Raw genomic sequence first — 71887 nt, 5'->3', positions numbered from 1 at the left:
CGCTTCGCGTTGTTGCCCCGCAGGAGCAGTCTTCATGTGTGGATGCCTCGGAGGTGAGCTATGTTGCAGGCCATCTGTTTTTTGCTTTCTTTCTTTATGAAGGGGGGCAAGGTCTTAGTATGTTGACTACCCCTTCTGCTTTATGTATTTGGGCTTTTTTCTTATATAAATGGAGTCATGTCTGCCATCTTGTGGTTCGCTTGTGTTGTTCTGCAGTGTTCGTGCTTTCGAGGCTAACTGGAGTCCAATCTGTGTATATAGGTGCGGCGGCCCGAAGCCGGAGGGGGCCTCGCTCAGATCCGGGATGGTGCCTCTGGGGAGGGATGAAGTGTGTCCGGAGCATCCGGGGCCACTCCATCTGTCCGACGGTGGAGTCACTTTGTTATACCCCGTGATTCTAAGGGGCGCGTGGATCCGAAGGTGGCCGCCAAGATCTTGGTCGAGGTTGAGCCGTTGGACCCCTGTTGTATCTAGCCCGGATGTATGTTTTATTGTAAAGGACGATTGGTGTGCAACTCAAACAGCCCGAGAGGTTGCCAGTTCACGCTTCTTCCAACACCTTGTCCTCCCTCGGGATCCTGATGGAAGGGTGCCTTTGGAAATTCTTGAGCCTATCTTGGCCGAGGTGAAGGTGGAGGAGGTGCAGGCTGCGGAGTCCCTGCTGGAAGTGAAGGAGGAGGATGAGTTGGATTTCTCAGCCTTTGACTTGTATCCCTTCCCAGCGGGCCCTTCGCCTTTTTGAGGCTGTGGGGGCTCTGCTTTAGGCAATGGTTCCCTCCGTGGAGGGGATTCGCATCGACCCCCTGTGCACAGTTACCGAGCTCCATCCTCCAGGTCCCGTGGTGTTTCAAGGAGGCATGGCAGTCGAGCACCCTCGTCCTCCCATAGTGTTCCGGGGAGGCGTAATAGGTTAGCGAGTTTGCTAGGCATAGATTCGATATACAGTGGTTAGTTGAGTGCAGATTCTTTGTATGTCGTGTATGAATAAACTTGCATTGTGTTAGTTTTGTTTTTATAATTTTATCGCATCAACATTTTGATATCGTATTGATGTTTCACCTGTGCCCTCTATCCCAGCCCCTTCTCATTTTGCAAGTTGTTAGTGGCCGCAGGGTGCGATATCTGAGGGGTACAGCGTAGCGTTAGGTCTAAGCAGGGAAGATATCGTAGGGGTGAGATGATTTTGGCACGGAGACTTTTAGTCTTCAAGGTGCCGAAGGATCAATAATTTGTATGAATCCTTTTTGCCATGGAGGCTAGGCCTTCAAGATGCCGGAGAGTTTATCCCTTCGCCACATAGGTCAGCTAGGCCTTAAAGATGACGGAGGGTCATATGCTTGTCCGGCACAGAGGCAATGCCTTCAAGATGCCGGAGCAGTCTTTGCCTCTCCGCCACGTAGGTTAGCTAGACCTTAAAGATGGCGGAAGGATAAATGCCTATCTAGCATGGAGGCTTAAGCCTTCAAGATGTTGGAGTGGTCCTTGCCTCTCTGCCACGTAGGTCAGCCAGGCCTTAAAGATGGTAGAGGGATATACTTCTCCGGCATGGAGGCACTGCCTTCAAGATGCTGGAGGGATTTAGTTCTCTTGGCACGGAGGCACTACCTTCAAGATGCCGGAGGGTCTTACCCCTTCAGCACGGAGGCAGTGCCTTCAAGATGCCGGAGGGTCTTAGCCCTTCAGCACGGAGGCAGTGCCTTCAAGATGTCGGAGGGTCTTAGTAGGCTCTATGTGGGTTTGTTTTTTTTTGCGGGGTAGGTGTATCTGGGACGTGATAGCTCTAGGTAAGGTAGTTATTTGTGGGTGGGTAATCTATGGTTTTATTTGTTTTTGGATTTTTAGAGAGGGCGGAGTCTGAGGGCCCCAACACATAGTATTTGCAGAGGGTCTCCACGTTCCAACTGTGTGGTAGGCGGGGTTCCTTTTGTGTCGGCCATGTGGTAGGAGCTGGGTCTGTTATACCTGAGGACCAAGTATTGGCCTTCCCATTTGTTGTACAGTTCTCCCAGAACCAGGGCATGTCGAAGTACTAGGTCGCCAGGTTCAAAGCTTCGTGGTGCCACCTTAGGATCATACCAAGCCTTGGTTTTTGCGATGTAGTGATCAAGGTACTAGACAGCACGGAGCCGCGTTCCTTCAGTGAGATCGAGGGAGAGTTCTCTTTCTCCGGTAGTTTGTGGGAGTTGTAGCCATAGCGAGCATTCCTTGACCTCGGTGGGGGTCATGGGTTCGTCGCCATATAGGAGGCGGAAAGGGGTGAACCCTGTGCCTCGCATGACAGTGGTGCGGAGGGACCATAAAACCTTAGGGAGTTCCTCGACCCACAAGCCTCAAGCTAGGCCGACGAGTTGGCAATTTAAGCCAGAAAGAATGTTGTCATTGGCCCGTTCGACAGCCCCGTTGGACTGAGGATGTCGGACTGCAGCGAAGCATAATTTGATGCCGAGGTCGTCGCAGAATTGTCTGAAAGGCTCGGAGTTGAATTATGTGCCGTTGTTGAACATGAGCTATCGTGGGACACCGAAGTGGCAGATTATGTTTTTCTAGAAGAATTTCTGGACATTCTTCGATGTGATCATCGTGAGGGGTTCGGCCTCAGTCCATTTGGAGAAGTACTCCAATGCTACCACCGCGTACTTAAGGTTGCCTTTGGCACAGGGGAATGGGCCGATTAGGTCCATGCCCCCAACAAGCCAGGGGCCATACGGGAGCGATTGGTTGTAGGGGAGACGAGGGCCAGTGGCTTCGTTGTCCCATCCATTGGCATCCTTGGCAAGTGCAGATGAGGTCTTCTGCATCGGACATGATTGTAGGCCAGTAGAGCCCCTGGCGGAGGGCTTTGCCGGCTAAGGCGCGAGGCGCCAAATGGTTGCCGCAAAGGCCCTCATGTATCTTCGAATGAGGTTGGACCCTTCTTATCTAGCGATGCAGTGAAGGGGGGGCAGACACCTGTTTTGTAAAGGGCACCTTCTATGAGACGGTAGCCCCTGGCGCGATGTTGAATGTGGAGGAGCGCAACTGGGTCATCTGGCTCTTCTGTTCCACTGAAAAATGATAAGACGGGAGTTCTCCAATCGGTGGTTTCGATGAGGAGGATGGTGGGAGCCGTCTTGTCAAGAGTTTTAGTAGTCGGTTGGGGTAGAGTTTCGAGGAAGGTGCCCAACGGTGGGTCTTTGTCCGTGGCGATAGCTTTTGCCAGGGTGTCTGCCTGGCTGTTGTCTGTTCATGGTATGTTGCATATTGATATACCGCGGAAGTGTGCTTCGGCTTTACGAATGGCTCCGAGGTATCTTGCCATGTCCGAAGCTTTTGTTGACATGGCCGGCGATGATCTGAGAGTCGATCCGGATGATGACTCTGGCTACCCCTAATGCTCGGGCCTTCCGGAGGCCTAAGAGGATGGCTTCGTACTCGAATATGTTGTTAGTTGTCTTGAATTCCAGGTGAGCAGCGAACTAGACCTGCTGGCCTATGGGGGAGATGAGGACCGTGCTGGCTCCAACACCCATGGAGCCATATGCTCCGTCGGTGTAGATAGTCCAGGTGTCTTGTGGAGGCATAGTGGTGGGTTCGACGGGCGCCGGAATCCATTCGGCGATGAAGTCTACCAAGATTTGGGATTTGATAGCGGTGTGGGCCACAAACCTTACCACGAAGGGGGATAGCTCTACCTCCCATTTGTTGATGCAACTCGTCGCCTCTCGGTTGCGAAACATGTCGCCAAGTGGGTACGAGGTTGGGATAGTGGTGTCGTAGGCGAGGAAGTAGTGCCGGAGTTTGCGTGAGGCCATCAGCAGGGCGTATGCTATTTTTTTGAGCTCGGTGTAGCGTGTCTTGGCACCGGCTAAGGCCTCCAAGACATAGTATATGGCCTTCTGAGCAGAGTGACTGTCACTCTTTTCCTCCCGTACCAGGGTGGCGCTGATGGCAGAGGCAGAGATGGATAAGTATAGGAGCAGCCCTTCGCCGGGGAGGGGCATTGCGAGTGTCTCAAGGTGGAAAAGGTGGGTCTTGAGGGCCTCGAATGCCGCCTGGCACTCCGGAGTCTAGCTGAACAGTTCGGAGCCCATCAACATTTTGAAGAAGGGGAGGCTATGCTCGGCGGATTTGGTGAGGAAGTGGCTGAGGGCTGCGAGGCGGACAGCCAAGCGTTGTACTTCTTTTCGATTATTGGGAGGTGACATCTCTGCGATGGCACGGATCTTGTTGGGGTTGTCCATGATGCCTCTCTGGGAGACGAGATATCCCAACATTTTTCCCACCTTGGCACCGAATACGCATTTCTCCGGGTTCAGCCGTATGCTTGCAGCTCGGAGGCTATCAAACGTTTCTCGTAGATCGGCGACGTGCTTGGTTTTGAGTCAGCTTTTTACCATGATATCGTCCACGTAGGCTTCGACATTACGGCCTAGTTGCTATTGCAGTACCTTGTGTACTAGGCGAGAGAAGGTGGCCCCAGCATGTCACACCCGGTTTTAACGGCCAAAATCAAGTGCGGCTTATGTGTGCCCAGGAAGTTTAACACACATAAGGACGTCATAGGTGAAGTAACAAAAGCAATACTTTATTTATTTAAACGTTCACCTCTTACAATAAAAGACTTTACCTAAGCAAATCTCAAGATTTAAACTAAACGACATCATCTAAATGACGACAGCGGAACGAAAGCATTGGCGACCAAAACTCCACAGGCACTGACTGGAAGATACGCTCCTTAGAACACCAGGTCGTCGTCTTGGAAATCATCAAAGTCTTCCACTGAGCAGCATATATTTTTGGTAGGAGAAAGCAAGGGTGAGCACATAATGTACTCAGCAAGTGTGGAAAAATAATGATATGCAGGCTTATATCAAGAGTAGGCTGACACAAGGTATTATTTGCGTAAATGCGAGTAATGAAAACACATTTGGACTCAAAAGCATTAGACATGTATTAAATGAACGTAACCCAACAATCCATCAACTAGCATACAAGGTTCCCCACCCTGCATACCACAACCGTCTAGTACTTCCCGTACTACGACCAAACCACAACACCTAGTACACCCTGTACCAGAGTCAAGACTAAACCACCATCTAATCATGTGAGGATCCAAGTCTCTCATATCCATGAGCACGGCTGTTATAACAGTTTTACACTCTGCAGAGGTTGTCCAACTTTACCCACGAGTCAGTGAATTCCATGTTGCCGTGTTTGCAAGACACTTAACACACGCCAGTGGTGTGCCACCAAGAATCACTGTATGACACTTTTCACTAACCAGAGACTAATCCAGTGCATGTCTGCCCACTAAGTTTTACCGCCAGGCTTTACGCAAGCAAAGCTCCTACCCAGAAGCCCCCTTTTGTGCTGACCCAACGCACACTGGACAGACTCTAATCAGTATGTCACACTTTACCCATATCAGCCTCGTGGTTGGTACGTTACTTCTTGGGTTGTCGCTCCACGAACCGGTCCTTACTTAGGTTACTTGAGCAAACACTAAACCATCATCATAACCATGACAACCATTACCAACATACCTATGCTCAAGACCTAAGGTTCTATGCTGCTAAAACATTATCATATTAACCATCATTACTGCATATGTTCATTAGTCAAAATTATGACACTTCCCAATATCCCAAGAGCAAGGCTAAGCAATCTACCCACAAAAGACTTTTAACCATAACCCATCTAGGTTCTAAGGGATGATAAGGGAATATCTAGGGAAAACCTTAACATAGGTGACTACCCATCATATTGATAGGCACTGCATGCAATTTTGTAAAACAAAATAGTTTAAAAACATAGGTTCAATATGATCAAGGAGACTTGCCTTCTCCTTGCTGCTGCTCAGTGTATTCTTGCTCTGGTCTTGCTGTTCTTCAAGTTGATCCGGGACGTTATCGGCTAATCGCACAATTACCGGCAAACAAACAAACAAGATACACTAAGAATAGAGCACAAAACAAAAGAACAACAAGATAAAAACTGGCTAAAAAGAAAGAGCACTGAAAAACGAATCCATCGACGCAAGAATCGCTTAAATCGGAGTTACGATGGAAAAGTTAGGGCTAAAACAAGTCTAGGGTTAAATCTGGAAAAAGAAAAGGACTTAAATTGAATTATCAGAAAGTCCAGGGACCTTTTTGTAAAAACAGAGGGACCAAAATGTAATTATGAAAAAGTATAGGGACCTAACTGTAAAAAGGTAGGGCTCTTTTTGTTATTTTAGAAAAGTTCAGGGGTTAAATTGCAAAATTACCAATTAAAAAGGATTATCTGAAATTATTTTTAGATTGAAAAACCTCTTTTATGATGTGGCTGCTGACTGCTTTGACACATAGGCAAGAGGGCTGAGATGGCAGCTGAGGTGGTAGGATGACGTGGCAAAACGGTTGACTGGGTTCAAGTATAAACACGTGGTGCTACGCTATTGGTTGCTGAAGGGGTACGTTCGGATCTAATCTCGGTCGCATAAATCAGATCCGGTGACTCAGAGGAGTTCGGCTATCGCAGAAGGAGGTCACGGCGGCGCCGAGGGGGTTCGCGGCGGCGCACGGCTGGGTAACTCGCCGGAATCGGCTCCAGCTCACCGGCGGCGACGACGAGCGGCGAAATCCGAAGAGGGAAGCATGGTGGATCCGTTTTAGGGCTTACCTTGGGCAGGGCAGCACGGGATGAGCTCGGTGACGGAAGGGGCGGCGATGGACCTCGGGATCTCGTCGGGAAGGGGTCTCCGGCGGCGCAGGAGCCAAGGCGACGATGGGGAGAGCTTCGGTGGTCGGCCGCGGCTCTGCTAGGCTGCTCGGGTGAAGCTCAACGGCGCTAGGACTTCTCGGCGGCGTGCTCAACCGAAGGGCGGTGACAATGGCGACGGTGGGGCTCGAGATCGGCGAATTCGGCTCGGGACTTGGCGGGTTTGGGATGAGATGAGATCGGGAGAGGGGTTCTGCTTATATAGGCAGGGTCTCGCACGGAAAAAGGGGAAGGCGGCGGCTTGTACTCCTCTCGAATTCGGTTGACGGCGCGGCGGCAGAATCCGGGTCGGAGACGATGGCGACGGCGAAGGCGGCTTCTGCGTAGGTGTCTTCGGCACGAGCGGCAGCACGGCGCTGGGCTGGCTCGGGCGCGCGGCGCGGGTTGCTGGGCCGGAGCAGGGGCACGGCCCAGGCGGGAGAGGAAAGCCGGGGCGGCTGGGCCGAGGCTGAGGTGTTGGGCCGAAAAGGAAAAGACAGCCCGAGAGAGGTTTTAATCTTTTTCTTTTTCATATGAATTCAAAGCCAAACTCAAATTCAAAAACTAGGCAAAAATCTCTTCAAATAAATTCATCAAAAATTCAATTAAAATACTACTTGCCTAATTTAGCATGAATGCAAAATATTCACTTATATCCTATGTCATTTTCTTTTTCTTTCATATAAAGTAGGGTTTTCTCTCTTTTAAAATAAAATATTAAATTCCTTTGAACTTTAACAAATATTAAGAAAATTTTAGAATTAGAAAAATTAGGGTGTTACACAGCATTTCGAAGACCGAAAGGCACCCAGACGTAGTAGTATACCCCCGAAGGGGGTAATGAAGCTGGTCTTGCTCTCATCCTTTTTCACCATCCACACTTGGTGGTACCCGGAGTAGGCCTCCAGGAAGCTCAGCAGTTTGCAGCTGGTGGTGGAATCTCCTAGCTAGTCGATGCGAGGAAGGGGGTATGGGTCCCGAGGGCACACCTTGTTTAGCGATGTGAAATCGATACACGTACGCCACTTTCCGCTGTGTTTCTTGACCCGGATGGTGTTGGAGAGCCAGTCGAAGTGGATTACCTCTCGGATAACACCTGCCTTCAGGAGCTTCTGGACCTCCTCTTTTGCGGCCTCTGCCCGCTCTGGGGAGAGTTTGCGAAGCCCATGGCATACGAGACAGGCCTCGTGTTGACCTGGAGAGAGTGTTCGATAATGCAGCGGTCGACTCCCGGGAGGTCCTATGGTGACCATGTGAATGTGTCAAGGTTACCCTGTAGGACAGCTAGGTGTTGGGCTTTCTGCTCGGAGGTGAGGTCTGCCCCTATTTGGAAGGCCCGGTCGGGTTGGTCTGGGTGTATGGGGACACGTTTTATGTCTCCCTCTGGTTGTGGCATCGGAGGGCCGTGGTGCCCGGGATATGCTGATGAAGGGTCCTTGGAGCCCTCTTGGGTTACTGCATGGATGTAGCGATCGGGGAGTGGAGCAGGGTATCCATACTCAATGCGCCTAGCCAGGTCTTGGTCACCGTGGATAGCTATCAATCCCTGGGTCCGGGCATTTTCAAGTAGAGGTAATTGTGATGGGGCACGGCTCCGAATTTGTTTAGGGTTCCTCGTCCCAGGATGGCATTGTAGGCGTAAGGTACATCCACAACGTCGGAGGTGATTACTTCTGTCCGTGCTGCGGGGCCTTTGCTAAAGATGATTGGGAGTTCTCCGAACCTCGACTTCGGCGATGTGGGCTGAGATGACCAGGGCATCAAAGTGGTGAAATTTCACACCCTCGGAGTCATTGATGGTGAATGTCACGGGGGCGTTGGTCCATTCCGGGCCTGTCGATGGATGCTGGTTGCTCCGATGTGGTACACCCCGCGGGCTTAGTCTCGCCACTGCTGTTTTGAAGCGTAGCTAGAGATCCCTTCGCCGGTTATAGTGAGGACGATCTATTTGCCTTGTGCCCCCTCATCGTTGTATCGCCTTGCGGATGACCAGGGCGGAGAAGGTAGGGCCAGCTGCGGAGGGTTCTGCAAGGCTAGATGATCAATCCACCAGCTGGCCGATAGCCTGCGATCTTCGGACCGCTCCCGGGTGGCCCCCTCAGTTGAGGCGAAGGTTGCCTACCTACCGAGATATTCTTCTTGAAAGGTAGTGAGGGTTCAGTAGTTGGTGGTGTTGTGTCCTTATCCCGTGCCGTGTAGAGTGCACTAGGATTCCTCCTCGGAGAGCCGGTGCGGAGCACGGCCTCGCTCCGGGATGCCTCCGGGGCATCCTCGGCCGCGTCCCCTGGGGTGATTTTGGTTTGGAGCCCCGTGGCTGGGGCTAATATTGTTTATTTCGGCGTTGCCGCTGCTGCCCCCTTTGGGGCCCGAAGGTATGAGCCTCCTCAGAGCCCCTCTTCGCTGGGGAAGAGGGGGCATGTGATGGTCCTACCTCCGAGGGTGACTTCTCGGGGTTGACACAGGAAGTCTCGGTAGCTCATGAGTACCTACGGCAGAGTTTTTCCTCCTCTACACGCACATATTTCTCAAATTTGCTCATGAGGACTTCCACCGTGCGTATGGGACGTCGGTTCAGTTGATCGTATAGGGGGCCTTTGACCAGGCCCTAGGTCACGGAATTGATGACCGAAGAATCCGATATGCCCCTAATATGGGCCTTGGTCTGGGAGAACCTTTGAAAGTAATTCTGAAGTGTTTTGTCTGGCTCCTGTCTAATAGTGAACAGGCTTACGGAGGTTACTGGCTCAATGAAGGTGCCCTGAAAGTTGCTGGGAATAGGTCTCGGAGTTGGGACCAGGCGTGAATAGCGCAAGGGTCTAGTGCCCAGAACCAGTGTATGGCCACCCCTTCCAAGGTGAGTGGAAGGCATTTAGCCACGGTGGCCGGTCCGCCCCTATTAGCTTCTATGGCGAGGGTGTAGGACCGAACGAACTCATCAGGGTCTTCTAAGGAGGAGACTCAAGCTTGGAGACGAAGTTTGAGAGGAAGGAACACCACAAATGTATTGATAGTAAAAATATAGACCGGACTAGGGGAAGTATCACAGGAAGACTTGTGATTGAGCTCCTCTGTGCTGTGTTGAGTGTCTCTCCTGCTCAGACGACCATGGCCCCTTATTTATAGGGTTGGGCGTAGCCTAGCGTACAAGTTACCATTATGTGCAAAATATCCAGGATCAGGCCGAGTTACATGGCCTTAACCTGGATAACTACTTTTTACCCTACATAGGAGATAAATATCTACCATGGTAACTATTGGGGTGCCCGTACCCAGAGGGGTGAGCCAATCGCCAATTGCGGCCCGGCGCCGTAATGTCAGGGGTGTCAGGATAACATCTATTGTATTGGGGTGTCAGGACGGCGCCCACTAGCGTAGGTAATTAATATCGGTCACTTCCTTGTAGGCAAAGGATGACCGGCGTTCCTCTCGTAGCAGATCTTTCTTGGGACCCGTGGCCTATCCTATTGTCTTTGGGAACTCTGCCCAAGCCCCGGAGAAGGGGGCTCCGGGGGGAGGTGTGGCTCCGGGAGATGGAGGCCTCGTGAGGCATGGCTCCGGGAGATGGAGGCCTCAGGAGGCATGGCTTCGGGAGATGGAGGCTTCAGGATGCATGGCTCCGGGAGGTGGAGGCTTCGGGAGGCATGTCTCCGAGAGGTAGTTACTCTAAAGCCTGGAAGTCAGAAAGCAGCCTTCGGGAGGCGTGGGCCCATGGGCATGGGCCAGCAAAGCCATAGGGCCGTTGGGGGTCCTTAACAATGACCCCCAACAACATTCATGCTACATTTGTTTCTAATTATGAGCAATTGTTGAGCAAATTAAATTTTCTAAACAAGGAGCATGAAGAGTTTAAGGTAAAATTTGAGTGCATTAAATCTCAATCTAAGACCTCTTTGGAGCAATCTACCTCTATATTTAATTGATCTATCTAAGACCTCTAGGGTAGATGTTTGCACTTCTTGTGATGATTTAATTGATTTATGTAGCTTACCCCTTTGCAATAAGATATGTATTGAGAATGTTCTTGTAGAACCATCTAATAAACCCATTGCACAAGAAAATAATAAGCTCAAGTAAGAAGTGGAAAAGCTAAAGAAGGACTTAGCAAGATTAAAGGGCAAGAACCATGTCCAACCTTCTCAAGATAACCTTGCTATCATGGTGAAGAAGCTTGCAGAGGGGTTCGCCGTGACATGCTTCAAATGTCATCAAGAAGGTCACATGTCCTTCTAATGCAAGCAAGTCAAGAAGGAGACCATAGAGAAGAAGAAAGCAATAAACCTCTCCAACAAGACCTCCAACTTCTATACCAAGCCAAACTACAAGAACAAGCTCAAGAAAAGGGAAAATGATAAGGTAGTTGCACATATGGTTGGGAGAAAGAATTGGGGATGTAACCAACTCATTTGGGTGCCCAAGGAAGTTATCACCAATATGAAAGGGCCTCAATCAGTTTGGGTTCTAAAGAAGACTTGAAGCCTGAGGTGGCTATGAGGGTTTGGAGACTTGGCTTATAAGATAAAATGAACGTTCAATCGAAGAAGCCAAGTACACAAGATTGGGCATATTGATAAAGATCATGATCATCATATACCCAAATCCCCATTCAAAGGTAAATAAGGAAAAGGTAATAGAGCTAGATGCAAAATCTTTCAATTGTTGTAGTGCATTTGCCTTATCTAGGATTATATGTGCATATTTCAATTTATTGCAATGTCTAGTGTAGGTTTTCATATGGTAGACTGCTTGTGTTTCTCTCTTTCTTATGAGCAACCTACATGGTTTATTAGTTTTAGATTCCTTACATGGCACTAGTTTCACAATTGGTATCCTTTATATGCCATGGACTAATCCATAGGGTATCTTCCCCATTGTTATTAATAAAAAGTGCATATATCTCGCAAGTATTCAAAACTTGTATGCACACATTTAGGGAGAGTATGTCCTATAGGTTGTAATTTTGAGACTAACATGTGTTGCTAGATGTATCTTTTATAGTCTCATAGAGAAATCAACACGTCCCGGAGGTACGCAACGCTTAAATGCTTCAATTGGTATCATTGTCAATTCATTTATACATTTAAGCTACATCTATACATGATGTGACTTAAACTTCCTACCTCTACTTATTGTCTAGATGTTCGTATATTACTACATTCCTACAAGTGGTATTCATAAGTGGATCTCATTATATGTATGCACATATAAAGGGGGAGTTTATATTATATCATGTGAGTTTCATGAATTATGATTTTTGTTTGTCTTTTTCAATTGATATCAATGCTTCCTATCATTTCAATTGGTATATCTTTTCAATTGGCATCATTTCATATGGATCATGATTTATAAAGTTCTCTCCCATATGCTCTAACGCTTTTCCTTAAGTTCAACATATGTTTGCAACCCTTTTTGAGATTGTTGACAAAAGGAGAGAAATTTGATGACCAAAGCAATAAACAAGATACAAGATGTTTAGAAATGCCGAAGTTGACAAAAGGGGAGAAGAAGAAGATACAAGAAGCGACATGAGGCACCTAGGTTGACAAAGGGGAGAAGTTCTTGTATGGGTCGATCAAGGGAGATAGTGGCAATAGAGAAAGGTGGAGCTACAACAAAGGAAGACTAAATGGTAAGAACATGCATCCAAGCAATGTGGTAAAGTTTTATGCTCTTTACGATTGGTATCATTTATTATTTGCCACTTGCTTTGGTTGTGTTGTCATCAATCATCAAAAAGGGGGAGATTATTAGTGAAAATGGCCATATTAGGCCATGATTGTGATTTTGGTGATTAATGATAACATAGTCATTGGGACTAACATGTTTGTCAAAAATATATGTTAGTAGGTCTCACGGATACAATACATCAAGCTACTGCACCCGAGATAAAGTTTGATTGAATTGGAGAAGTCCCAAGAAGATTTGCCCCATCAGAAGGTTTAGTGCAGAGGGGCTGAAGTCACTGGAGTATTTTTGTCCAGAGGCAAAGTAAAGGCTCATGACTTCACCGGAAGGTCCGATGCTCTGTATTTTGAACTCACCAGAGTATTTCTCATAAAGGGGGAGAATGCTGCGGACCTCACCAGATAGTTTGGTGATCTGCACTGGGTGACACCAGAGCATTTCTTGCAGAGAAGAATGCATGTGTAGAAGACTAAAGATCAACCCACCAGAAGGTCCGGTGCTTGGTTTGTACACACTGGTGTATAGCATCAGAGCATTTCTTGTAGGGCGACTGCAAGTGTTGAAGAATAAAGAACAACCCACAGAAAGGTCTGGTGCTCTGAAGATGAATGCACCAAAGCATTTTACACAGAGAGGTTGTAAAGGCTCGGCTGGCTTAAGATAACTCACCGGAAGATCCGGTGATGGATTATGAGGCTTTGAGTGGAAATCTAACGGCTAGTTTTTAAGTTTGTACTTCTCAGATGATTCGGTGTTAGTACTATTGTTCTCACCGGATCATCCGGTGTTAACAGCTTTTCTGAGCCATTGGAAAAATGGCTAGTTGACGGGTTTAAGGCTACAAATACTTATCCACTTAGTCATTTGATTGTATGGCATGCTGCTGGAGTCTAGAGGAAGCTCATATACACTTGAGAAGACATCTAAGCCATCTAAGTGCTTAAAGTGATTATCCAAGGCAATTAAGCACAAGATTATAGAGTGTTTAGTACTTATAGGCCTAGAGTAAGTTGTAGCTAGGTGTTGTAGCTTGAAGAAATAATCAAGTAGTGATCCTAGTTTGTACCGAGTGGTATGTCAACACCTTAGAGTCTGCGTGACTCGCCGGCATCTTAGACTTTGGTGGCTCAAGCTTGTTAACCCTCTGACTTGGTGTGGAGCAGCTGCAAGACACATATACAGAGACATGGAGACCCTTGCCTTGGTGGCTCAAGATCCGAAGTGATCACGGCAGCAAGTGATCGGAAGAGTAACTAGTGGTGAGATCTTGTCTTGGTGGCTTGGTGGTTTATCGTGCTTGAGTTCTTGTCTTGGTGACTTAGTAGCTCAAGAGCCATGACCGGAAGAGACTTCGCGACCGAGAGCATATCCTTTGTGGAGCTCCAATGTGGATTAAGGGTGACATTCATGCCATCGATACCACATGATAAAAATCCCTTATGCCGAGTTTGTCTCTCTACCTTATTACGTTTTCGTATTTACATACTTGTAATTTACCTTGCTAGAGTAGGTTACAATCCTCTTAAGCGATAGAGTAGACATACTGGATAAACTTAGAGCACATTTAGATAGAAATTGAGATAGGTATATCTTGTGAAGTTTTTAGAGCTAATTTGGTTTATGTTTCTAAATGTCCTAATTCACCCCCCTCTTAGGACGTCACCGTTCCTCACAATTGGTATTAGAGCCTCGTGCTCTTGATAGGCTTAACATCCTAGAGTTGTGACGTCCGGGTTGGGATGGATACCCATAGTGCTCCAGTTTTCGATGGCACAAATTTTTCCCATTGAAAAATTCTAATGTCTTATTATTTGCAGGCCAAGGGTCTAGATGTTTGGAGAGTCACCAAGGTAGAGATGAGATCTCGCATCACCAACAAGGAGAGATAATTAGATGCAATTGTGAAGAGTGTCCTTTTATCATATTTAAATATTGGTGTATTTAATTGTGTTTATTCTCTCACTAATGCTCGTGATATTTGGAATAGTCTCATTGAAATATATGAAGGCACAAAGAATATGCGCAATGAGAAATATCATGTGCTTATTACTAAGCTCAATAGCATCAAATAATTTGCCCATGAAAGTGCTAATGACATATACTCACGTTTGAATATTCTTGTCAATGAGATCAATGGGCTAGGTTTGACGCCAATTTACGATGATCAAGTGGTGAGAAGAATACTTCAAGCTCTTCTTCCAAAGTATAAGTTGATAGTCTCCATCATCTATGATAACAACGACATCAAGAAGATGACTCCAAGTCAAGTGCTCTACAAGATCACCGCCTGTGAGATGACCCTGAATATGGGGGTGGAAGCCTTTTCCTCATCCGACAGCAAGAACCTTGCTCACACAAGCAAGCAAGCACCATGCCCACACATGAAGGCGAAGATGAGGAGGCAGCCTTGTGCCAAGTTTGTCTCTCTACCTTATTTACATTTCCGCATTTACATACTTGTAATTTACCATGTTAGAGTAGGTTGCAATCCTCTTAAGCGGTAGAGTAGACACACTAGATAAATCTAGAACACATTTAAATAGAAATTGAGATAGGTTTATCTTGTGAAGTTTTTGGAGCCAATTTGGTTTAGGTTTCTAAGTTTCCTAATTCACCCACCCCTCCCCCCTCTTAGGACGTCACTGTTCATCACATCTACCTCTCATCGCTGACCGTTGGCCACTGTACCTCCCCTGGGATTCCTCCTTCTGGCCCGCGGGTCTCCTCGGTGCAGTGTTTGGCAGTTGGATGGTGGGAATTCGTGATGCCGCTGCACTCTTGCGTGGCCTGGGTCTCTTCGTAAACACCTACCTCTTTCCTTTGCTCGACCTGAGCTGCTCTGGTTTCACCGGAGTGGCTAAGGCTCTAAGCCCTAGGGGCTGACGTTGCTAGCCTCGGTGTGGGCCAGCATCACCGATGTAATGGTGGCTGCACTGCTCCACTCTCCCCTACCCACCCCTCGGCCTGGGATACTCCCAGCTTCTCCCTCCTTTGCGGGGGCACCCGGTGGGGCTGTGGAGTCTCCGACTCGAGGGAGGTGTTGGTATGGTGCGGCTACAAAGTCTGCTTGTTGTTAGGCCCTGGCATGGTCTTGCTTGACTTCTACCATCTTGTGCGGACATTGGGGCGGAGGAGTCACGGGCGAAAACCTTGCCTAGTTGTGTGCCGGTGCTGATGACATTGGCGTCCTTGGGCATAATCTCGTTCCTTAAGGCATCATTGGGGCGACTCCTCCTCCCTTGCGGCTCCTCTAGGTGAAAACCCTGACCGGCTCTCTGGTCGAGCGACAACGGTGTCATCATCGCTCCCTTCTTGAAGGCGTCGTCTTGGATGCCCACTGCGATCTTTGGTGTATGCATGTTTCTTTGTAGGTTGACCCTACGTCCTCTAGTTGGCAACGACTTTCATTCTTGATCGACGCTTCTCGATTGCTGCAATTGTTTGATGTGTGCTCCTTAGAAGCGAGGTGTTGTTGGCCTGTTGGTGAGAAGAGCTGTGGCGTGGGAGGAGGACTTCATCAACCAAGTTGAGTTGAGGAGTCAGTTGGTTGGTTGGTTAGCGCGCGAGTTGAGTTAGGTTGGACTCGCTGGTTTGTTTGGTTGTGTCTTTTGGTTGAGCGTCTTTTGTTAATTAGAGGTCGTATTATCATCTCGGGGTTGTCAGCCGGTTTTATGCTCCTAAACTGTGCTTCAGTTGTACGGTTTTTGGGCCCTATTTCCCTCATAAACTGGGCCAACTCTCTTCTTCTTTATAAAATTGGCGACATGCCATCCTTTCAAAAAAAATCATTTGGAAATGTCAAGCTGGTGTGAGAGAGGTATGGGGGATTTAGTCTCATATTGTCTAGCCACGGTGAGGTAGTCTAACTTAAATAGAAGCTCCATATGAGGATTGTAGTTGTGACACATAGGTGGAGAGAGAGGAGGCTTATGGCTATGGTAACACGCATGCACGCATGCGCGTTTCGCATTTTTTGCGTGGTTAATGCGTTACTTGCGACGACGACGCGACCGTGTCGTGATGAGTTGTGTGTCCAATTGTGAGAACACCACAACATTTACACCTAGGTTGCTATGTGGGATCATGGAGTGAGATAAGGTGTGATGAGTCCATCGGTTCCATGTTTGAGAGATACCAAGGGCGGTTCCTGGATATCTAGCAGTTCAAAATTGTCAGAGTTATCTCCTCCTCTATATATCAGGAGACATCCTGTGCGTGAGGGGAGATTGAGAACAACCAAAATCACGTTCTTCTGTTTCTGCTACGCACGCTGCTTTCGAGTTTTGTTGTCCCTCTCTCTGTCATGCAATAGATCGAGGGTGAGCAGTGTATTCGAGTCAACGTCAGTGATCTGAGGCCTGCATGAGGGACTGGAGATTAGGTTTGTTGGCGGAGATAATTCATGCAACTGATTGATTGATTTCATAAGTCACAAGAGATTACATATATATATATATAGCCAGCTATGGCTAATGGGAATCATGACTAATGTGAACACTAGTGGTAATTCATGACTAATGTGAATACTAAGCCGATGTGAACACAAGGTGTGAACACGACATCTGTCTAATATGTGTGTGTGTGTGTGTGTGTGTGTGTGTGTGTGTGTGTGTAATCTCTTGTGACTTATGAAATCAATCAATCAATTACGTGAATTATCTCCACCAGCATGGTATCAGAGGGTTTCGTTCCTTAACCGAGCTACTAAATCGCTTCCGACACGCCGCCCCGGGGAGATCAATCCCCATGATCTCCACCGGGGGCTGTGTAACCTGCAGTTTAGTGTTCGTGTCACCGATCCAAATATTGGCTACCGCCAATTAGAGTTTTCCCCGATCATCTTTAGATTGGGTTTTTTCTATTTTTTCCGATCATAGATCGGTTTGCGTCGCCCTACCGACCCATTGACGTTCCTCGGCTTCGAACTTCATCGCCTTGGCTTCAACCTCTCTGGCGCCTCCTCTCCTCCGATGGCTTCGCGGCTGGACGCGACGCACTCATCGATATGGCCCTCATCTGCGGCCTTCTGAGCGCGCCGTCCGTAGTTGTCATCACACCAGATCATCATCGCCAGATCATCATCCGCAAGCACGAGCCTGTCACACCACCGAGAATGAGTTTGTCGCTGCATCGCCCATCATGGCTGCAGCGCTGGTGCTCGTGGGCACGCCATCATCATCGGGGTCCCTGCCTCTCCAAATAGTGATTCTACCCCATGCTGCTTGTTCTCATCACCACACCAGCTACCGCTCTGAGTTAGTGCCTTCCTCCAACACCTCCAGGCCGCCGCCTCCACCCCATCGAGGTCGCCGCTGCCGCTAGTTGAGTTCCACGGACGGATCAACCTGACTTTGTGCACGTGTATGCTCATGTTGGTGCTTTAGGCTTGCATGCTCCTCCATGGTTCAACCACGATCACCTCACTCTCGGCTACCTCGGCAATAAAAGGGCTATCATCATCTTGAGCCAATCGTCGGCTTACACTCCAGTATGAGGGGGCTTACGCTACGACTGTGGGGGGATGTTCGAGATTGCCTACGTCTTCACCAAGGGATTGCCTATATCTATCTCAGTCCAGTCTGAACGTCTGTGAGTAGACGCTCAGACTACGGGAACGTGTTAGAGAGATGTTGTGTTCACACCTCATGTTCATACCGGCTTAGTGTTCACATTAGTCATGTATTCCCACTAGTGTTCACATTAGTCATGATTCCTATTAGCCATAGTTGGCTATATATATATGTGTGTAATCTCGGCTATATATATGTGTAATCTCTTGTGACTTATGAAATCAATCAATCAGTTGCGTGAATTATCTCTGCCAACAAGGTTTCTGGGAAGCGCACCCGCGCGACCACTCCTACGACATCTACATCGACTTCTTCATTCGTTCATCTTTCACCTAGCGGAATCCGCTGTAAGTTCATTAATGTGAAATGATGATACCAGTATTAGGTGTTTTATCTATCTATCTAGCATATGTTTACACTGCTAGTAGATATGTTATAATATTTTTTGTGCTCTTTAGAAATCAAATTAATCTTGTGCCCTGTTAATTTACAACAATTTCTACCTAATTCTCTAGAGTTTTCTAACATTTCAGTGTAAGAATATGCTGTGGGGCATTAGAAAGAGCTAACGAGTTAGTGGGCACCGATATAAAGACCGAGAGTCGTTGGCACTTCATGTTCAGTTTGCATGTGCCCGTTCCCTGCAAATTCATAGTTGGAAAAAAAGTTGAATGGTATCAGTTTGGACATTGGAGCACTATTTAAGCTAGGCAACAAATACGGAAAGTAAAAGGCAAAAGTACGAGTATTTATAATTCGAGTAGCCATGGCTATTCAGGATATGAAAATATTTGAAACGAATACAAGTATGGCGTTGTGATACTCACAATGAATCCATCCATATAACTTTCATGTGACAAATCTAAATATTTAATAAATATTACTGATGAAATTAAAGGTGAAAAATAATTTGGATACCTAGCTTGGAGGCCCATCATCGAAACCTTTTGCCTCTCTCAGTGCACAATTGCCTAATAAATGGAAAAGGTTGCTCTATTTATGCTATAATTCTACACATAAACCAATCAGTCACTCAATACTCAACCTATCCATGCAGGCTCATGTTCCTAAGGCTTATTTCTTCCAAGTAAGATCATACCAGCAAAAATCGGCATGATAGATGAGTTGAATGAACAAAGTAGAGAACTTTGATTTACCAAGTGGTGAAGTGAGATTGTTGTTCATGAATGGTCATACTAATATATAAGTTCATTAACAATAAACAAATGCATCCAACACTACTCCGTGACTAGTTTAACTTTACTGACATAGTCCAAACATTTGCTACATGAAAATTTTAACATATAGTCTGGTGTCACCTTGTGGTAACTTCTCCTCAGGGAGGAGGAATGGATCAAGGACGAAACAGTTCAGATGACACATCCACCGTTATAGATGAAACTGTTCATGGAATAGCTAGGATGTGTGCATCTCACGATGTAAAGACCGGAACAATTTTGTTTATCTTAAAAAAAGATTAATATTGATGAACTTTTGAATGTGCTATGGTCCCAATACGCTCTATGATCTAGCTCGAAGAACATGGCTAGCTCACTCACGCATTCCTAATTCCTCCCATTCTTATGTAAGTCTCTCTAAACAGCACCATCTACATAATTTCCCCAAATTCAAGTTTCTTGACGTGTCAAGATATGCCATGAGGAGATGGGCTCTAACGCAAACATGAGATTGCATGATGAGCAATATAAAGACTGACCACAGGTAGTGAAGCACTAAAGCCACACGATGGTTAAATACTCCCAAGTACTCTCTGTTACAGCTTTCAATTATTCTTTACTGGAATCAGACCATTGAAGCGCATGTGTCATTCAGTGTACCAATTTTTCAGTGCGCAAGTGCTTAATTTTTGTTTCGGGATGTCCTTTTACAAGACTGGAAAATGAGGTCAAGGGAGAAAATTACGAGTTAAAGTGTAATGCAACAAGTCCGTACATACAGCTCAAACACTGCAAAGGCTCTGAACGATTATGTAACTGACAGGAGTTGATCTAGCTAATTTTTTAGCTCTACTTTCACGAGGCACATTGCAAACGTTTGGACACATACTGTAAATCATAGAGTTGTTTGGCATTGTTGTGAACGATAGATTATTCTTGCACGTTCAAAAAAAAAAAGGATCTAGTCTTGCCCATTCAGCCATTTCTGAACTTGGACACAGGATCGCCATGAACACTAAGTAAATATTGTTCTGGACACTTGAGTAGTCTAGTCTATTGCCCATCAATCATGCTATTTCCAAATGCATCTCCGTTGGACAAATTATTTCTTCGCAAGCACACTATTTCTGAAAATTTCTTGATGACAGACAAATTCCAATTTCAAGAAATTTTCCTCTCAACTCAGTCGTCCGATTTGCTTGCTCTTTCTGTTCTATTGCATGGCATGCAAACCAATCAAGTCTTGTAGAAGGTGACTTGGGTTTCAGATAAGGTTCTACCATGATATCATGGTTCATGGGTGGGTATAGGCGTATAGCTCAAGATGCTCCGAATTTTCTCTTAAAACCTTCTGCTCAATGTGATACCACAATCATTCAATTATAGCTCAAGATGCTCCGAGGAGATCGATGCAACAAATACTACTAAAGTTTCAACAAAGCTCTAATTGAATGATTGTGGTATCAACAAATACTACTAAAGTTTCAACAAAGCTCTAATTTAACTCGCAGCTACTCCCTGCTCGGTTTGCAATTCCTTTTTACTGCAGAAAACAAGTAACAGAAAAGCACACATGATAGTGTACGTTTATCATTTGGGTTAGAAGACTTTTAAAATATACCTAAATAAGTGTGTGCCGTTCATTTCCTTTATCATCCGGTGGATTAGATTGCTCTAATTATACTCTATCGCCCATCAGTATCATGGGTATTATTAAGGAGTATCATAAGGGTAGGATTAGAAATAAAAAATTATAACAAACTTGTAAATTATATGTTTAACTAGGGAAGGTCAAAATATTAGTTTATTCTTCAGGTAAGTTTTCACTTGTTCTGTTCATTTCATTTATTATGGTTTCCACACTCCGTCGGCCGGTCGATGATAGGTGACGGTGATCCGAACGATCAGTCAATGACGTAATTGCTCCAAGGGTATCAAGATAATACGATAATACCTATTCAAATAGACGATTGGATCACAACAATGATACTCTCAACCATTTAGTATCATAGTGTACTGTAAAGGTTCTTCGTTCAGTTTGCCGCTATATAAGATCAGCAGCTACCAACTCATCGGGATTTAGATACGAACTAGAACACTGGCGCACCGTTGGCCCTCATTGGGAAGGTATAGCCCTAATATATTGTAAGAAGGTATATTGTCCGGTATGTACTATAAATACAATTGAGCTTTTCGGTGAGCTATAGCCACCACTTCAGATCCTGCTCCTCTGCAATTTCTGTATCCATATTCAGGGTGTGCCATGGGGAAATATTTCCGCGATAGTATAGCTCCTCTGTCCAGGGGCAAAGACTCGTGATAAAATTAATAATGACATATCGTGAAAAATTAAGCATGTATAAGCATAACAGAGGATGAAATTAGCAATAACATAATATGACAAAACAAACTCTTTACAACAGTAGTTACCTCTTATAGTTGCACTCTACGGTTTCGGGCTCTGTCCTCTGTATAACAGTGGTCAGTCCAATAAGCCTTACGGTGAGCCTATAGCAGTAAGAAGCTCTTAAGTATAGATTAACCTGCCCTCCGACAGAAATTCATGTAAAAAATACCATATAGCGATGAAATTGATGCATGAGCTGGTGCACAGTAATTGTAAGAGAAAAGAAAAGGAGTTGACAACACAATCTCAATAGGGCTTGGTACACGAAACTCTGACAGGCACCAAATAATTTTCCGGCCGGGTTAAGATTTAAGAAGGAGAGATAAATTTAGCTGTTTGTGTAACAACAAAAGTAAATAGCGAGAGAAGGGGATCCAATGTTTAGCTGTTCGTGTACATGAAGGGATCCAATGTTTCCTTGCAATACCACAGCATCCAGTGACTTCACGTGGTAATTACCTCTACTAAAAAATAAAAGGAAAATGGTGACCTAAATTGTGTGAACTCAAATTGTGTTATTTTTTTTCTGCACAAAAAATAATAGTATTAATTTTGATCCAAGATATTGAATAGGATGCGTAGTGAAGTGACATTTGGCCCAACAATATTTGAACTTCTCCCGCAATTTCTTCAGCAAAGAAGACAGGCCTTCTAGCTGACAGTTCACTCATGGATCAAACAGGCAACTCATTTCAGGTAGCATGCTCTGCTGGGAAAACAAAATAATATTTCATTGACTTCACATTTTCCCTATAAATAAACCAAGTAATCAACTTCTTGCAAGCAAGTACACCCTTTTAGGCTCTGAAGTGCCAGCCCTCTCCATTTAAACTAAAAGGTACAGTATCAGGTATGAAATACTATCAGACTCTGCAGAACTGATCAAACTTGAGCTTGGGTTTGGAGTATTGAGAGCTCAGTATCCCTGCCGCCACAACGGCGTTGGCGGCCTCTGTGAGATGCACTCCATCCCAGCTGACGAACTTTGAGCCATCGTTGCAGGCAGTCACATCCTGAGACTGGCAGCTCTTGTTGATATTGTAATTGTAAGGGGGGCCTCCATACCCACAGCATGTCATCAGCGGCTTGTCGAAGCCTGACGAACAGAAATGTTAAAGAGACTAACCAAAGCTCTGAATGATCTGATTGTGCCCAGATGGCATGTATATGATCGGAGACTTGGTATGCCTCATTTTCTCACCGTATTTTGTGTGGTTGGCAACAAGATCATACTTGATCGGGAACAGATCGGTGTAGACTATCGTCGCGTCTTTCATCTGCGTGCTCAGCTGATCGCAAAGGCTGCCCAATGCTGCATTGAACGCGACTGCAGCTCTGTTGTACGTCTTGAGGCAGCCATTTTGATCAAGGTCGCTGTCGTTTTTCCTCGGTATGGCGAGCTTCTGAGGCAAGCAACCGAGAGCCCCTGTCCCGTGTATCCAAAAGTTTCGGCTCCCGTAGCTATATAGAGTCTGAATTTCAACAAAAGAATACAGAGAGTGGTTGTTTGCCTTAGCTTATATTGTAAGTTGAACAGGTACAAGAAAGTACTGATGAAATCATCTCCTTCGTACGACACATAGAATTTAGGAAAAAATCTATAGTTCGTCCCTCAACTATCGCTACGATTTAATTTTCGTTCTTTAACTCTAATACTAGAAATTTTTCATCCTCTAATATTTAAAACTATCGAGAACTCGTCCATCGACCTGTTTCAGAGTAATTTTGCACACGTGGTGCTACTGACTTGAATCCTGCGGGACCTGACCATGCTGACTTAGACTCTCTCACATTAGGACCCACCTGTCAGCCTCTTCTTCTTCTCCCCCGTCGCCGCTCGGGTTTGCGCACCGACCAAGACCAGCCTCCTGCCTCCATCACCAAAGAAGAGGGCCAGAGCCCCTACTGCGTCGAGGCCCTGGCTGCCAACCTGGCCACATTGCCCTATTGGTCGGAGCCCACCAAGGAGGTGGCAATGGCTATCTCAACGGCTCAATCTAATCACTTGTGACGTATGTCTGAGCACGAAGGCATGGCCATGTCATGGCCACCGTGATCTGGTGGCACCGACCGGTGTGACCCCTCGCTGTGGTGCTACTATTGTCGCTGCCCGCTGGATTAGAGGGCCGGAGGCCCTTGCTACCCTGTTGCTACACGTGGAGGAAGAAGGAGGGGGAGGCAGAAGACCAGTCGTCGCTCGAGTCTGCGCCCTGGCCAAGACTGGCCGCGCGAGGCCTTGTGGCCGCGAGAGGTGGGCAGAGCCTTGCTGCTGCTATCGCCCATGGAGCTACCTGTTCGTCTACAGATACAATTCTCTGTGCTCGCGTCATTTGGCCGGCTAATGTCGTCAACATCGTAGGTTAGTTCTTCATGCCCTATCTCTCTCTCAACCCGGTCATGCCGTCGTAGCCGGTGCTCCGGTTGTGTCGTGGTGCTGTCTTTTCTTGCTCTGTGTGAGGCCCAGCCTTTGTGTCGTTGCGCTGTGGAGGTTGTAGTTGTACCGGCCATCGCACCGTGATTCCATGATCTGGCCACGGCTATCGTTGAGGTAGCCATCACCGCCTCCCTGGTGGGCTCCGACCAACAAGGCAGCGCAACCGGCTCGGTGGCTAGGGCTTCGGTGCAGTAGGGACTCTGACCTTCTTCTTCAGCGATGTAGGCGGGCTGCTAGTCTTGGATGGGGCGCAGACCCGAGCGGCGGCGGGGGAGAATAAGAAGAGACTGACAAGTGGACCCTAATGTGGGAGAGGCTAAGTCGGCATGGTCAGGCCACGCGAGATGCAAGTCGGCAGTGTCACGTGTGCAAAATCACTCTGAAACAGGTCGAGGAATGAGTTCCGGACAGTTCTAAATGTTAGGGGACGAAAGATTTCTGGTATTAGAGTTGAAGGACGAAAATTAAACCATAGCGATAATTGAGGGACGAAAAATAGACTTTTTTCTAGAATTTATGCTTTAGCAAAACATGTGTAATTAGGACTGCTGATTGTGGTTTTCAATCAGAAAATATTTGTCTAAACCATATATAGCAGAAGATAGAAATATAAAATTTTACCTCAGCAGCATCCTTGATCTCAGCAAGGATCGGTGTGAATTTTGCAAGAACTTGATCGTAAGGCAAGTAGGACAGAAGAGCGTTTACATCATTCTGTCCTATATCTATCATATATAGGGCATTTTGGAACCCTTGTGCATCAATTGGACCACTCAGACCTGCATTTAACAAATGAGACATTAAATTTACATTGAACTGTTCCGTTGAAGCCGTTAGGCGCTGTACGTACGAAGTAAAGTATTTTCATCTTTGTTCCATTTGAACTGATTGATATAAGGGAAAGGGGGTGATCAACGTTCAACAAACCTTGGTCGATGAGCTCCAAGGATCTATCTTTGAAGTACAAGAATTGCTGGACTTGTATGTGCAACGAAAATCGAACATCTCGTGGTAGTGTTGTTGCACCGGCAATGGCAAAGTTTGCACCGTTGCTGTAATTGGAACCCAATGCCTTCAGGAACGGGCTCAGATAGCTTATGTTCAATCTTTCACCTGGATGCAATTTGGTCATTCATAGACCGAACGCGCTATTAGCAAGGCTAACAACTATTTATAACATCAATTAGCGTTTATCATGAACATTTGCATGGAGAGATGATTCAGTTTCTCTTAAAAAGAAAGTGACATAAAACAATGATTATCCTTTTTCTAGGTAAGTCAGCTTTTGTAGAAAGTTATAGGTCGCCTTGTTTTGAGAGGAGGAAGATAAGCCCTCCCAAGACAAACGACATCACAATGCGATGTGCTGATTATTATAATAAATTTGGACTGTTTGCATTTTTTGGAGCAATGGCTGGGGCCCTGTTTCTGGTGGCTGAACCTGCTCAGTGCAGAGGCAGGGGAACCTTATTCCATACAGAATAAAACTTCTTCTATCTAAAAAAAACTTTGACTAATAGTTTCTATTGTAATATATTACGATATCAAACGACATCACAATGCGATGAAATTATTTTCAAGACAATTTCACCTGTACCATTCTCATACGCCAAATCTGTACATCTATAGAGATAATAAACCGTACATCTACAAAAGAATGCAGTTGACGGCATTTGCAGCCGTTGAACTGAATGCATAAACGAATACCACCTGTTCAAGGACTGCAGGCTGCCCCATTCGAAAGGAAAGCAAGCTCAAGTATTGAATGCAGACTTCAGAAAGCAGATGGGGCAAAAATTGGACAGGGGACATGTCACAGAAAGAACAGCTGGGGCAGAGGCTGCTGCGACCATGAATGTCCATCTCTGCAGAAGGACAGGGGACTAAATGAAGTCTCCAATGGAGGGAGAGACCAACTAAGGTACCAGTAGTGTGCTCCATAGTTGCTGCTGAGCTAAGTGTACTCAGGTACATGTAATTAACTTCAGCACACAAATATTATATACACCCAATCCCTGATGCTGCAGACACAAGGAAAGTGGTCTCGAAGGCACTGAATCTACTGTTTCCAGGGACCAAAATTGGTGGCTTCTAATGAATGTCATTAGCACCCCATAAAAAGCCATAAACCTATGTGGGGTTCATCTGTCGGTGACCGTAAGTTCTGAACGTGTTCGCAAGAACTATGCAGAGATTATTTTTGTTTATTTGCTTGTGCAAATACTGTACGAGACTCGTAGTTGCTCACAAGAATTACTAGGTGTTCAATCAATGTAGCAGAATACAGATTTGTTCGAGGGAGAAACATGATACACATACAGATTATTCTTGAAGAGCTAGCGCTAGTTTGGGGGGAAAGGATTGGATAGGATAGGATGGGAATGCGTGGACTCACAGAGGAAGTCGATGGTGAGGCGTCCGTCGCAGAACCGGCCGGTGGGGTGGCGGAAGAAGGCGCGGCCCTCCGGCGGCGTGAGGTGCCAGCCCATGGCCACCGCCATGCCGCCCGTGTCCGAGTTGGAGTCCCCGAAGTTGAACACCACCGGCCGCGCGCCGGCCCGGCAGCTGAACCCGCCGGCCGCCGCCGCTGTCGCTGTCGGCAGCGCGAGCGCCAGCGCTGCCACCGCGGGCAGGAAGGCGAGGCGCCGCAGCGCGCTGCCGCCCGCGCCAGCGCGCGCTGCCGACATTGAGGACGTTGGAGTCGTGGCCGCTTGACCTCTGTCCTTGGCACGTGACGTACAGCTGAGAAGAGATGGATGCGGTCTCTCTCTCTGGTATATATGGCGCGAGATGGAAAGCGCGCCATTTATGATACGGTTACCGCAAAATACAACTCCACGGCCAGTGGGAACATATCTTCCGTTGTTGCTTCTCAAATGATAATCTATTGATTATTTATAGGGTCCAGAATGATAACTAAAAGATTAAATAAATGTCTTATCAAATTATTGAATGATCTTTTTCTTATCTTTCACCTTAGGCACTTAAAACCAAGAGCAGAAACAAATCATAATAAAAATCTTCCAAAAAAACAAGACTCTCATGAATGAAATTGAACCCTAGGTTTTGTATAACATCATTCCAAGAATCATAGCTACAAAAGATAGCAACTTAAAGAAGGACCACTTAAATCCAAGAAAATGAATACCGGTAAAAAAATTCTTCAAGTTGATAGATCTAGAGGCAAAAAAAATTCAAGACCAATTTATATATGAATTTTATACCTCTACCAATAAGAGAATAACTTCGAGGTAATGAAAAATTTCAGCTCCTAAGGAAAATATATAAACACAACGAAAACTAAAACCTCACGACAAAGCAAGACAGTCAACAGAGATAAATTAGAAATAGATGAACACAAGGAGGGAAGGAGAGAGAACAAACCGATTTCTTATCTCGGGATGGGGTCTACGGTTTACCTTTGAGAGCCCGACAGATAAAGCGACAAACAAACAAACAAATATTTGTTGGATGCGCATCGGAATAGTTTGTTTTTTGCTTGTGCTTCGAGGGTGCGTGATGAAGCCAATGCTTCGAGTCACATGCATTTGCGTGCCGTGGATGTATTTAACATGTGCACCTTTGTCGTATGCATACACGTGACATGGTAGGATACTGTGAACCACAGTGCTTCAGTTTTGGGAATGCTAACGTGCATGACACCATCTGGAGAGTGAACTGAACTCGTGGTGCTGCTGGGTGCGATTGGGACAAGATCACATGAGTTTGCAAGGACAACAGAAAGCGTCAAGATAGTTACAGTGACTAGTGTGGGAATTTGTAATACCTTACTTTACACCTATATTTATTTAAAAATAGAAAATTTTGACAGCACTTTCTTTATAGGACGGTATAACTGACCACAACAGAAAGAAACCACAGGCAGACAATATATGATATAACCAACATATATAGAAATTTTCACGACGCTACCAGCATCTTACCACAACATATACAAAGCAAACGACAGACCACCAAAAACACAACTTCTAAACACCGGTTGAGTTATCGACATTGTGATGAGGTAGTGCGTGCAACTACCAAGATCCATCCCCAAAATGCACGTCAACATTCTAAACATACCTGTAAAAAATTTAACAGGGGGTGAGACGAGCTCAGCAAGTAACAGCTATGAATATAAACATATCTCACTCAATTCAAGAGTATTAGGGAATAAAACATTCTTCTCACAACGTAAAAAAAACACATGGTTTTAAAGAGAATATCTTTTCAGAAGTATTTGTCGAGAAAGTAACGACAGACTCCAACCCGGTCTCCCACAAAATATGGCATTTAACTCCCAGAGTTCTGTATTCTCCAGATATCATAAAAATGTATGAATGCCATGATGCAACTCCATTTGAGAGCTGAACGATGCCAACTTCTCATGTAACTCCATGTACCGGTACGAATCACGCACGATGGCAGTGATCGGCCTTTATCACCATATGAAGTGCATAAATGCATATGTATGCATGTGAATTGACGTCAATTCTTAATTTCCTTTTGATGACTCGTGATAAAAAAAAATACCACAACTGATTATGACGACAATGGTACAATCCAAATCAATAAGAATAGCATGGATTTAATTAATCAAATGCAACATCATCCATGATTTGAATAAATTAGAAAATGCCATATACTTCAATTTTATTTGCAAAAGAAGTAAGACATGAATATAAACATAGCACTGAATACACCCCCACGTTACTTGTCTTTTACCAAAAGCGACGAAGAAATTTCGATTAAGAACGTCCGGAAGTATTACCACCTGCACAGGTATATTATTAGCACTAAAACACATTTAAAACACATAAAATATGAAGCGTCATTCCTACGCCTGAAAATGTCGCATATACGCCTATATTTCGGAAAACCGAACAGAAAAGTGTATCACATGAAATGATACACTATCTCCAATTCAGAGTCGAATCAAAGTTCTCACTAATTATACTTTGCTCCGTTGAAAGAAATGAATGTTTCGACTCGGATGTCGTATCTTCAAATCAATAGCGATTATCGAAACGAATCGGACTATTGATCACATGAAATGATACGACAGGAATTGATTGATTTGCTCTAACCATAAGCGTCTAGGAATTACTGAAGAATCACCTTCGAAGGATTGACGACGAATCCGACAAAATTACGAAATTTCTAACTTTTCCCTTTTTCTTTCTTTTTTTTTCTCTCTTTCTTCTCTTTTTCCTTTTCTCTTTCTTTTCCTTCTCCTTTTCTTTTCTTTCTCTTTCCTGGCTTTCTTCTTTGGCCGGCTGGCTTGCTCTCTTACGGCGGCTGTGGCGACGCAACGGCGGCCGGCAACAGTGCACGGCAGCCAGCGTGCACGACGGCGCAACGGCGGCGGCCCGGCTCGACGGCGGCGACCCGGCGCGCGCAGCAGCGTAGCAGCGCACGGCGGCGAGTGGCAGCGGCGCGCAGGCGGTGGCGACGGTGGGCCGGCAGCGGAGGCGCGGCACAGAGGCGGCGGGGAGGTGGTTCGGCCGACGACGGCGGCCGGCGGTGCAACACGGTGCAGAGGGCGGCAGGAGTGCGGAGGTGGGTGGAGCACAGAGCGGCGACGCAGTGCGCAGGAGAGAGAGAGAGAGAGACGCGAGAGGGAGCGAGAAGGCTCTGGATGGATGGGTCGGGTTGACGACCGACCCATCCGTCGTTTATAAAAAAAATTTATAAAATCAACGGTTTAGATTTATTGGGCTTGTAATGGGTCATAAAGTGCCCGGAACGGACATATGAATAGCAAAATGGGTTCGTCTCGATGAGATGAACGCAACCACGGTCTCCGATCGTCCATACGAGCAACGGATCAAAAAGTCAACTTTTGGTCAAAATCTTCTCTCTTTTTTTCCTCTCAAAAATATTCAGTATTACATTCTCCCCCCCCCCCCCCCCTTAAAGGAATTCGTCCCCGAATTTTGCCGCTTCCATGGCAACTATGGAATGGAGGTAAAATATTTCAAAACTTATGACTCACGAGTCTCAAAGAGCTCAGGATACTTCTTGCGTATTTGTTCTTCAAGTTCCCAAGTTGCTTCTCGTTCTGATTGATTTGTCCAAAGGACTCTCACAAACTTGATAGTTCTCCTTCTCATGACTCGCCTGAGGAATCCAGAATACGTACTGGGTGGCACTTTACGGTCAGATCTTTCTCTATCATGATTGATTCAGCATCAATTTTATGCTCAAGGTCTCTCAAATATTTTCTTAGCATAGAAACATGGAAGACATTATGTACTCCACTCATTGAGTCAGGTAATTCAAGACGGTACGCCAAACTACCTACTCGGGCTGCTCCCTCGACCTTAGAAATGGGCCAATGTACCTCGGGTTAAGCTTTCCAGAGATACCAAAACGTACAACACCTTTGGTTGGTGACACTCTGAGAAGAACATAGTTACCAACTGAAAATTCTAGGTCTCGTCTCCGGATATCTACATAGCTCTTCTGTCGACTTTGAGCAGCCAACAGGTTCTGACGTATTTGGTGTACCTTTTCTAATGTTTGCTTAACCAAATCTGGACCAAGTAGTGATCTCTCTCCAACAGAATCCCAACACAAAGGGGAAACACACCTTCGGCCATATGGGGCCTCACAAGGAGCCATCCGAATACTAGCTTGATAGCTATTATTATAAGCAAATTCTGCTAGGGCTAGATGATCTTCCCAATTGCCTTTCCAAGATAAGACACAAGCACGAAGCATGTCCTCCAAAGTCTGAATGGTCCGCTCTGACTGACCATCCGTCTGAGGGTGGAAGGCTGTACTAAGAGAAAGTTTTGTGCCCAAGGCACTTTGCAAACTCTGCCAAAACTGAGATACAAATTTGGAATCCCGATCTGAAACGATCGATTTTGGCACACCATGCAACCTCACTATTTCCCTGATATACAAGGGAGCCAAATCATGTGCCGAACTGGTTGTCTTCATTGGGATGAAATGTGCGGATTTGGTAAGTCTATCCATGATAACCCAAATAGCATCTCTGCCTCGAGGTGAACGAGGCAACCCAACAACGAAGTCCATAGTGATATGTTCCTATTTCCATTCTGGGATTTCTAAGGATTGCATTAATCCTGCAGGTCTTTTATGCTCAGCCTTTACTTTGTGGTACACACCACAAGCTGCAACGTACTTAGCAATATCCATTTTCATCCTTTTCCACCAAAAATTTTGTTTTAGGTCTCGATACATTTTGGTTTCACTGGATGAATAGTATAAGGAGTTCGGTGAGCTTCTCTCAATATATCCATTTTCACATCTGCCTACTGTGGTACACAAAGACGTCCTCTAAAGCGTATAGCATCATGCTCATCCACACTAAACTCTTTTGACTTTCCCGCTGAAATTCTCTTTTGAACTTCTAAAAGAAGACGATCATGCTGTTGAGCTTCACGTACACGCTCAGGTATAGCAGATTAGATAATCATTTGAGTTTCTTTCTGCACAGTGCCAGTAAAGCAAAAAGATATCCCCATCCGATCCAAATCTGAATGTAAGGACATTATTGCTTTAGGTACACCTGTTCTGCTAAGGGTGTCAGCTACCACATTTGCCTTTCCGGGATGATACTGAATTGTCAGATCATAGTCTTTGATTAATTCTAACCATCTTCGCTGTCTCAAATTCAGATCTCTTTGAGTGAAAATGTACTTGAGACTCTTATGATCAGTGAAAATATCACATGACTCACCATACAGGTAATGCCTCCAACTCTTCAAGGCAAAAACCACTGCAGCCAATTCTAAGTCATGAGTGGGATAATTCTGTTCATGAGTTTTCAATTGTCTGGAAGCATATGCAATTACCCGACCTTCTTGCATAAGCACACAGCCAAGTCCGATTCGAGAAGCATCGGTGTAAACTGTGAAACGCTTACCACTCTCGGGCAAAGCCAAAATAGGAGCGTTCACAACCTTATTCTTTAAGGTTTGGAAACTGACCTCACATTCTTCAGTCCATACAAATGGAACGCCTTTTTGAGTAAGTCTAGTCATAGGTTTTGCGATAATGGAGAAATCTTGTACAAAGCGCCGGTAATAGCCAGCGAGTCCAAGAAAACTTCGAATCTTTGTCACATTAGATGGTCTTTGCCATTCTAATATTGCAGGAACATTCTTTGGGTCCACAGTAATACCATGCTGATTAATAACATGACCAAGAAATCCTACTTCTTCGAGCCAAAAGGCACATTTCTTTAGCTTCGCATAAAATTTATTCTTTCAAAGAGCCTCCAACACTAAACTGAGGTGCATCTCATGTTCCTCTTTTGACTTGGAATAAATCAATATATCATCGATGAAAACCACCACAAAGACATCTAGATATTCATGGAGCATCCGGTTCATGGCTTCCATAAAAACAGCAGGGGCATTCGTTAGTCCAAAAGACATAACCACATATTCAAAATGCCCATACCTTGTATTGAAAGCCGTCTTCTCAATATCCTCATCTCGGATTCGCAATTGGTGATAACCCGATTGCAAATCAATCTTCGAAAATATCATAGCACCCCTCAACTAATCGAAAAGATCATCAATACAAGGTAGAGGATATTTGTTTTTGATTGTCACTTGATTAAGCGCCCGATAATCCACACAAAGCCTTTTAGTGCCATCTTTCTTTTCCACAAATAAAACAGGGGCAGCCCAAGGAGACGTACTCGGTCTGATAAATCCCTTAGCAAGGAGTTCATCTAATTGCTTCTTCAATTCCATTTGTTCCATTGGAGCCATTCGGTACGGAGTCTTATAAATAGGTTGTGTACCTGGAATCAACTCAATACGGAAGACTGGTCCTCGTTCAGGAGGTAATCCTGGAAGCTCACTAGGGAACACATCAGGATAACGACACACTACTGGAATATCTTCCACGCGTAGAGTGACATCCTGCCCTTCAACCAATGACCAAAGAGCACCAGATTTCCACATTCATCGGTTAGGGAAAATCCTGCACAACATGGAAAGTGCATATGGCAAGGCCTTCCCTTGGAAAGTAATCTCCCCTCCTTATGGAGCTCGCAAGGTGATGATTTTCAAAGAACAAGAGATAATGGCTTGGTATTGGGCAAGCCAGTCCATACCAAGAATAACATCGAAGGGCTCTAAATTGATCATCACCAAGTTAGCTGTGAATTCCTCATCTCCAATATTTATAACACACCTCGGGCAAACATAAGAACTGGATATAAGATCACTGGGGGAGTTAACTACCACAGATTGCCCAATTTGTTGTACTAATAGTCTCGCTCGTTTAACGAAGTCTACCGAGACAAAGGAAAAGCTAGCTCCAAAATCAAATAAAACATGTGCATCAAAGGAGTCCACGGGTAAGATACCTGTCACCACGTCATTGTGACCTCCGGTCTCAGCACTAGGTAAAGTATATAACCCAGAAGGTGTCTGAGATGAAGAGGTTCCTGCAGTGTGGGAAGAAGATGCCCCAATCACCGGCCATGTCGGTGTAGAAGTTCCCTGAGGAATCATAGGCTAATGTGACCAGTAAGGCCCAGTGGGAACTGTAGAAGGAAGATAATATTGCATTGGTGGAGCCATCGGGCCAGTAATGACTGTAGGAGTAGGAGTAGCAGGTAATACATGTGATGATCCCTTAGATGAAGAAGAAACCCCAGAAGAAGAAGATATTGGTTCCCACCTGATACGACTGTTCGGGTTTCTGCGACATACCACATCCTTGTGGCCTGGACGACCACATACTGAACAGTTCCCCTTCCAAGAACATTCACTCTGGATATGTGAATTACCACACTTGAAGCACACCAAACCAAAACCGGGTTTAACCACTGTACGAAATTGGGTATTGGTGCCTGGAGGATGTATCTAAGAGGGTCCACCACGGTATGGTTGGTGACGTTGTTGTCCCTTGCTTCTTATGGATGGGATCACCAAAATGACTCTTCTGGTCTTTTATGCTGATCTGCTCCCGACATCTTGCGAATATCATCAGTACAAGATTGCTGCAACTCAACACCAGAAGCTTGTTCAACCATAGAGCGAAAATCTATAACAACAAAAGCACCAAGCACATGACGGATAATAGGCTTCAAACGCTGTCTGAAACGTCTGGCCTTCTCTGCATCATCGTGAGCTACATGAGGTACAAAGTGCACAATTTGATTAAAGCCCACTTCATACTCTGCCACTGATTTCTGACCTTGTGTATAATTGTTTAAGTCAATTTGCATTTTATCCAGAAAAGTAGCTGGATAAAATCTCCTCTCAAATTGTCTGACAAACTCAGACCAGGTAAGATCCCCATGGGCAACAGTCCTAGCTGACTGTACACCTCTCCACCAGATTTGGGCTTCTCCCTTCATCAACTGTGTCACATATCTAATCTTGTCTCGAGGCAACACATCAAAAGCATCCAGCTGCATTTCTATATAAGCAAGCCAATCTGCAGCCTGAATCGGAGTCCCTGATCCATCAAAGGAGTCCAATTTCATACTAACCCATTCACGAAGCGTTACCCCACTAGTAGCACCATCTTCAGGTATCTCACATGCCACAATTCTAGCAACAGCAGGAGTATTTGGAACAGCCTGCCTCAATGCTCTTAACTCTTCTTGTATCTCCTTCATAGTGGTCATTAATTCCGCTTGACTGATACTTCCTGGTTGAGAGGACTCAACCTCAGCGGCCGATAACTACGCATCACCATGACCTGGAACTGTTGTACGACTACGACCTGCCTTGTTACCTCGACCACGACCTCGCACCTTTGGCGGCATAGCTACAAACACCACAATGGATAAGTAAGCATGCACTAACTGCAAACATACTTCAAACAAATGAACTAAAGGGAATATAGCGGAACAAGGCATATGAAAAGATATGCAAACCCTTTCCCATCCTACATGTGCAAGTGTGTCAAGTTATTAACTTCTTACCCTAGAACCTAAAGCCTAAGCTCTGATACCAAGCTGTAACACACTACTTTACAACTAAGCATATTTATTCGAAAATAGAAAATTTTGACAGCACTTCCTCTATAGAACGGTATAACTGACCACAACAGAAAGAAACCACAGGCAGACAATATATGATATAACCAACATATATAGAAATTTTCACGACGCTACCAGCGTCTTACCACAACATATACAAAGCAAACGGCAGACCACCAAAAACACAACTTCTAAACACCGGTTGAGTTATCGACATTGTGATGAGGTAGTGCGTGCAACTACCAAGATCCATCCCCAAAATGCACGTCAACATTCTAAACATACCTGTAAAAAATTTAACAGGGGGTGAGACGAGCTCAGCAAGTAACAGCTATGAATATAAACATATCTCACTCAATTCAAGAGTATTAGGGAATAAAACATTCTTCTCACAACGTAAAAAAAACACATGGTTTTAAAGAGAATATCTTTTCAGAAGTATTTGTTGAGAAAGTAACGACAGACTCCAACCCGGTCTCCCACAAAATATGGCATTTAACTCACAGAGTTCTGTATTCTCCAGATATCATAAAAAATGTATGAATGCCATGATGCAACTCCATTTGAGAGCTGGACGATGCCAACTTCTCATGTAACTCCATGTACCGGTACGAATCACGCACGATGGCAGTGATCGGCCTTTATCACCATATGAAGTGCATAAATGCATATGTATGCATGTGAATTGACGTCAATTCTTAATTTCCTTTTGATGACTCGTGATAAAAAAAAATACCACAACTGATTCATGACGACAATGGTACAATCCAAATCAATAAGAATAGCATGGATTTAATTAATCAAATGCAACATCATCCATGATTTGAATGAATTAGAAAATGCCATATACTTCAATTTTATTTGCAAAAGAAGTAAGACATGAATATAAACATAGCACTGAATTACACCCCCACGTTACTTGCCTTTTACCAAAAGCGACAAAGAAATTTCGATTAAGAACGTCCGGAAGTATTACCACCTGCACAGGTATATTATTAGCACTAAAACACATTTAAAACACATAAAATATGAAGCGTCATTCCTACGCCTGAAAACGTCACATATACGCCTATATTTCCGAAAATCGAACAGAAAATTGTATCACATGAAATGATACACTATCTCCAATTTAGAGTCGAATCAAAGTTCTCACTAATTAGACTTTGCTCCGTTGAAAGAAATGAATGTTTCGACTCGGATGTCGTATCTTCGAATCAATAACGATTATCGAAACGAATCGGACTATTGATCACATGAAATGATACGACAGGAATTGATTGATTTGCTCTAACCATAAGCGTCTAGGAATTACTGAAGAATCACCTTCGAAGGATTGACGACGAATCCGACAAAATTACGAAATTTCTAACTTTTCCCTTTTTCTTTCTTTTTTTCTCTCTCTTTCTTCTCTTTTTTCTTTTCTCTTTCTTTTCCTTCTCCTTTTCTTTTCTTTCTCTTTCCTGGCTTTCTTCTTTGGCCGGCTGGCTTGCTCTCTTACGGCGGCTGCGGCGACGCAACAGCGGCTGGCAGTGGCGCACGGTAGCCGACGTGCACGACGGCGCGACGGCGGTGGCCCAGCTCGACGGCAGCGACCCGGTGAGTGGCAGCGATGCGCAGGTGGTGGCGACGGCGGGCCGGCAGCAGAGGCGTGGCGCAGAGGCGACGGGGAGGTGGTTCGGCCGACGACGGCGGCCGGCGGCGCAGCACGGTGAAGAGGGCAGCAGGAGTGCGGAGGTGGGTGGAGCACAGAGCGGCGGCGCAGTGCGCAGGAGAGAGAGAGACGCGAGAGGGAGCGAGAAGGCTCTGGATGGATGGGTCAGGTTGACGACCGACCCATCCGTCGTTTATAAATTTTTTTTTATAAAATCAATGGTTTAGATTTATTAGGCTTGTAATGGGTCATAAAGTGCCCGGAATGGATATATGAATAGCAAAATGGGTTCGTCTCGACGAGATGAACGCAACCACGGTCTCTGATCGTCCATACGAGCAACGGATCAAAAAGTCAACTTTTGGTCAAAATCTTCTCTCTTTTTTTCCTCTCAAAAATATTCAGTATTACAGAATTCGAGGGGTTTTTCCTTCAAAATTCGAGTTTCAATTAGAGTCAAACTTGAGTTTAAAGAAATTCCAAAAAAGAGAAAAAAATAGAGAAAAATAGGAGATTGGGGAGGCCCATGGCCAGTGGGCCGCTACCAGGCCCGTGAGGCCAAGTAGTTCACCAGCTCAGCCTCCATCTCCCTTATCCCTTCAGCTGCCTCAGAGGAGAGGCGGCAGCGATGGTCGTCTACTCCCCGACCTAGTAGGGCATGTCCGCAATAGTGGACAAGGCCGTTGTGTGGGTGGCGGTGGTGGCTCCCAGGGATGCGCCAGACTCGTTATAGATGTGGGGTAGATCTCCTTTCTCTCACATCCCGAATACCCTCATATCTATCTTCTTCCACCTCTGTCCGCCAATTGATCGTGACCATGTTTGCCAGAGCTCTTAGTTATTCTCTTGCGACTTGGTTCCCCTCGTGGTGGTGCCCATGATGTAGTTGGTTTGCCTCCTCGGAGGTGAACCCTATTGCATCATGCACTACCTCATTGACACGGAGCTCTGTCGCAAGCGGTTTGGTTCTAGCTATGTGTGCTAGTCCTTGGTCCTATGGGGCACGCAGTCGAGCTCGCCATTGACCAAGGATTGTGTTGTTGTCAGTGTTGTTTGTGTGCTCACCCTCATGTGTGTTCTGTAGGTGGTGGGGGTGTGCGCGTCCTTGGCTCGCCGTGCGCACTCCGTGATCGTGTTGTGCGTGAGTCCCGTCCTTCATGATTGCGCCATGCAAGCATTGTGTTCGTGGCACTTGCATGTGTGCGCGCTTTGTCCATTGCGATCGTAATGTGTGTGTGCTCTGCTCGCGTTGACCGCATCCTCACATGTTTCCCATGTTTTGGTGCTCAGTGACATCCTCCTTGACTCGGAGTTAGGCCCCTCTCTATTGCAGCAACCTTCTGCTCCTCGGGTGCCAACTTCAGTGTGCTTTATGGTTGGCATAGAAGCATTGTATACCTGGGACTGAACACACTGACGACCTCAGCATAGAGGGGGTGTCTCAGTATTCTGGGATAGTGCACTCCCGTGCCTTGCCATCGGCTTCTTCATTGGAAAGTAAGATCGTTCTCGTTGCCTTTAAAGTTAATTGTAATTTGTCATATCGTGTGCCTATTTTGATGTGTGTTGATATTAGGAGGAATTGCATGCTAGTTTTGGTGGGTTATTTGCTCTATGATGATAGCGGGCTTATGGAGATCGGTGTGACAATAAAATGGCTGTTCTAGAGTGTATTTGTGTAGAATTTCATATTCTAGCATATTGTCTTGTTTATTAGAGACCAATTAATCTTGTTATACATGTTCTTCTAGATTCCATTGAATAATTCTTAAATTATGATAGTTTAATTGCTAAATAATCAAGACTTTGATACATGTTCTTCTAGATTCCATTGAATAATTCTTAAATGATGATAGTTTAATTGCTAAATAATCAAGACTTTGAAGTTGTTAACTACAATCTAGAACACTAGTTTGGTATTGTCATACTGCTCAATGACCTGGATTAGCCTTTGATGTTAGATGCCCACTAAATCGGTAACCGCACTGAAAGATTGCTAATTAAATTAACACATATTGATATGTTTCTTGTGTTGTCCCACCATATGTTGTTGAATGCCACCTATGATATCTTGTTGAATATGAGTAGCGCCTTCCATGCTTTATATTATGTTAAAATACTCATGTTCATGTATGTGATATTATATTATAGCTTTCATATTGTGTTTAAGATGTTTAAATTTGGAATTATTTAATCTAAAAGTTGCTAAAACGTAATTTGAAACTACAACTAGATGGCAAAGGTAATTAAACATGTATGTACTCTTAGGAGTAGTGCCATGCCTACATGTCACCACTGTTAGACAGGATTACATGGGTCCTCTTGCGGCTCACGCCATCAGTTATGATAGATAGCCTTGATCAATTACGACTGGTTAAGATCAGTTATGATTGGCATCAACTCTTTGCACAAGTCATGCCCGACTAGCCTATATATGTAACATATGATCAATCAATCAATCTATTGCGTGAAATTATTCCGCTTTCATGGTATCATATGTTGTTGCTCCTGTGACTGCTTACTTTCGCTAACCCTAGCTGGCAGCCTCTCACCCACCACTAAACCCTAGCCGCCAGCCTCTCGCTTGTCGCTACCCATCCCCCTTTAGATGAGGTCATGGCGGGAGAAGAGGAAGAAGCCATGCAGAGAAGGCTAGTCATGAGGCCGTAGCTACCCACAACGAGCAGGAGGCTACCAAAGCTCACCCTCACCATCGCCCGAGGCGACCACCATTGCTGACGCACAAGTGGTAGCCATCATAAACGTTCGCTCCCTCGTCCACATCATCCTCGACCTCCAATCGCCTAGCTACTCCAAGTGGCGAGGGCTCCTCCTCATCACATTGGGCAAATATGCCCTCTCCAACCATGTCCTCCCCAGCAATGCCTACCCCGATGTTGCGGCTTCAACCTGGATGGATTGCACCATCCTCTCCTGTCACTATGGAACCATCTATGTCGAGCTTTGCAAGATCATGATGACCTCACCTATTTTCATACCTTGAAAGCTAGGTACCTGTTCACATACTCATTCACTAACATAAAACCTTGCTTCAAGTTACGGAATTCCTTCTTCATCATAGTAATAGTACCCGCTGGTACATGGTGGCGACGAAAATCTCTGTTAAATTCCACCCAAGTGACTAACTCATGGTTCTCATGAGCATTACAAAAGATATTCCACTAGTCGATAGCATGACTGGTGAGTTTATGAGCAGCATACAAAACCTTCTCGTGGTCATTGCATTAGGCGATCAACAGCTTCTTCTCAATTGCCTTCAGCCAATCATCAGCAGCAAGGGGTTCAGTGGTGTGGGAGAACGTGGGTGGCTTGGTTCTCATAAACTCCCTCAACTTGTACTTGTTGTGGTGTTGAGGTTGTGTATGAGAAGCATGTTACATAATAGCCACTGCTTAGGCCATCCCTTGCAAAATCTGGGTTTGCATAGCCATGAGTTGCTCTATAGTCATCGGAGGTGGTGGTAGAGATGGGGATGTTACACAGTTGTTACTTCCTCTAGGGTTGTTCCTGGTGTTGACCATTTGGCAAGGGGTAGGGTATAGGTAAGAGGAAAGCACAAAGTTCTAAAGGGAGGTTCTATGGTATAGAGACTTGTTTTATTTAAAACACTTCTTATATTAATTACTTAATATCCTCAGATTATACTTATAAGATGTGAATGCAGATAAGGTGCCAAAAGGTAATCCTGCAACTCACATTTGGCACACACAAGCAATAAGATCCGTAAAAATCAGAACTCTAAAATGACCTAAGCGACACTACTGATCAATCTCTTCTGACTTAATGGGTGTTTCCCTATCAAGTACACATGGTGGGGTTGCAGGTCCTCCATCTGAATCATTGTAAGGGTATTTGGATCCTGAAATTGTGAGAGGCTAGGGACGAGACCTCTTGCTTGGAGGTGAGACTGGTGTAGGGGTAGCATCACGTAGGCGATGACGAAGTCCTATGTTCTCTTCTTCAGCATCTTCCAAGCGGTGGCAAATGGACTTTAACTCCAGCATAGCACCCTTGTAGAGTCAAACTCTGGTATCTGGGCTCGCGGGGCTACGGACAGGGATGTAGCGAAACAATGAGTCCTTTATAGTTGATCCATAGTCTAGGCACACGTGATAGAGAGCTTGGCATGCAACGTCTCATATTCCTTCTTTAAGGCTAGCCCTTCTTGTCTCCCTGGAGTAAGTACACGCAACTCTGAGTTCTTCCTTATGTGCACGGCTTTCATAGATTAAGATGGTGACTTTCCACTTTGTACAGTTGGCTTGCCTTGATCTCTCATACAATGACTTCTTTTGGCCCACGTCTGTGAGCACAGACCAAAGCATCCTTGGTAAAATCCCTTGGCGCAATCTGTTGAGTGGCGAACATCGTTGAGATCCAATGCCATTTGTAGATTTAAGTATAGGGTGGGGTAAGTAAACCGTTAGGAAAAGAGGAAGGTGAGAAGTCTTTGAGCATAGCTTTTAGGTTTTCCAAGTTTTCATGTTTTTAAGTCTAACCATGCTATCTAAGTTTGTGTTCTAGGTCGATATGGCTTTGATATCACCTCTGTCGAGACCAGTCTCACATATATGTTGTACCCAGAAATCAATCCTAACATATAGTGACTTTATAGATGAATATCATTACAATATCACACTTAATTGTCATTAAATCATCTTACAAAAGTGACCTTCGAGAGCCAAATTTCAATAAACTGCAACATAGCTACGTAGTCTCTAATCATTTACGACATCTCCAAAGGCACAATCGACGTAGAACGCATCTTAGAACGAACCATCATCAACGAATTCTTCGATTCCTTCTCCAATCGAGTGTTTGGTGATAGCTTTTTTTTATAGAGTGTGTACATGTCGTACTCAGCAAGTTGTGAGGAAATAATATGCATATGAAGACTTGACAATAGTATGGCAATATGGCTCTTTTGCATAAAATAGCAATGAAGTAAAAGCATTTGAAAAGCATAAGTTAATCAAGTAATAACTGAAAATAAAATAACCATCTCAAAATTTCAACCATCTTAACTTAACCAACCTTCTAACCCCTCAACCAAGGGTCCCACCACCAACGACACATCAATCATAGTTCACACCACTATAATTGACTAAACCAACTAAACCATCAAGTTCTGATCATGTAGCGTTTTTCTTGCCACTTGTAACCATGAGTACAGCTGATTAACTAGTTTTATACTCTGTACAGGTCGTACACTTTACTCACAAGTCATGATTATCCATTGTGCCCATATTTATGTAACACTAGCATGCTTCCAGGGTGTGCGGCTAGAAAATCATTACAAAGACTTTACAATGTCCCTCTCAACATGTGCATAACCGCTAAGGTTTCACTGCCGCATGAATACACCTCAACAACGAAAGTCCCCTCTTACACCAATGGAACATCCTGAAAGTACATCATTATGTTCCACACAACCGAATGGTCTACTCAATGCTAAGGGTATGCAAATTAATTAGCTAGGCTCGTCCCATTCTAGGCTTTTGGTTGTATTGTTTACTAAAAAATATCACTCCATGAACCGGTCCTTATATTTGAGAAAGGCTACCAAATTCCAACCGTACAACATGTACTAGTCTCATCAAATCATTGCTCAAACTCCTATTCCATATGCGACAAAAATTATACTATTATCTTTTATCATTGTTGCATAGGACCATTAACAAGTTTCGTAGATCAATTATCATGATCACCATCCCAAAGAAAGGCTAAGCATCATCTACCTTTCTATAACCCAAAACTATAACCCTGGTGACAAGAATGACAAGAAAAAATTAGGGTAAAACCTAACTCTTGGGATTTTCCCTGATAAATGATTCACATTTGTAAAACGGGGATAAATATGTTTAATAACACAACTTACATTCACTGTACTCAGTTGGGTTTCTAAGTATTGATCCTACAGTTCTTCTAACTCCTCTGGAATGTTAGTGTTTACTCGCAAACATAAGCGAAAAGGCAACATATAAACACTAAGATAGAAAAAAAACCAAATATCACACAACAAATATCATCACACATAAGATCAAACTTTTTCGAACAATCCGATAAAAGAATGGGTCAAATCAAAACTATAGTTAATAAGTTATAGCTTTTGAAAAATTAAAATAGGACAAAAAGATTATCTACATATCAAATTATATTGCTAGAAATTTTTTAGAATTTTTTCGGAGTCATTTATGATTTTCTGGTATAGGTAAGCCCACCCCAAATCCCCAAACTCATAATTCTTGTAAAATATAGTTTAATTTTATTTGACCGAGACATTTGAAACATCTCAATCGATTAAGATGTAGCAAAAAAAAAATTACTAGCTAAGTGTGGTCACTTATCTAGTACAGGGGAAATGCCTACAAATGCATCAGTTTCTTGATACGAATCTCATAAAAGACTGTACATCTTATATATATACATGTCACATGTTTGATGTATAATTGTGAAGCCACAAAACCACTTGGTTGGGCCTGCCATTCTCTTGCTAGTCAATAATCAATCGTGTCGTGAACGAGCGTGTAGCTTGATAGTGTGCTTGCTGGTTGCGCGTTCGGGTTGGGAGCTCGACTCCCGGCTCTCACACTCGCGCCCGAGTTTAGTCTAGGCTTAGGCTAGAGTACACATGTGCGTGCTCGTACACTGAGAATCTAGAGTTCTCCAATCTATTGTTAGCGTGTGGTTAGGACGTGCATGCATGTGTGTGCGTATGATGTAAGTATAGTGTGTGTAAGTTATGTACATCCTCGTTGTACCCTATAAACAAATATAATCAATCGTGTCACTCACTAACTTTTGCTCCTTTCAGTTCATGATGAGTTTTTTTTTTAAGACTATGGCGAGCTAGAACTCCAGTCGAGTCTGTAGGAAACATGCCCTTAGGTTGATTGCCTAAATTACATAAGGGCGTGTATGTGATTTTGGTGATTAATGACAATATAGTCAATAAGACTAACATGTTTGTCAAGTATATGCTTTAGTAGGTCTCATGGATGCAACAAAAGAGAAGTCACCGAAGCCGGAACAAAGAAAGGAATGAATTGGACTTGTTCCATGAATTTTGATGTGATCAAATGGGTTGGATTTCTGTATAATTTTGTAGAGTTCTTCACAAGCTTTCAATAGAGCCCAAGATCATCAAAATCGGAGTTCGGAGCGAAAAGTTATGCCCAAAATACAAAATGCAGTTGTGCTGAAATTTGCCTCACTGGATTATCCGGTGCTCACAATGAATTTTGATGTGATCAAATGGGATAGATTTTTGTATAATCTTGTAGATCTATTCACAAGCTTTCAATAGAGCCCAAGATCATCAAAATCGGAGTTTGGAGCGAAAAGTTATGCCCAAAATACAGTTGTGCTGAAATTTGCCTCACAGGATAATCCGGTGCTCAAAATCAACATAACTCCGGTGCTTCAGAGGAATATCCGGTGCTCAAATCAACATAACTCCGGTGCTCAAATCAACATAAGTCCGGTGCCTCACAGGATAATCCGGTGCTCACAAAATGAACTTACCGGACTAATTTTTGCAGAGAGCTCCAAAATGAACTTATGCGCATAGGATAATCCGGTGCTTTTGTCCGGTGTTAACTAACTCATCACAGGATAATCCGGTGCTCACAAAATGAACTCACCGGACTAATTTTTGCAGAGAGCTCCAAAATAAACTTATGGGCATAGGATAATCCGGTGCTTTTGTCCGGTGTTAACTAACTCATCACAGGATAATCCGGTGCTCACAGTTGAGTTTGAGTGGGTTCCAACGGCTAGTTTCTTTGATGTACTCACAGGATAATCCGGTGCTTGTACTACTATCATCACAGGATTATCCGGTGCTCACAATTTTCTGAGCCGTTGGGGCAACGGCTAGTTGGCGGGTTTGAGGCTATAAATACTCCTCCACTCAGTCATTTGAAGTGGTTGGAGTCCAGAGAAGTTCATGTACACTTGAGAAGACATCCAAGCCACCAAAGTGCTTAAGTGATCAAATCCAAGGTGATTAAGCACACCATTAGAGAGTGATTAGTGCTTGTAGGCGTAGAGAGAGTGTAGCTAGTTGATAGCTGCATAGAGAGTGGATCAAGGAGTGATCCTAATTTGTACCAAGTGGTACGCCGGCACCTTGGAGTCTTGGTGACTCGCCAGTAAGCTTGTTGACCCTCCGACTTGGTGTGGAGAGGCGGCAAGGTATTTGTGCGGGGACGCGGAGACCCTTGCCTTTGTGGCTCAAGCTCCGAAGTGATCACGGCGGCGAGGAACCGGAAGAGAGGCTAGTGGTGGGACCTTGCCTTGGTGGTTTGGTGGCTCATCCGGGTAGAGGCCTTGTCTTTGTGACTTTGTGGCTCAAAGGCCGTGACCGGGTGCCGACCGGGAGCATATCCTTTGTGGAGCTCCAACGTGGACTAGGGGTGGCATTCATGCCATCGAAACCACGGGATAAAAATCCTTGTGCCGAGTTTGTTCTCTCTACCCTCTTTACACTTCCGCATTTACATTCTTGCAATTTACCTTACTAGATAGGTTGCAAGTTTCCTTAATCGTTAGAGTAGACACGCTAGATAAACCTAGAGCACATTTAGATAGAAATTGATATAGGTTTATCTTGTGTTATTTTTTTGAGCCGGTTTAGTTCTAAGTGTCCTAATTCACCCCCCCCCCTCTTAGGACGTCACCGATCCTTACAAGTGGTATAAGAGCCTCGTGCTCTTAAATTGGGCTTAACCGCCTAGAGTTGTGACGTCCGGGGTTGGGATGGATTTCCATAGCGCTCCACTTTTCGATGGCACAAATTTTCCCCGTTGGAAGGTTCTAATGTCTTGTTATTTGCAAGCCCGGGGATTAGATATTTGGAGAGTCACTGAGGAAGGGATGAGGCAACGCATCACCAACAAGGAGAGACAATTAAATGCATTGGCGAAGAGTATCCTTTTATCATCTTTATGCACCGATGCATTTAATCGTGTTTATTCTCTCACCAATGCGCATGATATTTGGACTAGTCTCAATGAAATACATGAGGGCACAGAGGATGTGCGCAATGAGAAATATCATGTGCTTGTTACTAAGCTCAATGGCCTCAAGCAACTATCCTATGAAAGTGCTAATGATATGTATTCTCGTTTGAATATTCTTATGAATGAGATCAATGGGTTAGGTTTGACGCCAATTGAAGACGATCAAGTGGTGAGAAGAATACTTCAAGCTCTTCTTCCAAAGTACAAGTTGATAGTCTCCATCATCTATGACAACAATGACATCAAGAGGATGACTCCAAGTCAAGTGCTAGGCAAGATCACCGTCCATGAGATGACCATGAACATGGAGGTGGAAGCCTCTACCTCATCCAACACCAAGAATCTTGCTCTCACAAGCAAGCAAGCTCAATGTCAACACATGAAGGCAAGGATGAGGAGGCAAGAGCAAGAGTCAAGCTCAAGCGAAGATGATGGTGATCAAGATGAAGAGAGCGAAGAAGAGGATGATCAAAGCACATCAAGTGATGAAGAATTGGATCCCAAGATGGCTAAGCTCTTCTCGCAAATAGAGAAGAACATGAAGAGGATCAACGCCAAGATTGATCATCCAATCTCCATTCAAGACATGATCAAAACAATGGATCATATCAAGAAAGAGAAAAATAAGAAGATCAAGAAGAGGGAGACAAGGAGTAGAGCCAAAGCTTTTGCAAGCATGGGAAGATGGGTGAGTGAAGATGAAGATTCAAGCTCAAATGATGAGAGCCTCACCATCCTCTACCCCAAGAGAAGCTCTTCCTCAAAGTCATCATCACGCAAGTCTTCACACAAGTGCCTCATGGCCAAAAGTATGGATAAAGATGTAAGTGATGATGAATCCGATGAGGATTCCCCCTCCTATGATGAACTCCTTCAATTGATAAATGAGCAACAAAGGGCCATTAAGAAACAATCAAATGAGCTTAAGAAATTCAATGCACTTAATGACATCCATGCTACATTTGTTTCTAATTATGATCAATTATTGTGCAAATTCAATTTGCTAAACAAGGAGCATGAAGAGCTTAAGGCTAAGTGCATTGAATCTCAAACTAAGACCCCTTTGAAGCAATCTACCTCTCTCTTTAATTACAATCCTAAGGTAGATGCTTTCACTTCTTGTAATGATTTAATTGCTTTATCATGCTCACCCCTTTGCAATGAGATGTGTGTTGAGAATTTTGTTGTAGAAACATCTAACAACCTCATTGCAAAAGAAAATGTTAAGCTCAAGCAAGAAGTGGAAAAGCTCAAGGAAGACTTGGCAAGATTGAAGGGCAAAGGACATGTCCAACCTCCTCAAGATAACCATGCATTCATGGTGAAGAAGCTTGCGGAGGGGTCAACCGTGACATGCTTCAAATGCCATTTGGAAGGCCACAAGTCCTTCAAATGCAAGCAAGTGAAGAAGGAGACCAAGGAGAAGAAGAAGATGGCTAACCTCTTAAACAAAGCCTCCAACTTCTACACCAAGCCCAACTACAAGCTCAAGTCTAAGAACAACCTCTACAAGCTTAAGAAGAAGGAAAATGGTAAGGTGGTTGCACACAAGGTTGGGAGAAGAGATTGGGGGAGGAACCAATCCATTTGGGTACCCAAAGAAGTCATCACCAACATGAAGGGGCCCTAATCAGTTTGGGTTCCAAAGAAGACTTGAAGTCCGAAGCGGCTGCGGGGATTTGGAGACTTGGCTCACAAGATGAAGATGAAGCTCAAGCAATGAAGCCAAATGTACAAGATGGGCACATTGATGAAGATCATAATCATCATATACCCAAATCCCCATCCAAAGGTGAAAGGTACCATATGTTAATTTCTTTCAATTTGTACCTTTGCCTTGTCTAGGATTGCATGTGCTTAATTCAATTTATTGCAATGCCTAGTGTAAGTTTTCATATGGTAGGTTGCTTGTGTTTATCTTTAATCTATGAGCAACCTACATAGTTTATTAGTTGTAGGTTTAATCAATGGCACTAGTTTTCATTTGATATCTTTTTATGTGCCATACGTCCAATCTATAGGATAAATCCTCATTGTTATCAATAACAAGTGCATATATCCCTCACAAGTATTCAACACTTGTATACACATATTTAGGGGGAGTATATCCTATGGGTTGTGATTTTGAGACTAACATGTGTTGCAAGTTGTATCTTTTGTAGTCTCATGGAGAAGTCAATAAGTCCCCGGAGGTATGTTATGCGCATACTTTTCATTTGGTATCATTGCCAATCCGGTTGTTCATTTAAGCTACCTCCATACATAATATGGTTTAAACTTTCCATCTTCTATATTATCTAGTTTTGCATATGTCTTTCTCTTATCATATGTATGCACACATATAGGGAGAGTTTAAATCATATTACGTGAGTTTCATGAATTGTGATCCATATGCTTTCTTTGCATTGAATTGGTACCATCTCCTTGATTTGATTTCCTTCAATTGGTATCATTTTCTTTTATTGGATCATGATTTGTGAAACTCTCTCCCATGTGTTCTAATGTTTTCCCTTGAGTTCAACATGTGCATATAGCCTTTTTGGGAGATTGTTGACAAAGGGGGAGAATTATGGTGACCAAAGCAAGAGACAAATCAAATTCAAGTTGCAAGTGTTGACAAAGGGGGAGAAGAAGGAACAAGAAACAACTTGAGGCATCTAGGTTGACAAAGAGAAGAAGCTCTTGCATGGGCCATCCAAAGGAGATAGTGGCGATGGAAAAAGGGGGAGCCACAACAAAGGGGGACTTAATGGTAAGAATATGCATCCAAGCAATGTGGTAAGGCATTTTACCTTTTACAATTAGTTTACATTTGTTATCTTTTATTATTTTCCACTTGTTTTGGTTGTGTTGTCATCAATCATCAAAAAGGGGGAGATTGTAGGAAACATGCCCTTAGGTTGATTGCCTAAATTACATAAGGGCATGTATGTAATTTTGGTGATTAATGACAACATAGTCAATAAGACTAACATGTTTGTCAAGTATATGCTTTAGTAGGTCTCATGGATGCAACAAAAGAGAAGTCACCGAAGTCGGAACAAAGAAAGGAATGAATTGGACTTGTTCCATGAATTTTGATGTGATCAAATGGGTTGTATTTCTGTATAATTTTGTAGAGTTCTTCACAAGCTTTCAATAGAGCTCAAGATCATCAAAATCGGAGTTCGGAGCGAAAAGTTATGCCCAAAATACAAAATGCAGTTGTGCTGAAATTTGCCTCACCGGATTATCCGGTGCTCACAATGAATTTTGATGTGATCAAATGGGATAGATTTTTGTATAATCTTGTAGATCTATTCACAAGCTTTCAATAGAGCCCAAGATCATCAAAATCGGAGTTTGGAGCGAAAAGTTATGCCCAAAATACAGTTGTGCTGAAATTTGCCTCACAGGATAATCCGGTGCTCAAAATCAACATAACTCCGGTGCTTCAGAGGAATATCCGGTGCTCAAATCAACATAACTCCGGTGCTCAAATCAACATAAGTCCGGTGCCTCACAGGATAATCCGGTGCTCACAAAATGAACTCACCGGACTAATTTTTGCAGAGAGCTCCAAAATGAACTTATGGGCATAGGATAGTCCAGTGCTTTTGTCCGGTGTTAACTAACTCATCACAGGATAATCCGGTGCTCACAAAATGAACTCACCGGACTAATTTTTGCAGAGAGCTCCAAAATGAACTTATGGGCATAGGATAATCCGGTGCTTTTGTCCGGTGTTAACTAACTCATCACAGGATAATCCGGTGCTCACAGTTGAGTTTGAGTGGGTTCCAACGGCTAGTTTCTCTGATGTACTCACAGGATAATCCGGTGCTTGTACTACTATCATCACAGGATTATCCGGTGCTCACAATTTTCTGAGCCGTTGGGGCAACAGCTAGTTGGCGGGTTTGAGGCTATAAATACTCCTCCACTCAGTCATTTGAAGTGGCTGGAGTCTAGAGAAGTTCATGTACACTTGAGAAGACATCCAAGCCACCAAAGTGCTTAAGTGATCAAATCCAAGGCGATTAAGCACACCATTAGAGAGTGATTAGTGCTTGTAGGCGTAGAGAGAGTGTAGCTAGTTGATAGCTGCATAGAGAGTGGATCAAGGAGTGATCCTAATTTGTACCAAGTGGTACGCCGGCACCTTGGAGTCTTGGTGACTCGCCGGTAAGCTTGTTGACCCTCCGACTTGGTGTGGAGAGGCGGCAAGGTATTTGTGCGGGGACGCGGAGACCCTTGCCTTTGTGGCTCAAGCTCCGAAGTGATCACGGCGGCGAGGAACCGGAAGAGAGGCTAGTGGTGGGACCTTGCCTTGGTGGTTTGGTGGCTCATCCGGGTAGAGGCCTTGTCTTTGTGACTTTGTGGCTCAAAGGCCGTGACCGGGTGCCGACCGGGAGCATATCCTTTGTGGAGCTCCAACGTGGACTAGGGGTGGCATTCATGCCATCGAAACCACGGGATAAAAATCCTTGTGCCGAGTTTGTTCTCTCTACCCTCTTTACACTTCCGCATTTACATTCTTGCAATTTACCTTACTAGATAGGTTGCAAGTTTCCTTAATCGTTAGAGTAGACACGCTAGATAAACCTAGAGCACATTTAGATAGAAATTGATATAGGTTTATCTTGTGTTATTTTTTTGAGCCGGTTTAGTTCTAAGTGTCCTAATTCACCCCCCCCCCTCTTAGGACGTCACCGATCCTTACAGTGTCTATGAATATAGAAGAAGAGAATTGATCCAGTTTATAAGAGAAATCAGGCCCGAAAAACTTAACAAATGTGCGATTTCAGAGAGGAAAACCCGCAACTAACCCTAAGACGACAATACAACCTTAACTCGAACAGAACGATGCCAACACTAAATGGCACAATCAGACAACAGATAAGTTCAACCCAACTCAACTAGTATGCTAACCAACCAAATAATTGACTCCCTTACAACTCGGTCGACAGAGCCCTGTTCCCACGTTGTACAACTCTGACAACACTCGGCGGAGCTCTGCTTCCACGTCGTACCTCTCTATCACACAAGTCAGTAATTTATCGTTTCGAATGAGCACATATTAGACCAAATCACTGTCGCGAAGCACCAATCTAGAATGAAGAGCCGTCATAAATCGAGGATATAGGAGTAAATTTACAGAAGAAGTCGACAATTTAAAAAGAAGAGAGCAGGGATTTCTTGAAGCACTAAAGGACCACAGAGCCGGCGGAGCGAGGCGAGCTGGCCGGTGCTGGTGGCATAGGTCTCGATGGCCGCGCCCCAAGGCAGATCGTGCAACACGCGTCGAAGAGTCGGGACGCCTCGTCCAAGCACTTGTCCAGCCACACGGCACCGTCGGGGACGTGGAGTGACGCGACGAGGCACAAGAAGCTTGCATGTGCAGCGTGGAGCAACGCCAGCGTGGCCCGAAGGGACGGCAACGAAAGGAACGCCACAGACGGCGACGATGATGCCAGCGCCGCACAAAGCCGGAGGACCACAGAGCCGGCGGCAACGGGCGGCCCACCCGGCGGAGCAAACCCGCGAGGGGGCCCTCGGACAAGCGCAAGCGCGGCAGCCGCGTCTCCATGGAGGCCGCCACGAATGGGAACCGCTGGAGGCAAGCACCCAACACTCGGATCCGGCCAGCCCACAGCCGGATCTCGGCGCCCCACCGGATCTGCCGCCAACCGACGTCACCATCGACGAACCACCGGAGGAAGCGAAGGAAAAGAGAATTGGGGAGGCAGAAGGGGGAAAGGCAACGACGGCCACTTGGCGCTGCCACCTTCGCCGCGAACGTCGGTAGGTCAGCTGCCGCACGTGGCCACGAGGGGAGGGCTCTAAGCGGCGGCAGCGGTGCCCGCGTGTCGCTACGGGAGACGATGCGGGGGCGGGGGGGGGGGGGTGCAGACAATTAGCTCCTGATGAGTGAGCCAGCTCTTCACGAATTAATCCTCGTCGTCGTATTCGTCGTCACAAACAAATTAACCGAACCAGTGAGGTACACGTCGATCAAGCCGTGTATGAATGTATCGGCTGCTAGTTATATCCATCGCTGGCTTGCGTAGAGTTGACGAGGCTGGCGATCGTGACCCTGGGCGTGGAGTAATCGCCGGTGAGCACCATGGCCGCGACGATGGCGTTGGCAGCCTCGGTGAGGTGCACGCCGTCCCAGCTGACGAACCTCGCGCCGACGTCGCACAGCTGCATCTCCGCCGACATGCACGCCTTGAAGTGGTCGTAGTTGTACGGCGGGCCGCCGTACCCGCAGCACGCCATGAGCGGCCGCTCGATCCCGTGCGCGGCGTGGTTGGCCACCAGGTCGTACTTGATGGCGAACATGTCCACGAAGACGAGCGTGGCGTCCACCATCCGCCGCCGGAGCTGGCCCAACGTGCCGCCGAGCAGCTCGTTGAACCGCTGCGCGGCGGCGTTGAAGGTCTCGAGGCAGCCGTGGGCGTCGAGGTTGGAGTCGTCGTCCCGAGGGATGGCCAGCTTCTGCGGCAGGCACCCCAGCGCGCCCGTCCCGTGGATCCAAAACTTGCGCGCCCCGTGAGAGTACAGAGCCTACCAAGTGTAACGTGAATTTTTGTCGGGAAACGCCATGGAAAACGAAAGTGTAATCGATAATTGCTTCAGGAGAATCCTAACTGTAATCAGAGCATCGTTATTTTTCTTTTTCACCCTTTTACCTCGATGGTGTACTTGATATGAGCAACAACACCAGGGATCTTAGCAAGCACTTGATCATAGGGCAGGTGCATATAAGCAGACAGATCATTTTGCCCGATGTCGATGGTGTAAATGGCCTTTCTGAATCCTTCACGATCAATCGGGGGCCTCCGTCCTGCATCAAATCTCGCACCAAAAAGTAGTTCCTTGTCAGTAGAGTGATAGTATGTACCAAAAATCTTTTTTGGCGATGATTTTCCCAAAAAGGAAAGAAGTCCTGTCAATGAAGGTCAGCTGCAGTGTAGTAGAAATTGCTCTTCGCTGCTTTCTAGCTCAAACTGAGGTTGCCACGGGGATTATTCACCAACCTAGATTGATGAGTTCCATGGATCGCGCCCGCAAGTACATGAACTGATGGAGCTGCACGTCCAGCGAGAAGGGAGACCCGCCCGGCGTCGCCGTCGAGCCGCCGATGGCGAAGTTGACGCCGTTGCGGAAATCCGCGCCCAACGCCTTGAGGTACGGGCTCAGGTAAGGCGTCTGCAGGCTCTCACCTGCAAACGGTACATACCACCTAATTAGCCTACACCTCAAGACCGTCCGGAATTACGTGATGAGAAACGCAACACCAAGAATGCAGCAAGGCTCCTCTTTCGTTTAAAACAAAAGGCGGTTTTTTTTACCTTCCTCGGAGAGATACCAAGAGGTACCACTGATTATAACTCGAGTGGTACTAAAAATTGGCACCTTAATTGGGTGCCAAACTCAAGTTATAAATTTGGTACGGCACCTTTCCGAAGGCCGTAAAAAAGCTTTTTAAAAAAAGAATGCAAGGCTCACTTTGATCAGAAAAGGATTTGCTATTTCAGAACCCTTTTGTTCTATCACAGGCCGGGTTAGAAAATTGGACCTTAATTTTGATCAGAAAAGGGTTTGCTATTTCAGAACCTTCAGTGGATCGCTGGGTCAGCTCACTCATTGATTCATGCAATAATTTGTACTGAATGAGCCCCACAAATATTGGGGTCAGATCCTTTTTATCAAGAGATGTACATGTACCTTTCGGCCCACATAAACCACCTTGGCGGTTCCACTGTAGTGATGCCTGAGACGTCAATATCCTTATGAGTCATGACCTTTTGTCCACTTCCATTTGAAGTGGCTTAAACTGTTTTTATCTGATAAGTAGTAGTTAGGCACTTTTATTTTGAGTGCACAAGTAGGAGCTAGCAGCCTAGCACACTGTGTTATACTATCTTATATTCAGTTCATAGCGACTCTGTGTTCTGAGAATTAAAGTGAAGGATTTTTCTTAGTTGCTAAAAGGTAATTAGTTTGAAGTGTGGCGGGAAATGGAAGGAATAATCAACGGTCGTGCAAGCGAGGTGGTTGACTCACAGATGAAGTCGATGACGAGGCGGCCGTCGGAGAGCCTGCCGGTGGGCCGGCGGAAGAAGGTGCGGCCCTCCGGCAGGTTTATGTTCATCCCGTTCACCGCCGCCATGCCTCCCGTGTCGGAGTTGGAGTCCCCGAAGTTGAAGATCACCACCGACGGATGCGCCGGAGGAGCCCGGCCACCACCAGTGCTGGCGCCGGCTGCGCGAGCAACAGCGACGGTGCCGACGCGCGTCGCCGCGGCGCCAACAGGGACACCGCCCTCCGCCGGCGCCGCGTGGGGCCTGGCGACCGAGAAGCCGTAGCCGGCGGCGGCGGGCATGTACCTGAGGCAGGAGACGATGACGGCGGCCGCCACCCCGGCCGTCACGAGGTAGTGCTGCAGCCTCAGGCTGACGACCTTGGCGGCGCCGGTCGCGTTGCCTCCGCCGGCGCTGGTCATCCTGGACTACTCTAGCTCGCTCTTCCTCTTGTGTTCCTCACGCCCCCAACTGCGCAATTATATGAAACCCAACTTGACCCGCGTGCGGCCGTGTACTCTGTAGGCAGTTGAGCTGCGTGTGGCATTACCACCTCCTCGTCGTCGTCCTTTGGAAGTGACAAGATGCACAGGGCAGGAAAAGGAAAAGCGAAAGGTGATGTGCATTGACGCGCGTGCTTATGAATTGATCAGGACCGGGCTGGGCAGCATCGCGCCGTCTGTCTCGGTGCGCGGAGTCAAGGGGGGACCCGACCGGCCGGAATGGCGACGCCGCATCAGTTTGGGGACGCGCGCGGGCTGGACGGCATCCGTTAGGTGCCGGGCCGCGGCCACGGACCACCCCCGAAAAAGGCAGCTGGGGCGAGTTAATGGCGCAGGACCGCGGATGTCGATCAGTCCATGTATAGACGACCCTGTAGCTCGTGGCGGGAGCGCCAAGGAAAGCCCGCGTGCACGGCAGTGCCCATTCCATGCGCTCGCGCCGACCCAACTCATCCTACTACTTGATACAGAATGAGTGACCACCAAGATTGTGAATATTTGGCGTTTCCCAAAGCCCCAGTATCGAGAACGCTGAAACAATCGCCGGTGTGTCTCCTCCTTGTGCGAAAGCGGAGGCGTGAATTCACGGCGGCGCCTCCTCCTTGTCGGGCATGGGCATGGCGTCGATGTGGCGCGCAAGGCTGCACGGCGAGAGGTGGCCACAGATGATGCTCGTGAGGAACACTCGATCTCGTCGGCAGGTGCGCGGTCGCGTCCAACCTTCGTGTCTGTTTTCGCCGCCTGGAAGCTGGGAAGGTACGCCGACAATCGACAGGTTAAGGCCCCAGCCTGAGCATAAACGTCGCATTTTTAGGTGACAAGCTGCTAGCAGAGAACATGTGCAGTTCAGCAAGGACGACGACGCATCCGAGGGACTCCTGTAGTACCCTTTGGACGTGTCTAAAATCTGGAAAGGTGAGGACCCATGAATGGATGGATGAAAAGGCGAACTTCGCAACCACACCACAAATCAATCGGCGCTTCAGTCTCATCCAACTCAACAAATGTAAAGTCACATCCGGTTTAATCTTGCAAAGAAAAATCCAACCCAACTTGCATGATTTGTTAGTACAGAGCATGAGTAAACAAGCTAAGCACCTAGCCGATCTGATTTCTGGGCAAGACGATTGGGCTCCACCAAACCGGAGCATCACACATCACACCGAAGCCCCCCCCCCCCCCCCCTTTCTTTGGAGGAGGATATGTAGAAATAAGAAACAGAAACTTGCACTGTAGAATCACCAGTCCATCGTCAAAATCATAGGAAGTACGAGAGCGATTAAAAAAACAACAAAATTAAGCAGCTGTAACTGCAGAGCCCCGAACACCCTTTTTTTTCTTCTTTTCTTGTTCTTAATCAATAGAACACATCTTAGATTGTCTGTTCTTTCCTTTCCAAAAGAAACCATCAGCAAAATGCTGGAAAACTATGGATCTTTCTCCACCAGGAAACTAGAATCTAACTATTCTCTTTTTTTTTTCTTTTTTTGGCCAGAGAAACCATCAAACAAAGACAGATATTCTACCAAAAGAAAATGAAAACCTGAAGCAGCCCCTGCTTGCTGGGACCCCAAAAAATCCTGGAAAGAGAAATTTTGGGAACCAAAAAGGAAACCTCCCACTAGCCATCAGATTTGCTAACCCGGACGGGCATTGAGCCAATTGTCACCACACCAATTTCGCAACTCCTATCGTCAACCTCCCCAGCCTTTGAACTGATTTTAAGTGAACGAACTTTGGCGATGATCCTCTCTTTTTCACTAGTCTCTGAAACAACATTTGCCGAGTTATGAACTCCATTTAGTCGCTTTTCAGGTACCTTCGATGCGCCTTGGGCAGCGCTGTCTGCGTGCTGCCGTGGATTTTCAACCTTCTTCCAGTATTGCTGTTTCCCATCCACACCTGTCTTCAAGCTTAATATTGGTGGCTCGTTGCTTGTAATTTTTGCCGCATCCTCCTGACTCTGCTTGCCATTACAATGGTTTTCTTGCTGTCCATTTTCTTTCCCAGCCTCACTGGCTTGTTTTTCACCAGGTTCTTCGCAAGGATCCTGATGTTTGATCACATCACAATCATGTGGCTTCTCTGAAACATTTTGTATCTCCAATGTTCTGTCTATCAGCACGCTGCTGGATTTTGTCTGCTGCTGAGTGCCTGATACATCCTCTCTACGGTGCGAGACAGGTACAAAATCTGGAGCATTATGACTCAGCTTGCACCTTCTGTACTGTTTAATTCTTGCCTCGTCCTCCTCGTATTTCATGAAATCATCAAATAAGAACTCCTTCACTTTGATATTCTTAAAAATCTTGAGAACAGAGATTCCAGGGATGTACGGTATCTGCAAATGAGACATTGTAACAGGTCATGAGATGAGGCCTAGCCACCCATCAAAAAAAAAGCAAACGGTGTGTTACTACTAAAATGCTGAGAATAGAGAATATTTTACAGAACTACAAAAAAGTGGAACATCATGAAATATAACAGGTCGGACCGATTTTCACACTTACTTCTTGTGTATCTCTGCTGTGTGTGACAGGCTTGTTTTCATTGTTCTGCAGTGTGATATGCTGCAAGGAATAATTTGGTATATCTTTAACAATGTGCCATCTCACAGGAAAACAACCGGACCATTTATCCTGACACCAGAAGTCCATGTCCCTCTGAAAATCGACAGGACCAACCATCTCAGCCATGCCACAGAAGTGCCCACTACCATTCACCTGATAAAGACAATTACAAATTCAATAGTTGAACTTTAAGCACAAAGAAAAAAATGAAATTATGGAGGTTCAATAAAGGAACACTCACGGAGAAGAACAAGAAAACTGGACACTTGGTAGAATTCCTCCTAGATATCCTGTCGGCATCCCTGAATGCACTATCCAGCTTGCTGTTTCCATTGGAAGAACTTGACCACACACCATACTTGATTGATTTGTGGACATCCGCCTCACCAATCGATTTGATAACAAAGAACTTCGCATAGGCATAGTCCACTAGGAGATCATCTCTGTTATATTGGTCGGTTTTGATCAGGATTGTCCCCTCTGGATTATTGACAGGGAGCCTTGACGTGTAAGATTTTACAATTATGGCAGAGGTTCTTTGATTGCTTGGTTTCTCCGAATCGGCTAAGCTATGCTCATTCAATAAATGCACCTTTTGGTCAGGACCATTTAGATGGCCACTCAACTTTGAAGGCTGAAATTTCTCGGCGGCCGCCCACTTCTGAAGATCAGACCCCGCATATCCAAAGCAATTGTTTCCAGACATTTTCACCATTGGTGAATGCTTGGCAGTAGACATTGGTCTTTCAAATAAATGCACTGATGCCTAACCATTATTCAAAAAGCATGTCAGTTTGAGATAGATGAAATACATTTGTTAGAAGGCAGAGAAGTTCTGTTATAAAGCAACAAAAATAAGAAACATTAACACGTTTGAAAGAAAACATACATCCATTACAAGATTTGCAGACCACAGATCGCCTTGCTACCATGGAAAGAAACTACAACTTGCTACCAAGCATAATCAAACAACAGACACAGTAAAGAAAGAATAACTACACATATTGAACTGCCGTGGGTGTTCAACAACTACATCAAGACCCACAAAAATGATGTTCAGGACATCCCTCTACGCAAGATATCTTTGTAATTTCAGAATCTTTTAACCACAAGTAGACCCACAAAAAAAATGTTAAAATGACCCTTTATGTTACTGAAATAATTTTGTCCCAAAAAAACACCAAAAAGGACTCATTGCTAATGATGTTTTGATGTAATCCTTGAGAACCTGCCAGCGAGAATGGTGTGGTACAATCAGTAAGAAGTGAAGTTTCCTAGTGAACCTTGAATTGGAAATTTATACGGGATTACAATTGGTTAGTCATGCCCATGAGAAATGATGAGATTTAAAATGTCCAGGAGGGCTTCACAGAGGCACTATCTAATCTGCATCATGCTCGAACTTTTCCTTTTTTGAATGGCTAGTCTATTAGAGTTGCAGGGAAAAAAAATTATTTCCTACAATAGATTAGAATTAACAAAAAAAATACCTTGTAACCTCACAAAAGAGACCCACAATGACTTGTGATTTTGCCTACCTGTTTAGCATGAGGAAGTTTAACAGGCACCATGGACCCATCCGGCAGCTGTTGCTTGGGTGCAACTGAATTGTGCAGTTGAACCTTCCGCGATTTTGCCTGGTCTTGAAATTGCTTTGAAGAGACAATAGTAGACTGTATAGGTGGATTCACAACAGTGTCACTTTTTGTGGTGACAGGAGCCATTAAAGGTAATGCTGCATTGGCAGATGTTGCAGCGTAACCCAGCATACCAGGAAGATATGCAACATTAGGGGTCTGAAGAGGTGTAGTTGCACTTCCAGGGACATTATCTTGTGCATAAGGAAAAATAGCTGGAATGTAATAGGATGGAGGAACTATTTGGTATGCGGAGTTAGCAGGGTCAGCAACATATTCTTGGGGTACAAATGAGCCATCGGCTATGAAAGAAGGATCTACAGGGTATGGGCTGTAGGGAGGATGTATAGATCCATTGTCAGGGGCCGCATAGTATACACACTGCATGCCTTCGGTCTGCAAAGCATACGAAAGAAAAGGTTAAAACATGTGTTTAGAAAGAGCAATTGTGAATTATCAATTAAGTATACTATATTGTACTAACCGGGTAAAAATTATCTTGACCATCGTATCCAAAAGAGCTCTGGTGGTTATACCACTCCATTGGAGATCCCACTTCTGCATTGGAAGAATCGGTTAGAACCAAATAGAATACAGAGAGAGAGAGAGAGAGAGAGAGAAAAGGGCCAACACCAACATCTAATACAGTGTCAAGGCATGAGAGTCAGTTTTACCTGCATAACCATATTGGTAGGGATTTGCAGTAGCAGGAACAAAAACATTTTGTCCATACATTAGTTCAGGGGTCATTCCCATCTCCATACAATTGATACTTTGGAACAAGTGTCTTGTTATACACGTTCAAACTCAGCTGGAATAAATAACATTAGGGCTGTTATTGACAATTTAACAATGATTCATGCAAAGAAAGCTAAAAATGAATGTTGAAACTTAGAACATGGCAAGGTGCACCGCATAAAATGCAACATATATGCATTATCAGTATATAAACATTTTGTGTCATTGTTTGAATAGTTAAGTGGACACAAAATTATCAGTAAATAAGCATGTGTTGTAGTAAGTTTTATGCGGAAGTTGTTGGAAAGGGAAATCACCATAACAACACACCTGCTGCAAAGAAAAATCCCTATGCATTACCACCAAAAGGTTTATTCATAGTAAGTGCAAGCACAATTTCTTTACTGTATTTAACAGAGCGAGTGATATACAATATTTAAATCAAAGCTTCTGCCAAGATGGTTAGGCTGGAAAAGGTCAAGCCCAATGCAGTTCTTCAGATCATAGAGCACATATACTTTTAGCTGTTAAAGGTTGTCGTCTCATGATAGGGATTCAACTAATTCAACTAATTTTGACAATTCGGATATTGGATCAAAAGGCTAAAATTCAAGCTCCTCTACATAGAAAAGCAATTTTCATACTGGTAACCTTTTGGGCAGATGAATGAGTTCTTTTTTCTAGACCACAATGTCTGAAAAATATGCAAACATACACCTGAGAGCGTCACACACACGTTGAGTAAGAGAATTACATGTGTAAACATGCGTGGGAAGGATAAAAAAAAAGTGCCTGAAACTATGATTCACTAATCAGGAAATAAGTAGTATTGGGGTATTTTGCAAGACTGCGAAGTTGTACATTCAGAAAATTGATGTTTTGCCAAAAAAAATGTTTGGATGTGCACTAAACTTGACTTCAAAAATACTGAACAATGAAAGAACATTACACGGTACAAATTAAAATGTCAAAATTGCATCACTTCGCAATGACAGCAGGACCAACCGTAAAAAAAGAGCCAAATTGCAATAATCCATGAGATTCAATTTTTAATAGTTTGCATGTATTGGTAGGCTTCTATGAAGATTTTTACCACTCATCATCAATAAAAAACAACCAAAATATTGCTGGTAATTTTTAGGAGGATCTGCCACTGAAGCGAAATCAAACAGCCAGCCAAACCACAAAATTGAATGGACAGTGATTCAAATCAAGAGAAAGTTAAAACACCTCAAACAAAAATCGCCCTTTCCATCTCGAGAAAGCAAAACAGCCCCCGATTTCGACAACAGATCTCCAATTCACACGCCACGACCGCGTCGAAATCCTAGATCCGAAAACCAACCGCACACGGAACCGCCAGAGATCCCGCACCACAGACATCCTAACGCCGCACCCTGCCCCAGCCGACGGGATCCCCTTCTCCACGATCCCAGCGACCACGAACCAACATATCGATCGAGGGGCAGCGACCAGTAACAGATCAGAGGGCACGGGGAGGAGAGAGGAGCACTCACCGATCAGGATTCGATCCCGAGTTGCCCCCGGTCGCCGGCGGCGGAAACCCTAACCCTAGGAGAGAAGGGGGGGCAGCGCGAGGCGGCGAGGTGGGGAGCGAGGAGGCGGAAACAAAGCGGGAAATGCGAGCGGAGTCGGAGACGGGGAGGCGAGAGGGAAAAAAGAAAACAACTCTTTTCTCTCGGCCGCGCCTGCCTCCGGTTTCTCTTTTATTTTGGGGATCCCTCTTTCGGTTGGACGGTTCTGCCCTCCGTTTATAAGGCGGTTCGCGAAATCGCGGCAGCACCGCTGACACGTGGGACCGGCCGCCGGAGCAGGCCAGACCTCGGTTGGAAATTCCCTTTTCCGGTGGGCTTGGGCGGTCCGGAAGCTCGGTTTGTCTGGCTGACGATGGGGCCAGTTTCTGGTCGGCCCACCTGCCAGTTTGAAAGAAAAAACGGGCGAAATTGGAGACGGGAGAACGGAACGGCTGACTGGTGCGTGGGGCTCGCCTGGCTCATCGGAGGTTTTCGCCAGTTTGGAAAATTGGTACGGACCGGCGGGTCGGGAGGCTTCCAGAGATCGCGAACAGGCGGCAGTGCGGCCACGCGGATCGTAGTCCAAGGCCTAGTACAGGAGTACATTTGTTCGAGGAATCGGACGGCCCAGAAGCATCTACATTTCGAGGATGATCCTTTCCAAACAGAACCTCTAAAGCTTGATCACACTGCATGTGATAGTATGTTAACCATTTTTTAATAAGGACCATGAAAGTATTATAGCTTTTTTGTTTTTGAGAGGGTGATAGTTTTTTTTTCTTGACTAGTTAAATGCCGTTGTAACCAGAGCTAAAATTGGATGTAGTTGACTGGGTGAACTTGTGCTTCACAGTCACGATGACATCGCTTACGGGAACTATGTTCAGTACGTCCATGCATGGAACTTGAATAGCGCACGTCCAAAATCATAATCAGAACTCAGATGTTATGTGGCGGCGCCTGTGTTGTTAAAAAGCATATTTATTTGAAGAGAAAATTGATACCGCTTAGCATGGAATGGAGCCAAGTCTCCTACCACAGCCTGATTAAGGGCTAAAACAAAAGACAAATAAATCCTCACACAACCCGGCATGCAGACAGGCACAACATGACCCTTATCTGTTCCTGAACATCTGAGATAATTCAATAATAACTTGATATATGATAAACAAACTTAAGTTCTGCCCTAGAACTGTAATTATACATAACGCATCTTGATAGGTGACAGGTAGAAAATGGATTAGCCATATTTGGCATGAATAACTTCTATCCGGCAAGTGATGTAGGGTTGTTGCATCCTATTAGCATCTTATAATGTAGGGTTGTTGCATCCTATTAGCATCCAAGCAGTAAAGCAGGGGAAAAAATCAATCTTTTGCATCCTTTCCTCAACTAAAAAATGTTTGACAATAAAAGATACTAGCACCTTTGTATCGCAAGCATGCAAGGAGCCTGAGATGACCGGCTTTAATGATAACAGCAGTGAAGCAAGGAAAAAAATAATTCTTCATATTTGCATCACTTGGTAAACTGGAAAATGGCTGGAAATAAAAGCTACCGTGTGTGCCGAACTTGCAAGGGAGTTTACCCAAGCTTTGATCATACACAGCAGATATCTTCTCATAAACCGTACTCACTCCTTAGGATCCTGCACTCTCACACCGTCCGAAGTCAGCTGAAGCAAGCACCTCTGTCATCGCGCTCTCATCCCATGCGTCCATTTGCTTGGTGCCCCTCATTTGTGAAAAATTAGCGCTGGCCGGTGGTTCCTCGAGAAAAACATCGCATATTAGTTCATTTCACCATCTGACACCCGCGATTTTTCCTCATCTGACATGCATCGCCGCCCTTTCTGCAGCTCATTTCACCATCTGTACTATTTTACATTATTATCCATTTAGAGTAAAAATAGAAAAATAGACAACATATATCACCGTATTTATTGAAAGAGACAACATATCAAGGTATTTACAAATCTAGCCTTCGTATTTGGTACCTCAAATTTTGGAAAATATGAATCCGGGACATATTCGGCACTTCATGTGCCGAAAATTTCCTATATTTGGCACTCGATACATGTTGTGTCGAATATGGGCAACAGTGTCATATTCGACACCTCAGTATGTGCGTTGAAACCATGGCCGTATTCGGCACCTACGGCCAAATCGTGTCATGTCGCTGTCACTTTTTCATATGCTGAATACGGCCAAATCGTGTCATATCGCCGTCATTTTTTGTCTCTCTACTTTTTGCTATAAAATGAGAGCTGATGCGCATGCATGAGCTGCAGCGTGAGAGGAGAGTAGAAGCGCAAAGGAAGAGAGGAGAGGAGAAGCAGCACGATGTGAGAAGTAGCAACAGCGCGAGGAGAGCAGAATCAGTCCGAGGTGAGGAGGAGCAGCAGCACAAGATACAATAAGTAATTAAATTATATTTTTAATTAGTACTTGCAGCAATCATAATAATTAGAGTGTTTAACCAGTTAATTACATTTGTTCAATTATTTTCTTAGTTTGATTATATGAATCTGATTATTTTCTTAGGTAGTGTGATAGTAATTAGCATGAATTTGTGTAATAATAATTAGCGTGTTGTTGTGTAATAGTAATTATTTGCTTAGGTCAATAGAACGTATAATAGTAATTAGCACGAAATTGATTAGTCAAAAAAATTCGGATTGGACAGAAATATTCGATTCACATCACAATGCGTCGATAAATTCTCAAATAGAATTTTTTTAATTAATAGTGGTGTGCGTCGGTTTAATTAGTTTTTTTAATACAATCCATTGAAATAGTGATGCACACATAAACTCATAGCCTTAGTTAAATAAAAGAAGCAGCTATGAAGTAAAGTAGAGGAATATTTTTAGTGCTTTGTACTTACCGTAGACTCTATTACTCCTCTCAGCTCACTCAGCAAAAAAGATCTATAAATAGATTAATAGTGCAATGTCAATTTATAATGAGATTGAATATTTACTCAATGTAACTTTATGTTAGTTTAAAAAATATTTTAATTTAATATTGAATATTAATTATTTCATTTTATTCATAATGATGATTTAATTAGTATTGTTAATTACTTACTTGTTTAGCATGTGTATCGTGCAAACATATAAGTAATAATTTTATTAGATGTACATTTGTTTATCAGATATGGTATGACTTTTCATATTTATTATGGAGAACATCCTGCAGTTTTACACGGGACGCTCGTAACAAAGTCAGAACTACCAGCACATAGAGAGTTCAGTTGAGGTACCTAATGACCTAGATGACCTGAAATCATATGTTATAAGCCTTTTGCGTGTAAACCAGCAATCTTATACTGTTATCTTGGAGGGTGTGCGGTCACGGGTTGTTTCAAACAGCTCGGTCGTTATCCATATGTTGTTCGAGATGAGATGAAACAACGCATGGGCTTTGTACTCACGCAAGGCATTGGAGGAGAACTTTGATATGGGGGTGTACGTAAACATACTGCCACGACTGGTGCATGGTGATGTAGTGAGTACCGTGGTAAGATCAGGCCAGCAGGTGATGCATGAAGAGGATGGATGGCATGTCGGGGAGGGTAGTTCTGGTAGAGATGGAGTTAGAGTGGACCATTCTGATGTAGATGCAGGATGTATGGATGATAAAGCCGGTGGTAGCAAGGATGAAGTAGATGCTGACCATGACGACCTGGTGCTGGCGATCCAGTACTTTCGTGGTGTTGGTTTGCTAGATCGTGCCGTCGTTGAGTATAACACCTTATCTAATTGGGGATACTAGAATAGGGACATCCAAGTCAGGCAACAATTTCGTAACAGGGGGAGGTCGTCTACTTTATTAGCAACTATGATGTAATGACAAGAAGTGACCACAAGTGCGTATGTTCTAACCCTACGGAGTATGAGGTCAGGTGTTTCAAACACCCGATTTGACCTTACTTCATACGAGCACATAAGCTGAAATATGAGAACTATTTTGTGATCAGTAGACACACCCCACATACATGCAGTGAAGAGGCTATTAGGAATGTGAGTCACACCGTTGATGCGAGGTTCATAGCCCAACTCCTCATCACCCTTGTTGGCACAAACATTTGTTTGTCGCCAAAACCTATTATGGAGGGGGTGCAGACTGAATGTACTAGATGTCGCCTAGAGGGGGGTGAATAGGCGTTCCTAAAATTTAAAAATTCGCAGCGGATTAAAACAGGCCCGGATACTCCGATCGAGTACGGATACTCCGAGGTCCAGAGTATCCAATCTAACCCGGATAATCCAGCCTATACAGGAGCGCGAAATCAAAGTAAGTTGAGAGAAGTTCTAAATGATCTAAATGTTACCACAAATCCTATCAAGTGTATAAGCTTCTTTTCAACAAGAACCTGCAGCTAGAGACTCACAAGCACAAAGATCGGGAAAATCCCCAAAATCAACTTGAATAAAGTAACTTTGCAAGAATGTAAAAGAGACAATGAATTTATCCCGAAGTTCGGCTACTTCACAAAGAAGTGCCTACGTCTCCGTTGAGGAGCTCACAAGAGCCGGGTCTCTTTCAACCCTATCCTCTCCTAGCGACCACAAAGATCAAGTTAGAGATTCTTACTCAACTTGATGGTGGATTACAAACTCCCATGGCACTCCATAAATCTTGAGTGCTCTACGGGCAACACCTTGCCGTCTAGGAGCACGAAGCTCCAAGAGTAAAAGATTGCGAATCGAAAGCTTGACGATGACTCGAATGCTCAAAGATTTGCTTTTTACTCTAAAGCTCTTAATCACACTCACCAAACCCTAAATCTCAAATATAGCAAGAAACAAAGCTCTAGATGGGGTTTGAGAGGGCTCTTCAATGCTTTGAAGATGTTTGTCCACAAGTAGCTCAGTAAAAGCAGCAACATTCAATTGGAGGGGGAGAGGAGGTATTTATACCTTTCCCCCAAAAACTAGCCGTTACTGTGCTGGTTGACTTTTACCGTAGTATCCGGACTTGCCCGGAGACTCCGGCCAGCACAGAGACTCGTGCACAGAACGCTGTCAGAAACTAGCCATTACAGCGAAATTTGAACTGACCCTGGAGACTCTGAGCTTCTCGGAGACTCCAACATTAAAAATTTCAAGGACTAACCGAGACTCTTTGGCGGAGACTTACACGGAGACTCTAGCTAAAAAGGCTAGACCTCAGAGTATCCGGTACCACCCGGAGACTCCAACAATAAAACATTTTAAAGATTAACCGAGACTCTCTGGCGGAGTCTCACCCGGAGACTCCGGCCAAAAATGCCAGACCCCGGAGTATCCGGCCTAACCCGGAGTCTCTGAACTCAGGCAACTCAGCCCTTTTTCCCGGTATCCGTGGGTGACTGTGTCTCTCATCTTTTGGTTCTAAAAGGACACTTTGAGCATTTAGACACCTACAAGACTATCAAATGAATCCCCCTTGATAGTATGGCATTTCTAAACTCAAATTCAAAAGATAAAATTAATTAAAACATATTGAGCAACTACAATCCGCTTCTCTTTTCTTTTTGAGGGATGCCATCGTCCATTAAATTCACCAATGGGACTAAATCATGTTCATCATCTCAATAAACCCATTAGTCCCTTAATCGTTTGTCATTAATCATCAAAATCCACTTAGGGGGCCTAGATGCACTTTCACAGACTAAGACGAGTATGCTGATCAATTACCACACCGTGTGGCGAGCGAAGCAGAAGGCGTTGAAGATGCTATTTGGAAGCTTCGAAGAGTCTTACAACTATGCTCTGAGGCTACTGCAGAAGATTACCATGACGAATCCAGGGACTCAATGGGCGATGGTGGATGAGCCGATCAAGCTAGAGGATGAGTCATACAACACTACTGACCGATACCTCATTAGGTTATTCTGGTCCTTTGGATAATGCATCAAAGCTTTCAGACATTGCAGGCCAGTTCTATGCGTGGATGCCACATTTCTGAGAGGCAAGTATCATGGTACACTTATGACAGTGATGACGGCAGATGCAAATAATCAGATCATTCATCTCGCCTTTGCAATGGTTGAGAGTGAGAACAATGATAGCTGGTTGCGGTTCCTCACTTTGTTAAGGACATGTGTTATGGGTAACAGGGAACGAGTTTGCATCATCTCTTACCATAACAAAGGCCTTCTGCATACGTTGGATGTGTTGCATGATAGCATAATTTCATTGCATGGTCTGATGTGGAGAGAAGGTGGTGCAAGCACCACTTAGGAGCGAACATGTACACAAGGTACCGCAGCAAGTCTCTTGTAAAGAGATTCAAAGGTTTATGTCTGCAGAACCAGCAGACGAAGTTCAATGAAATATGGAGAGAGTTAAATGAGATCACTCGCAAGATGATAGCAGATCAACAAGAACAGAAGGATCATCTGCGAACGTAAATGGTTAGGGAGCAAACTATCGTTAGTCGTTCACGTGCTACGTTTAGCTAGTAGATAGCAGGGAAGCCGGCAAAGCGTTGGGCCCTAATCCATAACACTCACAGTGCCAGGTTAGCACTTAGAATTTAAATGATCATATTAAACCCTATCTATGCAAATAGGCCTTCTAAATTTTTTTATCCCATGTTAGGTACACCATCATGACAACAAACATAGTGGAGGCGTTCAACAATATCCTAAATGGAGTACGAGGCCTCCCGTTGTGTGCCACCATTGAGCTCACATGCTATAGAACGGCAGACTACTTTCAAGACCGTGGTAATGCTACCATGAATTGCAGCACGCAGTTTGCACCTAAGGTGAAGGCAACATTATCCATAAGGAGGAATAAGGCATTGTCGGTGTATCAGGAACCGGGGGTCCCTGAGTCCCGAGGCCAGGCCGGCCATCCGCCACGTGTCGCCATCCCGCGAGGTCCCTCCTGGGGGATGAGGAAAGTTCAAGTCCCGGGAGAAGGTGCTCGGGGCCACAGTCACTGGTCCCCGAGCGTCCCAGTTCCCCGATGATTCGTAAAGTCTAAGTTCCGGGAAGAAAGTGCTCGGGGAGGTGCCCGGTCACCCCCGAGCACCCTAGTCCCCCGACGATTAGAAGAGCTAAGTTCCAGGAGAGAGTGCTCGGGGACTGCGTGCGGCAGCCCCCGAGCGCTCAGTTCCCCGAGGGTCAGTGTGAAAGTGCTCGGGAGGGAGTGCTCGGGGCTGCACGTGGCAGCCCCCGAGCTCTCGGTTCCCCGAAAGATCTATGCAAAAGTGCTCGGGAGAGAGTGCTCGGGGTTGCACGTGGTAGCCCCCGAGCACTCGGTTCCCTGAAGGTTCGTGCAGGAGTGCTCGGGAGAGAGTGCTCGGGGAGGTGAACAGTACCCCCGAGCACCCGGTACCCCGAGGGCAAGGATAGGCATTCTCGGGAGAGAGTGCTCTGGGAGGTGAACAGTACCTCCGAGCACTCGGTGCCCCGAAGACTCAGAAAAACCCCCGAGGCACCCGCCGAAGGGGTGTCAATCCGTCAGAGGTCCGAGGTCGCATTCAATGAGCATGCGTGGTCTGACATCCCCAACTGCTCCCGTCGCAGTGTCAGTTCCTGCCATGTTTTGGCAGAGAGGCGTGAAGCCATTAATTGCACGGGTCCCATCCCGTATCATCCGGTGTGTCTCGGGATAACATCGCCAGGATCAAGGCGTTCCGTCTGCCGCCCTGCTGTGGCAGAGGAACAGGACAGGGCGGGCACACCGGGTTGCTCTGCGGCTGCCCGGTGGGCCCTCTCTACGGCGCCTGTTGCCAGGGCGTTTATGATGACAAGTGACCGGGCGTGCGCCGCGTTTTCCACCCCCCGGTCACTTCACCCAGAAGAAATGATGACGCCTTTCCCGGTCGTGGCGTCTTGGAACTAGTGCCCCCTCTTTCCGGTTCGGGGCGTGTCGCAGCCGGCGAGTGCTTAAAAGAGCCGGCAGCACAAAAGAGAAAGATACATCCGAGAGACATCCGAGATACATCCGAAATACATCCCACAAACCACCCGAGAACGACCCAACAAGCAATCGAGCAAGAGACCACAAGCACCGAACACAGAAGCACCAAGAATCAAACCATAGACCAACTCAAAGCATAGTCCCTGCCCAAGAACAAGGAGCCTCAAGCTCTTAGTTAGACAAATATTCTTGTAACCAGCAACATCCTTGAGGGACTTCCTCAGGGCAGTTATTACATCCATACAGGAGTAGGGTATTACGCCCCCGTGCGGCCCGAACCTGTCTAATTTCCGGTGCATTTACTTCTCTTTGCACTAGATCATCACTCCCACCACCGGCCGTTGCATTTACTCTCATTCATTTCTCCGACGAACTTATTCAGGATCATCCCCCCGGCCGAATCTCTAAAAAGGGGTCTCTCGGGATCCCTGCAACAGGAGTTAATCCTCCGACAGGCATACTTTCATCGGACGAGGATCTACGATATGGCCAACAATGACTTTAAGGTCATATGCCGCCATAGGTATGCTTCAGGGTATAGCGCAGGGGACACCATACAACATTGTCAACTTGGGTCTCACGAGACAAAGTGCACATGCAATAAGCCAAAACTGCAACATATCCCGTGCTCGCATGTCTTAGCCGCTTGTAAGGACATGGGCGGCAATGACAGATCACAGTATGTAGTACCGTACTTCACTATGGATGCATTGAGGAGCACATGACTGCCAAAGATGCGGTCCTTCAGCATCGAAAGTAGCTACAAAGTGATCGAGGGGCCTACGTGGGTACCGTATCCCCGAGCACGACGCACGGATCTTGAAATTCCTATATCCATGAGGCTGCAAGGTGATGGATGAAGTAGAAGCTGTTGACGGCCTACGCAAGTGCAAACTTTGCAAAGAACCTGGCCATGATAGGAGGACATGTCCGACCCAGCAGTAAACTATCATGCACTATCAAACTGTAATGTTTTAGAGTTGTTGCATTTTATTGAACCATGAAGTTTGTTTTTCAACTATTTATTGAACCATGAAGTTTGTAACATATTCTAATTTGTTATTCACATACTTATTGAACCATGAAGAGTGTAGTATATATTTTTTTGTTATTCACATACGTGTTGAACCATGAAGCTTGTAATATATTCATATTTGTTGTTCACCTACTTATTGAACCATGTAAGTTGAAATCATTGTCCTTGCTCATGCTGGTCTTTCCGAGCTTCTTCAGCAGTGGTACGACAAGAACCATAAAGGATGGATAATTTTCACAGGGCAGCAGGTACCACGATTATATGGCTTTTTAATTGCTAACATAATTTGCTACTAACATAGTACATGTATTGGATACCTTTTACAGTTGCTTCCGTTGCGAACCCGGAGTGTTCACACGATTAAGGTGTTGGACCCTCGATTCTACGAGCCACTCGCACGGGCGGGCTTACTACCTTTCGCTCTTATGATGCCCAAAGCTCCCATGGTGGGTGGTGGCAGGACACCTCTCCCGCCAATTGAGGAACCATTGCTCATAGGTCTCGTCGACTAGTAGCGTCCTGAGATGCACACGTTCCACTTTCCTTTTGGCAAGATGACCGTGCTAACCGGGCTGCAAATCAGGGGCACCCCGTTAGTAGTTTCACGACCAGGGAAGGAACACTGAAAGGATTACGTTGAGGGCAGGTAATTATTTTTTATGTACTGCACTTTAAATATTATAGTGCTATTCAAGCTTCATTGACCATCTGCATCTTGTAGGTTTGGTGTGCCATATGACAAGAATGATGTTGGCCTCTCCATGTCTTGGATTCATGGGCTACCACAGTTCGATCCATGCCCACCGGATGCTAACGAGGCTGCAGTAATACAACACTATGAGGTGTACTTGTACATCCTGCTGAGAGGCATCATGTTCTGCAACACGACAGACGATTATATCGTTCCCCATATTGTATGGTTAGCGAGTCAGCTCGCTTCACATACTTATGAGCCGACATCTTACAGTTGAAGATCTACTGTGCTGGCTGCCACCTATAGAGGATTGTGTGATGCAACCCAGAGATAAACAAAGAAAGGATATCTAACAGATTGCCTACACCTCTTACAACTATGGAGCTGGGAGTATCTCCCATTTTGTCGGCATTGGGTGCTCAAGAGCTACTATCCAGTCCTCATCTTCGATGTTATTGCAGATGACATGAGGCCTACGATGGGGTATCAGTGGATGCATGCTAGGCTGAGATGGAGTCAGCAACAAGACCATGGTAGCTAATCCCGGGTGATCAATGATTTAGACGTCCTTAGCGTAGATCTCGTGGAGTGTGATCCATGGTGTATGGCACGAGTGACCGAAATTACGACTGGCGGGCTCATCGCATCATGTTGTTAGTGTGACTTAGGCTTATGGATGACTAGATGCTTCTTGTTGTACATGAACAACATGGAAGTATATTCTTCTGAGCGTGTACAGAGGTAGTTTGGGTACGACAAGTGGTGCCAGTACCTCCCCCACGAGACGCCGATCAGGCGCACGAGTAAGTGTGTTATTGTAGGTAACATTAGTGCCCAAGGTGATCAATATTGATATATTATAATTGTGTATGTCATGTACAGGAGGAGCGCACAGGGGGTCAGAGGCATGCGGGACTGGGCATCCGTGAATGTCGAGCACATACAGAGGTGAAAGGAGTCAGCTGCAGTGGATGTCGTTGTTCCTGCTGGACAATACGGCGATGGCACCTACTGGGAGTACCTTTCATGGTACCATCCGCGCATGCATGGCACCTTACTTAGAGTACTTGTGGAGCCAGGCCCCAGATCGTTCCCTGAGAATCATGCCCGTCTTCTTCATGTTGTGGTAGGTGATGTGGTACTTATAACAATTTTAATTGGTTAAACCTACGTATTACTAACATGTCCCTCATCTCATACAGACCGAAGAGGCGTATGCGATGCATACACAGGCAGAGCAAGCTTGTGGAGAACCAAGCGGGTCATCAACGCGGATGGATCGGAACCCTCTCCGGGAGTACATGAGGGCGAGAGGGTCCCGCTTCCTATCCGCTATACGTTGTCTAGGTAGTTGTGACCCGCGTTGGAGGGGGTATGACGTACTAGCAATGGACCCGTCCCGTGCCTCCCACAGCAGGCGCCCGTCCAGTGCTCGTGACAAACCTATTCGCACACAGTCGCGAGAGGCACCTTCGGCTTCGGAACATCATGTGCCATGTTTCGGTGCTGCGGCC

The 71887-nt window shown here is 45.2% G+C and overlaps 3 protein-coding genes across 4 annotated transcripts; all 3 read right to left on the bottom strand.

Moving 5' to 3' along the window:
• Window positions 1–22164: 22164 nt before the first annotated feature.
• Window positions 22165–26750, bottom strand: LOC133900827 (GDSL esterase/lipase LIP-4-like). Its single transcript, XM_062342081.1, has 5 exons — window positions 26387–26750; window positions 24919–25104; window positions 24613–24770; window positions 22759–23029; window positions 22165–22653 (listed from the first exon to the last, which is right to left on the bottom strand). The coding sequence occupies exons 1-5, from the start codon at window positions 26676–26678 to the stop codon at window positions 22421–22423; spliced, it is 1140 nt and encodes a 379-aa protein (XP_062198065.1). The 5' UTR covers window positions 26679–26750; the 3' UTR covers window positions 22165–22420.
• A 24842-nt stretch (window positions 26751–51592) lies between these two features.
• Window positions 51593–54430, bottom strand: LOC133900810 (GDSL esterase/lipase At1g09390-like). 2 transcript variants are annotated; one of them, XM_062342064.1, is made up of 4 exons: window positions 53723–54430; window positions 52693–52878; window positions 52345–52510; window positions 51593–52219 (listed from the first exon to the last, which is right to left on the bottom strand). In XM_062342064.1, exons 1-4 carry the CDS (start codon window positions 54159–54161, stop codon window positions 51637–51639), a joined length of 1374 nt encoding a protein of 457 aa, XP_062198048.1. In that variant the 5' UTR covers window positions 54162–54430; the 3' UTR covers window positions 51593–51636. The 2 variants fall into 2 exon arrangements, with proteins under 2 accessions (XP_062198048.1, XP_062198055.1); XM_062342071.1 differs by having other exon boundaries at window positions 52345–52499; window positions 53723–54424.
• A 1093-nt stretch (window positions 54431–55523) lies between these two features.
• On the bottom strand, window positions 55524–60897 carry LOC133900802 (YTH domain-containing protein ECT2-like). The gene is made up of 7 exons (XM_062342051.1): window positions 60705–60897; window positions 59124–59260; window positions 58934–59007; window positions 58351–58845; window positions 57054–57578; window positions 56753–56965; window positions 55524–56583 (listed from the first exon to the last, which is right to left on the bottom strand). Exons 2-7 carry the CDS (start codon window positions 59209–59211, stop codon window positions 55864–55866), a joined length of 2115 nt encoding a protein of 704 aa, XP_062198035.1. The 5' UTR covers window positions 59212–59260; window positions 60705–60897; the 3' UTR covers window positions 55524–55863.
• Window positions 60898–71887: the final 10990 nt, after the last annotated feature.

This window comes from Phragmites australis, chromosome 2, assembly GCF_958298935.1.
Source record: "Phragmites australis chromosome 2, lpPhrAust1.1, whole genome shotgun sequence".
Lineage (NCBI taxonomy): Eukaryota > Viridiplantae > Streptophyta > Magnoliopsida > Poales > Poaceae > Phragmites > Phragmites australis.
The sequence above is the reverse complement of the archived record's forward strand: the minus strand, read 5'-3'. Positions and strand labels throughout refer to the sequence as shown.

Coding starts and splice junctions, on each gene's coding strand:
- LOC133900827 (XM_062342081.1), bottom strand. CDS start 26,678: ATGTCGGCAGCGCGCGCTGGCGCGGGCGGCAGCGCGCTGCGGCGCCTC. Junction 25,105..26,386: donor CCTCACCATCGACTTCCTCT/GTGAGTCCACGC, acceptor AATTGCATCCAG/GTGAAAGATTGAACATAAGC. Junction 22,654..22,758: donor TGCCAACCACACAAAATACG/GTGAGAAAATGA, acceptor TCTGTTCGTCAG/GCTTCGACAAGCCGCTGATG.
- LOC133900810 (XM_062342064.1), bottom strand. CDS start 54,161: ATGACCAGCGCCGGCGGAGGCAACGCGACCGGCGCCGCCAAGGTCGTC. Junction 52,879..53,722: donor CCTCGTCATCGACTTCATCT/GTGAGTCAACCA, acceptor TACCGTTTGCAG/GTGAGAGCCTGCAGACGCCT. Junction 52,220..52,344: donor ATATCAAGTACACCATCGAG/GTAAAAGGGTGA, acceptor TACACTTGGTAG/GCTCTGTACTCTCACGGGGC.
- LOC133900802 (XM_062342051.1), bottom strand. CDS start 59,211: ATGGAGATGGGAATGACCCCTGAACTAATGTATGGACAAAATGTTTTT. Junction 57,579..58,350: donor AACTTCCTCATGCTAAACAG/GTAGGCAAAATC, acceptor AATAATGGTTAG/GCATCAGTGCATTTATTTGA. Junction 56,584..56,752: donor ACAGCAGAGATACACAAGAA/GTAAGTGTGAAA, acceptor TCTCATTTGCAG/ATACCGTACATCCCTGGAAT.